At 43.4% G+C, this 60,948-nt stretch overlaps 1 protein-coding gene across 1 annotated transcript; it reads right to left on the reverse strand.

Annotated features, from left to right (window-relative positions):
* Nucleotides 1-22,948: 22,948 nt before the first annotated feature.
* On the reverse strand, nt 22,949-60,560 carry LOC118363800 (E3 ubiquitin-protein ligase Midline-1-like). Its single transcript, XM_035745029.1, has 10 exons — nt 60,276-60,560; nt 49,419-50,190; nt 33,455-33,550; nt 30,676-30,783; nt 29,451-29,599; nt 29,160-29,287; nt 28,180-28,323; nt 25,520-25,681; nt 25,055-25,262; nt 22,949-24,787 (listed from the first exon to the last, which is right to left on the reverse strand). The coding sequence occupies exons 2-10, from the start codon at nt 50,130-50,132 to the stop codon at nt 24,439-24,441; spliced, it is 2,058 nt and encodes a 685-aa protein (XP_035600922.1). The 5' UTR covers nt 50,133-50,190; nt 60,276-60,560; the 3' UTR covers nt 22,949-24,438.
* Nucleotides 60,561-60,948: the final 388 nt, after the last annotated feature.

The following is a 60,948-nucleotide window of genomic DNA, read 5'->3' on the forward strand; positions in this document are numbered from 1 at the left end:
CTCAAGCAATGTTCCCGTTTTATTGAAACTGTAATAACATTATAATGACCACGGAATAAACAACCTATTTTGTTATTCTGTGGTTGATGTGTTACCATTGTCGTGTCTTTGGCTATGCCGGATTAAGTGATATGACATGCTATTCTATAAAATAATTTATCCGTAATTAATATCACCTGATTGAGCTAATCATGTAAATGTAATTAACTAGAGAGTCGGGCACCACAAAATAATATTTATAGAGCTGTTATCTTCCGAATAAACTCTTAAAGACCTAGTAATATTTCACATCAATAGCAGTCAATATTAATCGTCATCTTAATTCAGTCTCATCTGAAAGTTGTAAATTCTTGGTTATCTGCACGAACCTTGGCTAACAATTTGAATCAGCAATACAAAATTGGGTTTAATCATTTATTTACTAAATACCTAACTAATCACACAGAATTACACATACACATAATTAAATCATAACTTGATTACAAATTACGTCATAAAGGAAAACGTCCCTAGCGGGAGGAACAGATATGACAGCTTGTTACACAAAAGAAAAGGGCTGGGTTTAAGTGAAAGAGCGGGAAGACTTCGGTAGGTAGGTAGTAGATGGGAGGCCATGTTGCCCAACCGAGTCCTTTGAAGAATGTCTCTGGTTGTCAGTTGGATACGCTGTAGTAACGACGTTGGGTGATAGACGGGATAATCTGTCTGCTCCTTCTTAACCCTCATTTGCATCTGCTGTTGCTAACTCAATGGCTAGGAGGTATCACTTCTGTAGTGAATAAGAGTTCAAAGTTCATACCATTCGCAACCAAATCTCACACTGATGTTGGCTTCTTTCTGTAGTTATTATCTCAACCATTCTGACATAGGACCGTCGTCCTCACGTCCTCGGAACAGGAGGTTAGATTGTCGTCAAGGGCTTATATAGGAAGGGAGAGGAGGGTGTGTTTGAAAGGTTTTATAGCCCATGTCCCTTCACACGGGCGGGCCACTGATTGAGCAGAGCCCTATCTTATGAAAACCCAAATCTTTTAGAAGCTAAAATCACATTTCATCCCATCACAAATAATTTAATATTCAAGCATTTAAATTTAACAACAATTCCATGTGAATCCGATAACTCTGATGTGTAGACTTTCCACTGTAGAGTTTATGTCATCTTATCATTGATGAGAATGTCTCAGATGACAACCGAACTGACATCATATTCATTAAGTACCACCGCATATGTTCCATTGGTCGGAATACCAGAATATAACTCATTTCCCCCCACCTTCTGATGTTCCCAGAATCTCTATGTAATCTCTATGCAAATGTAACCTCAGTAGGGTAGAGAGAGGAAAAAGGGGGGAAGAGGTATTTATGACTGTCATAAACCTACCCCCCAGGCCAACGTCATGACACCATGGTCGTGTTCAAGTCTACATTGGCCCTGCCCTGTCATTGCAACCAGTGGGCGTTATGCAGCTTTTCTCATTTCAGGGTTTCCCAAACCAACTCACCATCAAGCTTTGATTGTTTGGACTGACTAAATACTGGTCTATTTAATAGTGTGATGAAGTACAGTACAAGTACCTCTGACACAGTGAGTCACCCACTTTTTTAAGATGGAACAAGTGCTTTATATAAGTGCTTTATAAGAAAATAATACATCACGTTAATTGTTACTCCAAAGTAATATAATATTAATAATAATAATAATAATAATAATAATAATAATAATAATAATAATATAATAATATATAATAATATATGCCATTTAGCAGACGCTTTTATCCAAAGCGACTTACAGTCATGTGTGCATACATTCTGCGTATGGGTGGTCCCGGGGATTGAACCCACTACCCTGGCGTTACAAGCGCCATGCTCTACCAACTGAAGTGGTACTTCTGAGCTACAGCTACAGAAGTACCACATTTGAACAGAAAAGAAGACTCGGTACATACCGTGCTGTTCTGTATGCCTAGGGCATTTACAGAATGCACTGATACAACTCAGTTTCATTAGATAAACTGTGGTTGCCAAGGTGACAAACTATGATTATGGCAATTTGGCCTCACTTTGTACCGGCCGGTCAAGCACTGGGATTTTGCGGTTCAGTCCAACATCCATTGACAGGGGTGACAGTTAAAATCCGAGATGCAAGGTCAATTACATAATCACTGGGTCTTTTTGGATGTTCGGAAGCTGTCCTTCTCAGCAATAAGGCCTTGATACTATTTTGGCTGAACACACTTTTTCAGAGCTTTTTTTGGATTCTTTCTGCAAGCCTTTGTTTGGGTCTGTTCGTTTTGTAGTCAATGGTCCAAAAAGTGTATTCATTAGCAGCATGATGTTGTGTGCAGTTTAATAGAACTCTTCCAGTCTGTAGACCAAAGCTTGTGAATAGACTCCTGAGGTACAGGCCTTCATTGAGAGCATATAAAATTGTGCCTGTGTCACGTTCTGACCTTAGTTCCTTTTTTATGTCTTTGTGTTAGGTTGGTCAGGGCGTGAGTTGGGGTGGGTAGTCTATGTTCCTTTTTCTAGGTTGTTGTTATATTTCTATGTGTTTGGCCTAGTATGGTTCTCAATCAGAGGCAGGTGTCGTTCGTTGTCTATGATTGAGAATCATAGTTAGGTAGCCTGTTTTCCCCATTTTGGTTGTGGGTGTTTAATTCCTGTTTAGTGTCTGTTCACCTGGCAGAACTGTTTCGTTTTCTCTTCATTATTATTTTGTGTGGTGTTCAGTTTGTTCAATTAAAACATGATGAACACTTACCACGCTGCATTTTGGTCCTCCTCTCCTTCCACCAACGAGAAACGTTACAGCCTGGCAAACGTTATTGACCTTATTGTGTTTTAAAGTGTATTCATTGGCATTATGATATTTTGTTCCATTTGGTAGAACTCTTCCAGTGTCTAATTCAAAACTGGTAAAAAAGGACTTCTGCGGTATAGTCCTTCATTGAGATCAATTAGAATTAAATGGGCCACATTAAGTGACCCACCAGCTGGACCAAGAGCACTACGATTCAGTGTTTTACCAGAGACACATCTTCTCCAATTCATCTCCTCTCATGCTAACTGTTCCCTAATTGATCCGTTAGCTGCAAAGTGGTGGCAAGCAGGTGGACGGACCCATTCCAGAGATACAGTTAAAACCACTGGGTAAAAAGATGAATCTGTAGCAATGAGCACCATACGGACAAAACGCAAATCCATCATTTCGACATGACATTTTTTGTGGTACATAATGGTTAACACGGAGTGACAGAATTATAAATCATATAAACCGTGATATATCTTGCCTGGCATGACAGTAAGTCCTGAGAATCAGCGAATCCTTGTCCTGCCTCTCCCTTGGCACACCAGAAGTCTCAGTAATTATAATCTTACTGGACACTTTATTTCTCCCCTCCACAGGAATCTGCAGCGACAAGATAAGTGTAGGGCCTTGTAATTGTGCGATGCCTTAGTATTTCCAGCCCTCTGATAATGGGTTAGTGAAAGCCTTTTGCTCATTAAGCCGCTTTTGTTTTTTATTGGTGTGGGTTGATTATTTTTTCAGGAGAATACCAGGGGTTTAATGTCATTCTATAAACAGAGCAGTTGCTACTCTTCCCGAGCCCTTGTCCTTAGAAATCAAGAGTTATGTATGTGGCCATAAAAGGCCTCCATATTTACCACAACCCAATCTGACGCACTTACGATAACGGCCCAAAGTACTCATTGGAAACTTTCCTAAATTCTTAAAGTAGACAGTCCGAGTGGTGTTCAATAACGATGATGTTGAGACATATTTCTAATACTAACACAAAGAGAAAATAACACAAAGTCCCTCAATAGTTTGGCAAACAGAACTCATTAGTTTTTCGTCCTAAATTGGGCAGTTGTGAAATTGTGTCCGCGAAGCCTATTCATCTATGAGCATAATAAATCGGTGAGATTTCCTAGAAGTAAAGAAGATGACTTGAGTCTTTGCTGAAAGGCAGAGGGACTGTGAGCTATTTGCACTTATTTCTAATCCTCCTGGTTGGGGATGATATGTCGTAGCTGTCACGCGTGCTCCCTCGCTGGCCTTCTAGGTCACCAGGCTGCTCGTTAGGGCGCGCACCTGTCACCAGCATTACGCACATAATGACACTCACCTGGACTCCATCACATCCTTGATTGCCTGCCATGTGTATGTCACTCCCTTTGGTTTCTTCCCCAGTCGTCATTGTTCCTGTATCATGTCGGTGCTCTGTTTGTGTTTCTTGTTTTGTTCATTTATTAATGAAATGTATTTATTCCCTGAACTTGCTTCCCGACTCTCAGCGTACTTCGCTACCTGTAACAAGTCCAGCAGGCTTGGAATACTAAGTGAAAAGATTTCTAAAGGGGATCTGTGGAGAAAGGTTCAGATTTGCAGCACCTCTGTTGTAGGTGTAATGCTGAAAGCAACGTCCTGCCAAGAGTTCATGACAGGAAAGGCTTCATCACCACTTCCTGTTTGAAACAGCGCCCTCATCTTTTACAGAGACACTGACTCTTCTGACTGTCTTTTGGCCCCTGTTAGCTGCCTCTTTCTTCCTGTTATGTGGTAGGCCCAGGTGCCAATCTGCAGTATGGAGTGGCTATGGCAGCGCGTGTACGAACTCAGGCTACAGCAGCATCAATCCCGAGCAAACAAGATTAAAGCCATGAGTCATCATTTGGGCCACGGGTGCGGTGACCAAAGACCCAGGCCCTCAGTCTATTTCTCTCATCCGGGGGAAGAGAATAGCCAATCCCATTTCTCTCATCTCTCAGTCTCTTTGAGGTTCAGTAGAGGGGGTAAGCATGACCAATCGCACACAGCTAACCCCCCCCATCCCCCTTATCTCTCCCCTCTCCGCCTGCCTCCACTCCTATCCCTTGCCCTGGGCTTCGAATGTAATTGCAGCTACTTTTGGGAGGACTCATCTGCAGAAAGTGCAGGGGATTTTGAGAAAGGGGGTATATTTGATAGAAAGAGTGAAGGGGCAGTGGAAAAGAAAGTTATGTCTGAAAGGTTTGGCGTTTTTCAAAATGTCAAGTTGAATTTCTCATTTGAAGCAATGGATGTAATGGTTTCGATAGGAAATGACTCCCAATTACTTTATTTCAGCCAGATGCACTTATAGAGGTCATTTAAGCCTCAGCTCTTATGCTGCCTGTCAAAAGCTGAAAACAACACAACCATTCACACTGTTCTGCAGATAATTAGAATGTATGTAATAATCTGATAAAGACTGTATATATGCACAACTCAAAAGTTCCTGTAATGTAATGTCTCATTAAAATTGTATGTTCAAATGTGTACAAAAACATGCGGTCTCATATGTCAATCTGGCTCATTGGTAAACACAACTGAAGCTGTGTTTACCAACAACTGAAGTCTCCCATTCCGGAGACTCCGGACTGGGGACCGTCGCCGGAGGCTCCGGACTGGGAACCCTCGCTGAAGGCTATGGACTGGGGACCCTTGCTGAAGGCTATGGACTGGGAACCCTCGCTGAAGGCTCTGGACTGGGAACCGTTGCTGAAGGCTCTGGAATGGGAACCCTCGCTGAAGGCTCAGGACATGGAACCCTCGCTGAAGGCTCAGTGCCATGGATTATCACTGGAGACTTCGTACGTGGACCTTCCAGGTCTCACCGGACTGAGGAGACATACTGGAAGCCTGGTGTGGAGGGCTGCCACAACATGTCCTGGCTGGATACCCACTCCAGCTCGGTGAGTGCGGGGAGCTGGAACAGGCCTCACCGGGCTGTGCTGACAAACTGGGGATACCGTACGTAGAGCTATCCTGGATATCCTGGACCGAAGAGATGCACCGGAGGCCAGGAGCGCTGAGCCGGCACAATCTGTCCTGGCTGAATGCCCACTCTAGCACGGCAACTGTGGGGAGCTGGAACAGAGCGCACCGGGCTATGAATGCGTACTGGAGACACCGTGTGCATCACTGCATAACACGGTGCCTGACCAGTCACACGCTCCCCACGGCAAGCACGGGGAGTTGGCTCAGGTCTAAACCCTACCTCCGCCAATCTCCCCGTGTGCCCCGTCCCCCAAAAAATGTCTGGGGCTGCCTCTCGTGCTTCCGTCGTTGCCTTGACTCCTCGTATTGTCGCCGTTCCTCTTTCGCTGCCTCCGCCTGCTTCCATGGCAGGGTCTTGTCCCCTGCCATTACCTCCTCCCAGGTCCAGGATGTCCTCCACTCCCTTTTCTCCCGGGCCCAGGATCCCTGCTCCTCTTGGCCACGCTGCTTTGTCCTTTTTTGGTGGGGTGTTCTGTAATGCTCGTCGTCATAAGGAAGAGTGGACCAAAGCACAGCGTGGAAAGTGTTCATGATCTTTACAGTCAAGAATCACTCAAACAATAATTACGAATACAAAAGCAAACAGTTCCGTCAGGCACAGATACTAAACGGAAAACAACACTCCGCAAAACCCAAACGGAAAATGACAACTTATATATGATCTCCAATCAGAGACAATGATAGACAGCTGTTTCTGATTGGGAACCACAATAGGCAAAAACAGCAAAGAAATAGAAAACATAGATTCTCCCACCCGAGTCACACCCTGACCTAACCAAACATAGAGAATAAATAAGGATCTCTAAGGTCAGGGCGTGACAGTCAGCTAAACATCTCCACCCACCCTGCGCCAGAAAACAGCATGCACGTAGTGAGGCTTACTTTGAAATAAAATACATTGTCTGTAGGAAATGGGTTGATCAGCCTTGTCAAATACCAGCGGTGTAAAGTAGTTAAATACTAAAAATACTTTAAAGCACTACTTAAGTAGTTTTTGAGGTATCTGTACTGAACTATATATATTTTTGACAAATTGTACTTTTACTTCACTACATTCATAAAGAAAATAATGTACTTTTTACTCCATACAGTTTCCCTGACACCCAAAACTACGCATTGCATTTAGAATGCTTAGCAGGACAAGAAAAAGGTCCTAGTCACACATAAAGAGAACATCCCTGGTCATCCCTACTGCCTCTGATCTTAGTTTGTAAATTAGTTTTGGAGTGTGCCCCTGGCTATCCTTATATTACAAAAACAAAACAATTGTGCCATCTAGTTTGCTTAATATAAGGAATGTTTAATGATTTTATACTTTTACTTTTTATACTTAAGTATATTTTAGCAATTTATATTTACTTTTGATACCTAAGTATATTTAAAACAAAATGCTTTTAGACTTTTACTCAAGTAGAATTTTACTGTGTGACTGTCACTTTTACTTCAGTAATTTTCTATTAAGATACCTTTACTTTTACTCAAGTATGACTATTTGGTACTTTTCCCACCACTGTCAAATACTGATCTGAGATCTGAAGGGCGCCAGTCCTGGGGAGTGGAGCTGATTCATCTTTGCTCCAATTCAAATAGCGAACTCTTTCCTCTTTCCTCTTTCCACAGATCTCACAGAGTGGCCCGAGTCACTGACATCAACCCTGGTTGTGCCGCAGGGCCCTCTCTCTCCCTGCTGCTCCGACCCACATATTAAAGGAGCTCTGTTGACTTTGATGTCCAGTTCCAGACCTGTATTTGGTGTGTTTGAGAAGGGATACTGTAATGAGGGCTCGTCGCAAGGAAATGTTTTCCTGGTTGAGGAAGAGAAAGCAAGTCACAAATAAATGAGAGAATTTTCCAAATAAACTGTGCAGAATCTTTCCATGTTCAAACACGTGTGTGTGTGTGTGTGTGTGTGTGTGTGTGTGTGTGTGTGTGTGTGTGTGTGTGTGTGTGTGTGTGTGTGTGTGTGTGTGTGTGTGTGTGTGTGTGTGTGTGTGTGTGTGTGTGTGTGTGTGTGTGTGTGTGTGTGTGTGTGTGTCTTGTGGTACCCCTTCTGTTTGATTGCTTTTCAAAGGTGGATGTGTTCTTTATTCTGTCTTTGCTCATGCACTGGCCACAATCTGGGCATTCCAATTACTGAGGAAGTGCAAATCATCTCACAGTATATCTAACGATAACAAACAAATGAGCAAAACGGAGGAGTGACGGAGGAGGTTCAGAACCACGGACAGCACCACAAAATCCTGACTGCCGATTCTCAATGTTCAAGGCCCCTTTTCACAAAGAATCTCAGAGTAGGAGTGCTGATCTAGGATCAGGTCCTCTCTGTCTATATAACATCATTCATTATTATCTAAAAGGCCAAACTGATCCTAGAATACAGTCATTATGTTTCCTGATTTTGTGTCATCACCTATTTCAACAGAGTAAAGTCATGTCTCATGAGTTCTCCAATACTTTCCATATACTCAAGGCATATTAGCCATCCTCAATCTCTTACATCAAATGTATTTGAAATAGAGAGCCATTTACCATCAACAATTTCAACAGTCGCTCATCAACTGGTGTTCAAGACGTGGATACATATTGCAGCAACAATTATCTTGTTCTCTGCAAAGTCCTGAAGAGTCTCTTGCTTCTCCCAAAGTTACACATCAGTACAGCGTCTCGAATCCATAGAGGGTGTCTCTCCCTAGGTTGTTTATAATTCATAATTCATCTGAAAGTTGCTCGACACCTTCATTTTGGGCCCTTCCCTCTCCCTATCCCTCAATCCCACTTTCTTTCTCTATTTCTATCGTAGAATCACATTTCTATTCCTGTCTTACACTCTGTCTCACTCTTCTCCCTCTCCTGCGTGTTTGACTGGGTCATATTTGCATTTTACAAATTGTACCGGTGTTCCTTTGCCGCACACACACACACACACACACACACACACACACACACACACACACACACACACACACACACACACACACACACACACACACACACACACACACACACACACACACACACACACACACACACACACACACACACACACACACACACACACACACACACATACTTACATACACACACAGCCCATCCTCCATTGCCTGCGTCAGATGCCCCAGTCTCCCTTCTCACCTACACAGTGATCTTCTCACGTCAACTGCCCTTCCCTCCGCGGGCGGCCTACTTCCCGGTTCCCTCCAGTCATGCCTGACGTGTTTAGTCTGGTGGAAATATTAGCCCATTCCCTGCTTTAACTGCCAAGGATTATTCTCCAACGATGTTCATTTTGTAATGAGAATTAACGTTACATTTTTGAAAGGACCCAAATCCCACTTTGCTATTTACATTTTTCTTTGAATTAGTAGGCCTATTTGACTCTGAAGTGCATGCCAAATGAAAACATGTCTCAAGAGGGAAGAGTCCTAAATAAAATACCTACGAAGAAAATGAAAGCTCTGAACTCTTGAGAGGTGTGTTGTGTTAGAGCAAGCTGTTCTGACAGGAAAACGGAGCAACTGTATCATGCTGATTGGCTAGACCTGGGGTTTTGGTACCACATAGGCAGTCCCCAGAAGACAGAAGAGGTGAGCACGTTCTCAGCCCAATTAACACGCATCATTTCCAAACAGCTTATTTTCAAATACTACTACAGCTAATGCTGTAGAAAAGAACAGGATGTTTCGTTAGTGCCACAAGTTCTGGTGACGTTTGCCTGCTAATGAATACCAATTAGCTGGTGAGGAGGAGGACATGTGACGTCGAGTGCCCACATGTTCAACTCCAATTTAAGACACTTTGCTACAGAGACTGAGTGCCGTAGTTATTTTTCTCAGTGTCGCCCATTTAAAAACCATTTGTGCCTATAATTACATAGAAAATGGATACTTTGCATTGAAAGTGCATAGAAACAGTCATGACAAAAACAATATAGCATTATAGTCCTGGGTGGCGGTTGCACTTCCTCATTTCAGGTCATTTTAATACGCCGCTTGAAAATGCACGACCACAAATTATACTTTCACTCTCATCTTAGACTCTCCTTGATGCTTTTAACTTTCTCCCCAAGCAAATGCTTCTCCCTTTCAGGTCATACCCAGACATAAAATAAGTGAATTTCACCATGCCACAGACAAATGGACAGATGGATATACTTTGCCAGGCTCCACATTCTACAGAGACTGAGATATACCAGCACCACACTGTGAGAGCCGGTGTGGGTTCTTTGTTAAAATTTCTCACTCACTCCCCTCTTTCTCTTTCAATTTTTTTCTCTCTCTCTTCTACTAGCTGGATGACCTACAGAGCTGGCAGGCTTTGAGCAAGAGGGAAGTCAATCCGGATTGGAACAGAGAGGATCCTGGGGCATGGAGACAGCGGTGTGGTGTATAGAGCGGGGAGCGGGCGCCCATGTGCCGACTTTTTACTCCAGCGGGGGGTTGTCAGCACAGGTTGGCCCGACACAGGAGTCGGTTTCAGAGGGTTGCTTAGGCAACGAGGTGGAAGACACTCCGTTGTGAAGAAAGACAGCGAAAGTGACTTTGGGGCGTTGACAAGCTCACGCAAAGTGTGGAGGAGGAGAAATCTGCCAGGGGTCTCAAGAGACATTTTATATTGACCTACTACCAGGACTAACAATATTTATAATCACCTTGGGAACTTAAGTTTTATTTTTCTTCTTCAGACGCAGTGTGCCAGAACAAAGTTATCTAACAAATGAGTTATAGTCTACCAGTCAAGGAATTTTTTAAAAATGCATGGGAGTCCAGTCTTTTCTATTCCAGAAGGTTCAAATCAAAATTGTATTTGTAACATGCGCCGAATACAACAGGTAGACCTTACCGTGAAATGCTTACTTCCATGCCCTTAACTAACAAAGCAGTTCAAGAAATAGAGTTAAGAAAATATTTGCTAAATAATCTGAAGTTAAAAAAATCAAATAAAAAGTAACACAATGAAATAAAGATAACTAGGCTTCATACAAGGGGTACCGGTACCGAGTCAATATGCGGGGTATAGGTTAGTCAATGTCATTTGTACATGTTCAGAAGAGTGTGTTGTCATTCGACATTAAAGAGAGAGGTTCCCCTGAACTGGAAAATTGCAAATAAGTGAAGAACATTCAAAGACACATGAAGAGAGCAGGAATGAAGATAGAAAGTCAAGGGTGTAGATGAGGAAGGAGGAATATTTTTCTCACCCTGATGGGTTATTTCTTGTCTGATGAACCCTTATTCTCCTCCCCATGTCTTTGGCTGCTGGGGAGGAGGCTACTGTGAGCTCCAGAGAGAGGCAGTGATTCAGAATGTGCTAAGTGATCTAAATGCCTGGGCTTATGTCACGGAGGGAGGAAGGATGAACGTGGCGGCGAGTAGTGTTTAATCGGGAGTTCACCTCTCACTCATAGAGACTCATGCGGTACACATCCACGGGTGTTGGGAGGTTGGGAGAGGCTTGTGTGTGTGTGTGTGTGTGTTGTCGCGCTTGATCTTAACCAGCTGTGAGGAATGGCGACGGCGTGGCCATCCTTGCTCATCAGATGAAATGAGAACCTGGCCTGGGCAGTGGAGGCTTCTGAGGGGAGGACAGCTCATAATACTGTCTGGAATGGAGTCAATGGAATGGTATCCAACACGTGATTGATACCATTCAATTTACTGCATTCCAGGCATTATTGCGAGCTGTCCTCCCCTCAGCAGCCTCCACTTGGCCTGGAGTTTGTTCTAATATTCTAGGATGGCTCTTATAACTGTATTGTAAACTGTTATGATGAAATCAAGTGACGTGCCCCACTAAATGTGGTACGTTATACATTTTTTCTGCTATGATGTGGACTAAAATGTAGAAAAACTCCACTTTCTGCATGGAATGTACATTTTCCAAAACATCACATCAAATAACAATGCCAGTTGAATGATCACTAGTCAACATTAATAAGAACAGTATTTTTTAATTGTTTTATTCCCCTCATGCAGAAACTTTCTCAGTCTTCATTGTGGGTCTTCAAAGTCCCCGCACAAATTGTGTGGGGGGCAGTTAACTTATAATTATGGGGACATTTACACTGATAAAGTGTCACTCAACAAACGTGTGCGTGTGGGTGGTCAGGCTATTAGAACACAATAGTCTTCCCACCATCAGCACCACTCCTCCAGGCCACAACGCTGTGTAGGTAGACGCTCCTCGAAAACCTTCAAGAGGAGAGGGACGGAGAGTCCTGAATGTACTGGAAGAAGCACCATGCTGTGGTGATCAAACGACTCCCTCCAATCCTGGAGATCAGTACTTTAAGACTTCCTCAGGCTGTCACACAAACTGCTGACGCGGACAAACGCCGCTCTGTCAGCTATTGTAGAGGAACACAGACTTCCTCCTAGACAGTCGTACAGCCGCCCGCCGCCCGCCGCCCGCCGCCCGCCGCCCGCCGCCTGCCGCTGCTGCTGCTGCTGCTGCTGTTACTGTTGGGCTTCACTCTCATTTGCAATAGAAAGAAGGAGTAAGAGATGCTTTTTTTTATTTCAGGACTCCATAATATTCCATGTTTTGTCCTACAGGCACTTTACATCTGTTAAATTAAGTAGTTATCTTTCATGTGTGCACGCATGACCGTAAGTCGCTTTGGATAAAAAGCGTCTGCTAAACGGCATGTATTATATCATATATTATGCTGGAAGAGAACTTTTATAAATATTCTTCCGTTAGTGTGCTACAACCACTTGGTGAGATGAGGCCTGAGGAAGTGAATGTGTCACTGAATCCTTTCGGTATGTCTTGTGCGCTGGTGGAAAGGTTCACTTGTTCTGCCCTATAAAGTTTATCCTCCCTTCGGGGTCGTCACACTCATCATATTTTCTAACCAGGTTCTCACACACCCACAACTAATCACCCATGCTCCCGAAAACAAATATTAACACGTAATATTATTCTTTTGTTCTATTGAGTGAATAATGCATACACCAGCTAAGTTCATTATCTTCAAGGGTGGCCTATTAATGTACGAATAAAATCAATGATAATATGCCACATCTTTGCTTATGTATGCTATTTATGAGCATGCTGAACGTCGTGAAAGTGCATGATGTATCAGGACTGGTAAGCGATTGAATGTTGTGGAAATGCACACATTGGCTAGTATTGTAAGCACGTTGCCATGACTTTTACCTACAAAAGCAATGGTATTGAATTGGAGGAGGAGGGACTGTGAGTGGTGTTTAGCACTTCTAAAGTCAAGGTACTGTTAGCGTCAGCATGAAGCCTCAGACACCAAGGCTAAATGAAAAAACAGCAAACACACACCCTCTGTCAGAAAAAATGAAATGGCTGTTCAATACACTTCCTTTTATTATCTGTTTTTGCCATCAAGGTGTTGTTTACAAGACAGCTCCTTATTGTATTTCCTGATCTTATCCTTTGGCCCTCTTTCATTTCCTCGTACAGCTTTTCATTTAGCCTTGCTGGGAGTGAACCCAGCAACTCCTCTGCCAAGACCAGTCAGAGCCACGCGCTAAGCATCCCCCTAGCAAACTGACGCTTTTCCTCCTCTTCTTTTTGCTCTCTTTTTTGCCCCCCCCCCCCTCGATTGATAGCCAGAGGAATGGTTTCTCCAAGGAAATACCAAATAATTCATTGAATTTGTAGTTCAATTGATCCCTTAGAGGCTGATGGTTGGTTGGTGCTGGAGGTTCGCGGAGGAAGAGGGGGAGGAGGGGTAGAGAGCCAGGGTTAATATGAAAGGCCAGCTCTGGTTGTCAGGGGATTCTGGTGGAAAATAATACAGCAAAGTCTCAATGTGAATAGTTTCCACTCAATTCTGCTTACTCCCATGCCAATCTGCTACTATAAAAAAAGTTGGTACGGGAGGAGAATGAGGGGTTTTATCGGGTGCTAGGGTTGAGTCTAAAGGACTATAAATAGCCAGTTAAGCTTACAATTCCAGATTTAAGGGTTTAAGATTACTCACGGTGTCCTTCCAATCCCCCTTTCTTTCCATGGAATCACACTGTGTGTGAGAGCAGGGAGGTGTGACAATGAAAAATCATATGCTCATCACTTAATGGTACGGAAAGGTGTTGGACCGAGAGGTGCATAGGAGCATGTCAGGGAGAATAATGCCTCACAGTTTTCGGCGTGCGTCTCAATCGGAGTGCATCTTTGTCGAGGCTGAAAAGGTGGAGAGGCTATGTCTATGTTGCAGTGGTTCCTAGAAGTGGACCTTTTGTCATCCAACACATTTGATCATTACAGAGACGAATGCTGGCCTTTGCCATGGTCTAGTAATCACTCCCCCCGCTGTAATAGTTGCACAGTGGAACGAGATTAATCCGGCCATCGATTTTGAACTGCTGGTCTCCGCTGCTCGACCTTTGGTCCAACCATTAGGTTTGCATTTGACAAAGAGTCCATGGGCACATTCATTTACCTTTGACAGAGCATCTAACAGGGGAGACTAACAAACTATTGATCCCTAATACCCCATCTGCATACTGTCAATTCATGGCACTGCTTTCATCTGTTTCGATAACTTTTTATATTCATTCAAAAATATCATTCAACTGTAGACCGAACTAAACACCTACAGTGAGAATATACAGTAAGAGGAAGTCGGAATCCCATTGGCATTTCACAGGATCTCAGCTTATCCCCACCCCTAAAAAGAAAGTCTGAGATTAAAAGTCTTCAAACTCGTCCAGGCAGAGGGGTGGAGAGACGGACTCGGGGTGGAAATCGGCTTGCACCTCCCTTCCGTAGATTTGGCAGGACTACAAAGGGCTACCTGTGAGGCTCTGAAATCCCCTCTCTGTGCTCTAGAGTGTGAGTGGGCCACTGTTAGCAGCTTACTCCAATTCTACAGGTTGATTGAAGGAGTGATGCCTTGAATCCCCCGTTGTGTTGCTGGCTGACTATTCCTACGAAGTGCTTTAAAGTATCCTCCTCAGGACCCTGGTGCTTCTTCCAGTACTTTCAGGACTCTCAGTCCCTCTCATCTTGAAAGTTTGAGGAGGACCCTGTCAATCTACAGGTCAGACGTGGTGAGAAGAATATCAGGGACTATGGTAAAACATGCATAATCACACACACACACACACACACACACACACACACACACACACACACACACACACACACACACACACACACACACACACACACACACACACACACACACAACACAAACACAAACACAAACACAAACACAAACACACACACACACACATACATAAACAGGCACACACACACATTGTCACGGATAGCTAGGAGTGGTGGGTGTTGAGCCAATAATTAACAACAAATAAGTAACAAGGTGAAAACAATCAAGACAAAACTAACAGAAAAGAAAAAGGAATCGGTGGCAGCTAGTAGACCGGTGACGACGACCGCCGAGCGCCGCCCGAACAGGGAGAGGAGCCACCTTCAGTGGAAGTCGTGACACACGTACACACACTCATGTTTTTTTTTTTAACTTGTGTTTTAATCAGGTCAGGTTTTGCACCACCAGAAGGTAAAATCTTTCCTTTGTTCATTAGTCATTATTATTTAATGGACAACCTTTTACTGCACTCCTAAGACTCCAAATGATTGAATTAAAGTTTAGAAATGTAGTCTAGTTGTCTCTATCTACTGCTCAGTATCTGCAGAGCAGTTAGCCCAAGGTAGTGTACACCCCAATGATACAATGTATAGATAGTATCAATGCTATTTGTTTGCAGTCTTCTGTAGCGAATGAAGCTGGATTGCATTGCTATGCATCAGACTTAATTTAATTAAGGTGTGCAATGGAGAATCTCTCGACTGACGCTCGTCTCACTGGAGTCGTGCTGACCCATTAAAATCACAACGCCAAATGGATATTAAACGTAGCCGACATCCCCAGGTTTGTGCCATTCCGGTATGCGTTCAGCACACTAACTGCCGGGAGTGAATGTGGACGTTCATCTCCTAAAAGACATGATTTCGCCTGCTGCCCCCAGGAAGTAGCAAACATGGAGGGTCGTGAATTTGGAACGGGTTGAGGGAGGCTTGGAGTAAAAACATGGCGGAAATGTATTTTCTGGCAAAAATACACACCGTTCTCGGTTTGGAGCAAGGATGGGCGACATGGAAAGCGAACGTGACCAACCGAATGAGAATGAAGCATTGTTTTGCATTGTCGTGCATGAGCTTTGTCTCTGCTGCCTCTGTTTGGTGTTAGCTCTCTGCACGGCAGTGTTGCAGAGGTAGAAATGAGGCCCCATGAGGCGCCAAGCCAGGTTTTCCCAGTCCACTGAGCATCCACTCGGGTTCATTCATGTGTCCACAGCACCCTCTGCTGTTCAGATGTAGAAATTGTATCATTCCCATTCACCTCACAACTCACCTGGTAAGAACATTTCTTTTAATCTTGCCTATCACCAAGAAGAGTTAAGGGATGTTATATCAAAGTGAATCAATATGCTGGGTTTGTTTTTTCAATTAGAATATGTGCATTTTTTTTGTCCCCTGAAGAGAGATCAGTCATTCCTCCTCAATGGCAAACTCCAGAAGAGAGAAATAATCTTCTTGATGTCAAAATCAAATGCAATTATGACAACCTCATGTCATGTATATGTCTGAAAAAGGGTAATATTTGCAGAATTCCCAGATGTATTTAAAGATATTGCTTTCACGCATCATTGGGGTCACACTGCCTGCCGTCCAGGACATCTACAGCACCCGGTGTCACTGGAAGGCCAAGAAGATCATCAACGACCTCAGTCACCTGAGCCACGGATGGTTCACCCTGCTACCATCTCGAAGTAGGAGACAGTACAGGTGCCTCCACCCAGTACCCTGCCCTGAACCTCAGTCACTGTTACCAGCCAGCGACCACCCAGTACTCTACCCTGCACCTTAGAGACTGCAGCCCTATATACTGTATATAGAGTCATTGAACAATGGTCACTTTAATAATGTTTACATACTGTTTTACCCACTTCATTTCTATATACTGTATTCTAGTCAAGGCTCATTCTATATAGCTACTGTCGTACACACCTTTGCTATTCATATACTGTTCATACTGTCTATACACACCATTATTTAAGCAATGAGGCTTGATAAACTTTGATTGTCTTAAATTGTTTTGTATTAATCATTAGTTATTCGATGACAAATTGTCACATGGAATTGCTGGGTGACTGCTTACATATTTGGTCATGGTCAGGTGGCGATTCCGATCACAAACTGTAAAGTCTATGGGAATGACATTTGTGTGATCCTGTAGGAGACGCTAAGAGTGAAACGTATTTGTTTCAGCATGTTTTAAAGTACGCACACACACACACACACACACACACACACACACACACACACACACACACACACACACACACACACACACACACACACACACACACACACACACACACACACACAGACAGACAGGCAGGCAGGCAGGCAGACAGCAGGGCAGGCAGGCAGGCAGGCAGGCAGGCAGACAGACAGACATACATACCCCCTCACCCCTCACACACACAAACAGCATGCAAGCAAGCATGCACACTCCCCCCCATCCCCCTTCACACACACAGATGCGTCTAATCCTGAGCTGTCTTCCCTTCAACACAACAGGGGCAGCAAAATGCCATTTAAGTGTCACCTGGGAGAGTGCAACTTCCAAATCTCTCTCCAAGGGGACTCTGCTCAGGTTATCCATAAGCAATTAGCCTTGCGATACGTCCCCCCCGCCACATCCCACCCCCCTGTGCAAACACACCTCCGCTTGTCTGTTCAACCTACTGAGTCACAGCGTCTCACATCATCTCTCCGCTATCTTCCTTTTTTTTAAAGGCAGCGCCGCTTCAACCTGGGCTGACATAACTGAGGATCTTTGCTTTTTCACCATTGGACACTGGTGTACCAAGCCTCCCCTACCCCCCTTCCCCAGATAGCATATGAACACGTCATAGCCATGGCAAAAAAAAACAAGTGAACAAATGAATTACGGGAAATGTGCTGTTAAACTGCTCAGACCTTGAGGGGGGAGGGATAAACTGTGGTGAGCCACTGCCATTGGAGCGTCAGCATCTATTTCACCCAGCCAGGAGGCTGTACATGTCCTGTGTCTGGGAGTCAGTGTCAGGTAGAGCTTCTCTTCAGAATGTTAACGGTCGGATGGAAACTGGCTGCGCACGTCCCTGAGTGACCTCGCCGTTCCATTGTTGCTCGGGCTGCCCTCATCATCTCAATTCCCATTGGATCTGCTCGTACTTTGTAGATTAGTGGAAGGGAAAGGTCAGGGAGAAGACTGGAACACCTAGGTAACACGTTAGCGCTGATGCGGGGGACCTTTTTAATTTACGGCTTTATCGTTTTCAGTCGCTCGGCTGCTCAAGCTGCTTTTTTTCAATAGCTTGAAAGCACAAAAGCCCTCGCAAATGTGGAGTGCAATAAATGATCATCACTTAATTAGCTGCTGCAGTGGTAAAAGGGGGGCCTGTCCAAGTTTGTTTCACCCTCGGTGAAGATTTTAGGATTGAGGGGTGCAAAATAATTGGATTCTCTTGGCTGTCAGGATAAAACTCCTGACTATTATGAAAGGATGGAGAGACTGTCTCACTGGCTGACTGACTAAATGTGGGACAGAAAAAAAGAGAGAGAGAAAAAAGACAGACAGACAGACAGACAGACAGACAGACAGACAGACAGACAGACAGACAGACAGACAGACAGAGAAGAAAGAGAGAGAGAAACAGCAAGACAGAGAGAGAGAGAAAAAAACAGCAAGAAATACAGAGAAAGAGAGAGAGTACAGGTGCATCAAAGCTGGGACGGAGACTGAAAAACAGCTTCTATCTCAAGGCCATGAGACTGCTAAAAAGCAATCACTAACTCAGAGAGGCTGCTGCCTACATTGAGAGCCAATCACTGGCTACTTTAATAAATGGATCACTAGTCCCTTTATACAATGTACTAAATAATGCCACTTTAATGATGTTTACATATCTTACATTACTCACATGTATATACTGTATTTTATACCATCTATTGCACCTTGCCTATGCAGTCGGCCATCGCTCATCCTTATACTTACATGTACATATTCCTATTCACCATTTTTGATTTGTGTGCATTAGGTAGATGTTGGGGAATTGTCAGATTACTTGTTAGATATTACTGCGCTGTCGGAACTAGAAACACAAGCATTTCGTAACACTCGCATTAACATCTGCTAACCATGTTTATGTGACAAATTAAATTTGATTTGATTTGAGAGTGAAACAGCAAGACAGACAGAGAAGAAAGAGAGAGAGAGGTAGAGAGAGAGGTAGAAGGAGAGAGAGAGAGAGAGAGAGAGAGAGAGAGAGAGAGAGAGAGAGAGGTAGAGGTAGATGTAGAGGTAGAGAGAGAGACAGAGAGAGAGACAGAGAGAGAGACAGAGAGATGTAGAGGTAGAGATAGAGGTAGAGAGAGAGACAGAGAGAGAGAGATAGAGACATAGAGACAGAGAGAGAGAGAGAGAGAGAGAGAGAGAGAGAGAGAGAGAGAGAGAGAGAGGTAGAGGTAGATGTAGAGGTAGAGGTAGAGAGGGAGAGAGAGAGAGAGAGAGAGAGAGAGAGAGAGAGAGAGAGGGGTAGAGGTAGATGTAGAGGTAGAGAGAGAGAGACAGAGAGAGACAGAGAGAGAGACAGAGAGAGAGACAGAGAGGTAGAGGTAGATGTAGAAGGTAGAGAGAGAGACAGAGAGAGAGACAGAGAGAGAGAGAGAGAGAGAGAGAGAGAGAGAGAGAGAGGTAAAGGTAGATGTAGAGGTAGAGAGAGAGACAGAGAGAGACAGAGAGAAATAAAGAAACAACAAGACAGACAGGGAAAGAAACAGAGGCGAGATGGAGTCCATAGCTTTGCATTGAGTGTATTTGTGAGCTGCCTCTTAATTGAACTTGCCCAGTGGGGATGTAAGAGAGTGGTGCAGACAGATACAGGAGCTGTCAGAGCTGCCTCAACCAAATGGAGAGAGAGGGCTAGGAGAAAATATGATTTAAGGTGAAACGAGCGCATCATTTGTTATTCTGACCCTGCTCTCAGAGAGCTCCCCCGCTATTCTCAGTTATGATTAAGTCTGATGAAAGAACATCAGAACTATTAGGATGTTAGATTACAGACCTGATACCTTCCCAGTTCTGATTATACTTGATGGAGGGAACATAGGAGGATATCATATTTATACTAATAGTTGTGATTACAGACCTTCCCATCTTCACTTGAGACATGATGATCTCAAGAAATTGTATCCGCTGTGAAATTCTATCCTCTATGAAATTCTATCCTCTTTGACATGTTCTCTTAACTTTTTTGTCGGTGAATACTGGTGTAACTGGATCCAGAGCATGCTCTGTCTGACTATGCTGGTACAAACCATATCAATCTGATGAAAAGTCTCCATGTGTTTTTACACAGTGAATTATGGGAGCATTGTGTGTCATGTTAAAACCAGGGTTGTCACGCTATGCCATTTGTTGTGCTTTGCAATCACGTAATTGTGACCATTTAGGCCATCCGACCAGACCAGGAAAGAAGGAAGCAAGAATGATGCTTGTTTACAACTGACTCCAAAACTCCTCCCTTCTCATTTATCTATCCTAATAATCCTGTAATCCCCGGGCCCAGTTTCTCAAAAGTTACCCATCTGGATTTTGCCTATCGGATAGGATTAAATGCATAGACATAGAATGAATAGAATTGACAAACAATTTACTTGAATGGGGACTTCCATTCTATTCATTCTATTTCCATACATTTAATCCTATATATAGGATAGGCAAAGTCCAGGCAGATAACTTTAGAAAAACCTGGGCTCAGGCCAGTAGGACTACAATCTTCCGATTGAATTGCTTCCCAGCCTTCATTACGATCCATCAGCGGCACAGCGAATCAAACGGCAATTTATCATACGGCAGGAAGCAAAACATTGCGTAACAGGAACCGATAAGCTTTTCATTAGGATCCAACGTTGATTACTGGAACAGCTGTAGTCAGTGAATGAATAGGATATTTTCTTTTGTGTGTTTGTGTTGTTTATGTTATAGTACTCCAAATTCACAGATGTTGTTTTGATAAAGTACAATCAGTACTGTCAGATCATTGTTGATAGCCGGACACCTGTATCAGAGATATTAACCATAACCCATACTAACAGCCAGACTACAACAGATTCAACTCAGCATGCGTGGTCCTATTGTAATTCATCCTATTAAAATCACTACCCTGACCGTTAGACATTGGCACAAGACTCTCTTTGATTTTCCCCAAAAGACATTATGGATTATGGATTAAGTACTTTCTTTTCACATTATACTGGCCTCTGCTGGCCATTCTATGGAGTTGACTCGACTCGGCATCCACAGTTGATGTAATACTTTTTGTTTAAAGCAAAGAGTATCATGAGCCATAATGTGAAGTATAATTACGTGGACAACTTTTTCGGTTTCTTTTCCTTTTAACACGTGACCAGCAACATGGGTGTCCTATTGAAATGTGTGTTATGCCTGTTATACAACGAAATAGTCACACAATACCAGACAATGTTTATCAAATTGAATGAAGGCAGTTCATTTAGACATTTGTTTTTGTTATTTTTCCTATTTCCTTCTTATCGACTGTCCTTCACTTCCTGTGTCTGTAAATTGTGATTCTGGGCAGTTCCTTCACGGGTAGCTAAGATTCCTGGTGTGTTGGCCAAACATCCAGCCGTGAGGGAAATGTCACAGCGCTCCTGCTCAGTCATGACCTCCACTGACCAGTAATTGATGTGCAGGGTCACTGTAAGTTCATGAACAACACACATGCACGCACACAGTCACATATGCATGCACACATGTATGCACACACGCACGCGCACATGCATGCACGCATGCACGCATATACACTCACTCATGCACAACGTACGTATGTCATCACGCACACACCAAACACACACGCAAGTCCCTAAAGCTTTTTCTACCGGGGGACCAAAAGAGATGTCATTGAAAATCATGTCATCCTAACAGTTTCCTGGGCTGGTGCAAGAGCTGCGAGAATCACCGTACCATCCCACTGGGCACAGATCAGTTCAACATCTATTTTTGATTTACATTTGGTTGAGTTGTCAACTAACGTGAATTCAATGTGATATGTTGACGGCAGTTAGCCTTGCGCTTAAGAACATTGGGCCAGCAACCAAATGGTTGCTTTTTTTGAATCCCCAAGTTGCCTCTAGCAAGGCACTTAACCATAGCTGCTCTGGATAAGATTGTCTGCCAAATGATGCAAGTGTGAAATCAATCAAAGATTAATAATTTTTTGGAAGTCCAATCAGTTTTCCATGTCATCACAGTTTTTACTCGGTGGAGTACCGTTTTAGGTCAAATACATACATGAAGGACTACACACACACACACACACACACACACACACACACACACACACACACACACACACACACACACACACACACACACACACACACACACACACACACACACACACACACACACACACCTTCCCAAACACTGTTGTTAAACATGTATGTTAGTTGTAAGAGGAAGGACCCCAGTCAGTTGTTTTCAGGTCGTTGTTTGTCTGAGGCCCATATTGTTTTGTCTGAGGCCCATATTGTTTTGTCTGGGGCCCATATTGTTTTGTCTGAGGCCCATATTGTTTTGTCTGGGGCCCATATTGTTTTGTCTGGGGCCCATATTGTTTTGTCTGAGGCCCATATTGTTTTGTCTGGGGCCCATATTGTTTTTTGGTAAAGCCCATATTGCCCGGCCACACCGTTGCTCTTGTGAACCAGTCAAAAGCCTCTAGCGGATCAGGAAGAGGCCCTGTAGTCTACACATAGATGGCTGGTTGGGTTGGTTTATGGTAGGAAGGCATGGGTCTAGAAAGAAAAAAAACGATATATTAGGCTACGTTGATGGTCGGAAACAGACAAAGACCTGATGGTGTATTGCTAAAGTGATGTTAACGACAAAGTGCGTGCGTGTGTGTGTGTGTGTGTGTGTGTGTGTGTGTGTGTGTGTGTGTGTGTGTGTGTGTGTGTGTGTGTGTGTGTGTGTGTGTGTGTGTGTGTGTGTGTGTGTGTGTGTGTGTGTGTGTGTGTGTGTGTGTGTGTGTGTGTGTGTGTGTGTGAAATATACAGTACAGGAGGCAGTAATCAAGTTAAAACGTATCTCACTTTATTGAACCTTTGACAATCGACAAATGCTACTTCATATTTGTACAGTGACACAAGCATTCCGATCCTCTTTCCTAAAATAGTGTCCACCGGATTCAAACGTACATCTGAATTGAAACCGTTTTTTTTGTGGCAACATTAAAGAGCAGATAATCGCTGCATCCATTACAAGGAAAGGATCATCCCAAACCTAAGACACAAATTAATGAGTGAACAGATCCATTTTGTTCCTTTAAAAACAAAACGATTATCTGTAAAATATCCAGATGGTCCTTCTTTTGAAAGAAGACAAGAGTAAAAGAGAACATAATATGTTATGTACATCATGGAGTGCCTGTGTGTGGTAGAGAGACGTATCCTACAACATTTGAGTTCATGGTCACTGGGTCATACAGTGGTCAAGCGTGAGGTCAAGCTGTGGCTCGTGGTGGCATCGACCTTGGTGAAATAATGACTGAGTTTGTCAGTGAAATGAGAGTGATGATTGTATTAGTCGCGTCGTCACTGTACTTAACAGCAAAGTGGAAGTGTTTTTCAGTTCGGGTTTGTGACACCTGCTAAGTACAGTAGGAAGTGAGTATTCACTCAGGAGAGGACAAAGTAGTTTGCATTATTTCCATGGATGAAAACAAGATTTGGAATGGACCTGAGATATACTCACTAACATGCATGGCTGAACTACAAAGGACCTATCCCATTACAAAACATGACAAAAATATTTAAAAAAATGCAATGCAATTGCTTGTCTAAAATGCAACAGTACTTTTACACTTGTGGGTTTAAGGTACTATAAGGAAGAAAGTAATTATGTTGTCACAAAATATGTATAATTTACACATTCATGTATTAGGACACAATACTTGTTCGAGATTAGAAAGTAACATCGATAAATTGCATCAAAATAATTTCCCTAGATTTATAAATGTCTCCTATGTCTGGTAAACTGACCATAAATAACGTATGAACAATGTGTAAATGTAAGGGAAGATGTGCATATGGAAATGTATCTAGGCTATTTTCTTACACTTCAATAATTAATATCTGTCATATAAGCACAAGAAAATGGTAGTAAAAACATTTAAATTCATGGCTACTTTAGTTCCATAATCATGAAGGTGGGAGTTGGGCAAAGCTATAATTCACAACTGTACAGCTACGTAGCTCTTTCCTTCTTTCCCATTGCAAAGAGCGGTCTATTGTCAAACGGTCTATTGTCAAACGGTCTGTGGTCAAACGGTCTGTGGTTGAATCGAGGGTGGTCTGTGCGATTGACGTTGGCCCAAGGGTTGGTCCAAAGTGCCTAAAACAAAATGAGGTGGTAGCATGACATTTTCTGTGATGATTCAAGTTTGCGGATGGCCTTTTCTAGTTCATAGTGGCCCAAAGTGCCTTGGAGGTGGCTTAATCTAACCTAACCCAACCCAATTTAGTCTGATTTGGCCCGGTGGAACTCTAGTTCCCAGGGGGTCTCAGTCCTGGGTTTCCAACCCTTCTAGGTGTTCGGGGATGGGCAGACCCGTGAGCACAGTCAGACACTTGTTCCACACGTTGAAGACGGGGCACACGGGCTGGGCGAAGGACACGTGGAACGTGTGCAGGTTCTGCGAGCCCACGGCGTCGTAGAAGGTAAGCGAGCCGGCGTCGTAGTCCAGCAGGACACCCACGCGGCGCAGGTGGGGCGAAGGCTCGATGGCCAGCTCCTTGCTGTTGTGACGCACCACCCACGAGTTGTTGCAGCGGCACAGGACCCAGGAGGCCGAGTTCTTGCCAATCCACTCGTGCTTGGGGGCCGACTTGTAGGCGATGCCCACCGCATACCTGCGGAGAAATGAGTAAGAAGACACTGTTAGCCTGCCTCTAAAACCCAAACACTTCAACACTTGTGAACACTTACCAAGTGTTAAATACTCGTAGTTATTAAATGTGCATCGAATCTTTCTCTGACTACATTGTGTAAATGTGATTTTAAGTGACTTACAATGTGGCCTCTATCTCTGTCATTCTACCCAGCCAGATCCAACAGGCCAAAAACCATGTGGCTCAGATCAAGACATTGGTCCATCATGTCTCCCAGGTCTAACTCACCATGTGCTTCCTCCAATCAGGGCCTCCCAGTAGTGGCGTCCGCTGTCGATGTAAACGTTGCCGACGACGCCGTAGCTACTCTGGCTGGTGAAGCGCTCCTGGCCGTGTCCCTTCTTCGATGCCGTCTCGTCGCGCTCCACCGTCAGGTTGTCATGGGAGACCTTCAGCTTCTTGTGGGCGGACTTGGGGTCCAGCTTGAAAGGTTGGCCTGGACGAAGAGGACGGAGAGAGACAATATGGTTAAGTTAGCAAGGGGCTAGGGTAGGATGGGCTATGAAGGCAGCAGCTGTATGTATAGTGTCCATATTAGGAGACCATCCCCGACATTTGATGCTGTCCTAATATGGACACCATATTGAAACACAATATGGTGACCATATTAGGTAAGAATCACAAGATACTTCTCTAAGACTGCATGCTATAATTCCAAGTTTCCTTCAATCGTAATGAATGTGGAGCCCTTACTGTTGGTTTTGAGTGTCCCTGGCTCACTGCTGCGGGCACCTGCCTGGTTGATGGCTTTGACGATGAAGATGTACTTGGTGCCGCTCTGCAGGCCGTGGACGGTGTAGTGGTTCTGCTTGATGTTAGGCACAATCATCCAGCTGTCTGCAGAGTTACACAGGCCTGGGAGGGAGAAACAGACTCACAGTTACAGTGTCTTCATGCATACACACTCAGCTATGCAACACAGAAATGTTTCCGTTTGCACACACGTAGTCACACGAATACACACACAGACCAATAACGCAGACTGCGCATGTACAGTACACATACTTTGTTGTTGAAGTATTGCGGCCTTGATAAACTTTGAAAAGCAAACATCTATCAATTAGTTAGGTCACTCGTAACCTGCTGAACTCCAGGATGTAAGCAAAGTTAATTGTCACAGAATGAGGAGATGATTTGCTTTGCCTGCTGCAGAGACAGCCAATCCTCAGCCAATGTAAGTATCATACTTGGACCAAATATAAACAGTCACCTAATTAAGTCCATATTTCCCCAACATATTGTATATTTTCATTCTTTAGTTTAGCGAACTCGTATCTATAGTTTGAGAGAGGTGTAGGTTTGAGTCTGTTTGTGTTAGGAGGGGAGGAAGTCGATTCATGTGATCCTAGGAGACCAGAGCTAAAGGATAGAGAGGAGTGGTCCAAATTCCATAATCAGTCACTTCCTCAATCAATTCTAAGGCCTTTTAATCATAGTGAGAGGGGAAGGATTCGTGATCAGTGTGTTCAGACAATGCTTCTTGTCCAATATGACTTTGGCGTCGGAGGGTGTAGTAGATTTAAGGGGAATTGAGGGGTAATTTATCATACAAAGTCAATTCATTACGACAAATGCCAGTATGCAACGCAGCATTATGCCATTCATTTCTAATGATCCAACACATTCCATATATATTGCCATTCACTCTACTCTGTTGTTTCATGTGGTTACTGTAGGTGTTAGGATGAGGGGGGGTCATTCACCTCTCAATGGCTGTGCTGTTCCATGTCCGTGGGACTGGCTGTGCTGTACATTGATAGGCCTATACTAAGCCGTGCTGTGCCACATTGATGCCCGCAGGCTTAATTCTCTGCCAGAACAGCCATCGTGCTGAGGGCACAGTGTATTCTCCGTAAGCTTCACGCGACATCTGTTTGAGCGTGAACCCATTGTGCCTTTTCGTCCGTCCCTATAGGCTACCATGTACCATCATGTCTAACGTGTGTCTAACGTGTGTTCTGAAGGCTGCCATTTGCCAATATTTGAAATGGAAACACGCCATTCTCACCTCACACATGGCAGCCATTTTGGAACGGCGTGCCTGTCACACATCATTTACATTGGTGAGAGAAAACACAGTGAGCAATTAAATGACCCTGAGTGAGACCCTATGGGGCCAGTGTCTGCCGTCACCCGTTTTCCTCTGTAGTGTCATTTCAAAGATGTGACATTGTGACAACACCTCAGCCTCAGCCCAGAGCTTCGACCCTATGACTGGGTGTGAAACTAGGGCGGGAAGAAAACATAGCGTGTGCAGAGAATGAGGAGAGGAGGAAGTGGAAAATAAACACGTGTCACTTTGGGTTTTTACGCCACCCCTCATGAAAAGTGCTGATGTTGGTAAAGGGCCTCCTCAGTGGGGTTCCAAAGACAGCATCTGATACAATTGTTACGTTCAATTATCATTCTTGGGTGAACATGGTAGACTTCTAGTATACATTTATGCTCATTCATTTTGTATATTGCTACCGAAAGACATTCAAAAAGTCATTCTACTTGGGGGGGGCACTGGAGTTTTCAACATGATTTAAGCGTGGAAAAAGCCAACTGCTCCTGTTCCAAATTGCAGCACCACCGATGCTGTATTAAAGCTATAGTTCTGGTACTTCTCAGTTTCCTCTCTTTGTTGTTGTCGCTAAAGTGCTCACGTTTGCAGTGAAGAGAGGTGATCACAACATGAGACAAATCATATCCTATTTATTCTCATGACACCCTATAACCTTGTTCGCTAGCCGTCCGCTTTCATCAAACCACACACCGCTATATTTCCCATCCCCTGATCTCATTTTATATTGCTTGCCCAGCGAAGTATGCATGAGCGTGGCATTCAGGCGTGATCCGTGGGGGAGGAGGGCTCTGAGCACTGATTCGTGTTATGACTGTAATTCGCTCCGAGTCAGCTCGTCTCCCTCTCTCCATTCCACTCTGTCCCCTTTGACACCGCAATAACTCAAGCTGAGATCCTGAGATTTGAGATCACCCCATTGGCCCTAGTCAACAGGCTCGGTGAGAAGAAACGCATGATTCGGTCTTGGTTCTTGAGTCCTCCAGCTGTTTGGCTTTACACCCGAATCACAGGGCTTTGAGTTGGAAAATACAAAAGTTATCATCAGGAGAGAGTTCTGTGAGCACAAAGCGTTCTCTCAAGGCGTTCTGTGCACTTACTAGCACCATTGGCTTGCCATGTGAAGATACCATTGTGTGTCTGGTGGTGTGTCTGGTATGCCAGAGGGTAGTTTAACTTACAGCCTGATACATACTGACAACATTGGCTTGACCTATGAAGATAGTTGTGTGCTTGGAGGTGTTCCTTGTATGTGTGACTGCATTTTTGCCGACACCCAGGTACTTACTGACAACGTTGGCTTGCCCTGTGAAGATAGCATACTGGAGCTCATAGGAAAGCACTGTGAACTCGTCGTCTGAGGTCCAGTGGACGGTGATGGTGTCGTACGATGCCGTGCAGAGCTCTTCTCTGATGCCCGGAGGACTTGGCGCTACATTAGGGTAATGAGAATGTTATGTTATGCGTGCTCTGGCATAATGATGAAATAACTGTGGTTCACCTTTTGAGCGTGCTGTTTTACCTCAAACAAAGTACTGTGGCTCTTAAAGGAGGACTGAAGGCTAGAGACTTATATTGATTGCCAAGCTTTTGTTTGCTAATGATAATTCATAGCCCAGATGATATTTCAGAGGTTGACAGTTGAGCAGAGGCTGATGACATCTTTCGCTCTCCTCCCCTCCCTAACCCTCCTCTCTCTCTTCTCTCATCTCTCTCTTCTCTCATCTCGCCTTCCCTTTCGCTCTCTCTCTCTCCCCCTCCTCCCTCTCCTTCTCTCGCGCTCCCCCTCTGCCAGTGAGTGCACATCGATGACTCAGAGTGATTCACTTAGTGAGCCAGCCCTCAAGCGAAGCCCTCTGCCATCACAAAGACTAAACAACAATCTCTTCCACAAACTCATATAAATCTATTCATATGATGTATAATTATTTTGGGTACTGCAATAATATGCAATAACATGGACTATTTTGGCATTATGTAGATGTGGAACTTTGGACCACAGTTAGGTGGAGTGCATACAACCACATTTTTAGGTTATTTTTAGGTTAGAGATGCCAACACTTGCACTTGACAATAGAATATAGGGAGATATATTGTCAGTGCTTTGATATAGTTGACATCATGACATAAAAGCAATATCATAATATAGGCAACAATATCACAGTATATCACGATATTGCCACATTATCACAATATACCGATATTGTATTAAATTATCACTATTGGCGCCCACCACTACTAGTAAATAGAGCTGATTGTACTCTGTACCTGTGAGGTAGTCCAGGCTCTCCAGCAGCTTCTTCTCCTTGGTGAAGTCCAGAGCGAACGTGTCAAACGTGTCCGTCAGGTTGATCTCTGGAATCAGGACCTGAGAGGAGGCGGTCGCCATGGAAACCCTAACACAAACACATAATCCCAGAGGGTTTAGTTCACAACTATCCCACTATGTTGCACATTTTCATAGGATGCCAGAGGTTGTGTTGATTGACTGTGAATTGTCAATGGTTAGTCAGAGCCATAGTGAATTTCTACCACACCCTCCGTGATGGCCTTGCTCACCTTTCGGTGATACTCTTGGCGGTCTGGAGGAAGCGGGCGTGGTCCGTCTCCTTCAGGGTCTGGTCGGCCTGGGTGATGAGAGCAGAGGACCTCTCGATGCACTGCTTACAGTTGGAGATCTGCTGGGCTAGCTTCCTGATCCGGACCGCCTATAGAGCAGATAGGACAGAGGGGGGTTAGAATGGGTTAAAGGTGATTAACTGAATCCCATGTCAGGGATGGTAGAGATTTAGCCCAGATGGGGCTTTTTGGGATTGTATCCAGATGTTTTTGGCTTGTTGCTTTCTCTTCACCTAATGAGAGGTTAAGAGAGAGTGATTGAGGGCAGTGAAATGTGGTTGGTTGGATGTTGTATTTAGGTCAGAGACACTGCCCTCGTCAACCTTTTCTGACACACTAAACTGAACAACTAATCTTTGGTTTCATTCGAATGTGTATATTTTTGTTGCAATTTTCTGGTATTTATATGAAACAACTTTTCACCCGTATCCTATATCTGGACAATGCCAGAGGTGTGGGAGCAAGAAAAAATACCAAATTGTCTCTCTATCGTCTCAGCGGCAACCGACCACCATAAAGGGTTTCTGTTTAGGCAGGTTTTCATTTCCAGCCGAAAGGTCAGAGCTAAACTGCCTCTATGGCCCCTGATATTGGTACTTCTACTTTAAAGCCCCGCTCCTGACTCAAGTCCTGACACGAGACCAGGAAGGAACGAAGGAAGTCCTGTCATTTAGAGAGACTGCAGGAATCTGGTTTCTGACTAACGCTGGACAGCTATTGATAATTCCAACGCCAACAGAAATTCAGTAAGGGAAATGAAGCAAGTAAAAGAAACACAAAGTGTGAAGTCATTTCCATTTCCTCTCTGACTACAAATAGTTAGCGAACTCCAACTCTGTCAGTCAGTAAAAATAATTGAGACATGCCCTGTAGGTTGGACATCTTGATAATTAAGCATGGTCCAATTCCCCTTGGTGACCTTGTTCAAATGTTCGCTTTGCATCGTAAATGAACAGATCGAGAGTGAACAGACGGTGGACTTTCCAACAGATCCAATGCAGACCCCGAACAGAAGGCGAGAGACATTTACCCTTCTGTTGTTTTACTATTACATTCCTTCCCAGGCCGTACGGTTCAGACTGCAGCTCAGAGAAAGTGCAGAGGATTGTGTGTGTGTGTTGGATGGGATTCCCCTTTCAGACCCATGGCCAGTCCTGGATCTTACCTTCCCCTCCTTGATTTTGGTCCCAATGATCTGTCTCCTTTGCTGGATGATGTCAATCAGGAGGTCGCATTCTTCCATCAGCTTTCCCTCCTGCCGCGATGCATTGACCTGAGAAACACAAATGAAACATAATTCAGCTGTCTGATAATTCATAGCCTTAAGTAAGCTGTAATTACAAACCATTTACTGTTATACTTACCCAGAGTCAGACGAACTCATGGATACCATTTTTATGTCTGCATTATGAAGGAAGTTAGGAGGTAGTTTCAAGAGCCAACGCTAACTAGCGTCAGCGCAATTACTGGAAGTCTACAGGAACGCTAGCGTATGGTTTGCGCTAACGCTAGTTAGCAGTGGCTCAGCATTGGCTTTCAAAACTACCTCTAACTTCTTTCATACTGCATGCAGAGACATACAAATGGTATCCACAAGTTCATCTGACTCTGGCTATGTCAAAAACAGGATCTCGCAGTATCCCTTTAATGTTTTGTAATTGTCAAAATGTACGACCTGTCTCAAGGCCATGATTTATAAAAAAGTAGAAAAACAGATGAATTGCCAGAATCTTGCAGTATCCATTTAAAGCTCTAGTTCAACTAATGATAATTCAGATGTCAGTTGGTTTTGCATTGCAAATAATAGTCTACGGGTGAATGAATCAACATTGAGCCACAGTACCTTAATGTGTGTTTGTTTCTGGCTACTACAGAAGATAAAGAATGCCCGCGCCTGTGTTTTGCTGAGTCTTACAGTGCTCAATTCTATGCAGCATTTGGATCAGTCTACAGGTTTGCGATTGTTGAGTGCATGCACACTCAGGTCCACTTTACTAGCCACAGGCCTTTGAAATAGATGCCTCTTTGGTGCCCGTTTTTATGTCCTGGTGAAACACAGATTTTCAACCGAAGCGAAAAGCAGAGAGGGGAGTTGTGAAAGAGGGATTGTTTGAGCGTTGCCAAGCCAACGAGGTGTGTTACGGTCACTCCCTGGTGTGGACAGGCTGTTTATGATATGAAAGGGACTCATTGAAATGCACACAGATCGGCCTTTTCAACGCCAGTAATTAGGTTCCTTCGCCCTTTCTCTACTGTACGTTCACAGGGTTTAGACGGGGGTCATGGGTGAGTGCCACCATCTCTCCCTCTGATCTGCCGTGGAATATTTGTGGATTGTAGGTCTAGTGAACTCTCTATGTATTACAGTAGGATGTTCAGTGAGGACACACTGTGGGCTTTGGACATGGCAGGGGAGCGTGTGACGGACATAAAAGATGAGTCTTTGGCAGGAGCATAAGAGATTAATTTAACCCAAAGCAAAAGCGTTTCTGGGGAATTGCCCGTCAAAAGAGCTCAGAAAGGTTCAACAGAAGGTGGAGGAGTGGCTGATTTGCTTTAGAAGGCTTTCAAATATTCAGCGATCTCTCCAAAAAGTACACACGCGTCCTGTGTACTCTCTTTAAGTGCTGAGAAAGGGAGTCTTTCCGGTCCGTGCACATTTATGCACACTGATGATGACTATACAAAAATAAAACTCTAACTGTAATCCTTGGGGTGGATATATCAAATTAAAATCTGCAGCTTTAATGAAGTGGTTTCATGTGTTGCACAATAATTCTGCAGCTCATTCCACATTCCTCAATTATTCACGCAGATTACTTTTACAGAGTACAAAGTTGATTCACTGAGCACAAGCTGCACGCACACACACACACACACACACACACACACACACACACACACACACACACACACACACACACACACACACACACACACACACACACACACACACACACACACACACACACACACACACACACACACACACACACACAGAAACACAGAATCGCTTGAGAATTAGCCTATACACTCATTATTTAATGGGTGGAAGTGTGTTTAAAAACCATGTACACGTTCGTTTCTGACCTACATCCACCATGAAAACGAGGTCAGATATTTCCCCTCTTTTTCTCTGATGCATTATTTAAATACATCCATTTTAAAAGGACCAGGTTTGTGGATTTTAAAAGGCTAAATGAAATGACCAAAGTGGACCTGCGGCCTGTCCTCAAATGTTACCACCCTTTTAGTGTACTGGTCACAGTGGCCATGGAGGAATATTACAATCTCTGCTTCGAGTATAAGTCATAAAGATTCAGGCCATGTCATTTTCATTTCCTAGCCCACCTTTCCACCATGGGGCTGTGACTCTTTCCTCTCAGGCGCTTCTAATTTGAATCATCACAGATCAAGAACAAGTGACTACGGTCAGAAAGCCTTAATCTAGAAGAACCTTCTTTAAAGAAGTGGCACAACCAATCGGTGGTCTCCGTATAGATACATCAGTCAAATCTAATTGTATTGCACATGGGAACATTTACGTTGGACATGTATATATCATAATACATGTTTATAATGTGTTGCTTGACAACTCAATGATTAGTAGCCTATATCAGGAAAACATTGTGCATTTTGAAATTGTAGAACATGATTCTATGTACAAATTCAGATGAGCAAACTCAAGCGGAGACAGGAGCATCTGTTGCCACACAAACCACTTCATGATGACATGACAACATTAGCATAATCACGCCAGGGAAATCATCATTTGAAAGAAAACTAGACAAAAATCTACAAAGTTTGTAGTTCTCTGAGGTGAACGACATACTGTACAGTTAGTTAATTGGGCTTGCATCACATGCACTACACTGACTACAGCATGCCTCTTGCACATGCACGCATCTCGGAACTCATAGCATGGTCAGTGACAGAGCGCTCACCTCTACATGTTGACAGGTTTGGATCAACTTTCCCATCAACCCCTCCAACTCATTATTCCTCTTGACCAAATGACTCAGGTTGGAATCCAACGCTTGCTGCAAAAGAAAGAGGAAATTACTATTGAAGACAGAAGAGAAAACAACAGTTATTGTCTGAAAATCAACCTACCATACTTTCAAGAGAAAATAAACACGAAACCAAGCTGATCAAAAGGTGTCAGAGGTCCTACATTTCTGTTTTAGAGAGAGCAAAATCATAAAGCCAAAACGGAGAAGCATCTTCCTCCTCCTCCCTCTCTTCCTCCCTCCCTCCCTATCCTCCTCCTCCTCCCTCCTTCCCCTTCCTAAATCTCATCCACAGTTGTCACATTCGCTTTTTTGGACAATTTGGACACGAACCTCCGGGCGCTGCCCCTGTCCCTCGTCCCCATACCGCCTCATCCCGGTCAGTCAGTCTCTGAGCAGGACTCACAGCCTAACAGCACTAGCAGAGCCTGAGCCACTCTGGGGGAAAGAACGTCATGCATAAACCCCCTGATCGGCAAATGAAGCATCAAAAGCTCCTCTGACAGCCCATCTACCTATCAAAGTCTTTATGTAAGCTGTTCTTCCTGACGTTTCTTCCCCTCCCCCCCCCTTCCTATTCTGCCAAGAAAAAAAACCTGTCTTCTTTATTTCATCATTCTATCATATTATTGCCAAACCGACCATATTAAGCCACAATGTGATGTTCAGTAGGGATTAAATGGAGTTGCCCCATGGGTTAACAGCGTAAACTACAGACGAGCCAGGCAGCAGAATAAGGGTGGGAGGGCTTACCAGTCTAATGGATGGCCTTAATACGATGATGACATACAAAAACAAAACACATTAAGGACAATAGGGGATGGCATGATCAACGGGGGTGTAAATATAACTGAACCCATGGAGGAAAACAGCAATACTACAAGGACTACTAGCGTGTCTTCTTGCTTGAATGGACATGTTGAATAGGTATCACTGGAAACCAAAACCGTAGTTCAGTCACCGACTAAGGGGTCAAACAGTATGCCCCATGTGACTCCCTCCATTATGTTCTCCTCAGCGTGTTAAATCTAATGGCCGATTGAAATTGACGTTAATACAATGGAATTTTCCCCCCACATTCCTGAGAAGATTAATTAAAATGTCCCTGTTGTAAATTTGTATAAGGGTCAGGAGAAATTACTCTTGATCTCATGTATTTATAGCTCATAGTCTCTACTCACTGAGTTCAAAATGGACACAAGCTCTGGGTTGAGGAGGATATTTAATATGTATTTTATTCTTATTCACCTAGTAGGAGGTCAGAATAAATCAGAGTATCAGAAGAAATGTGAAAGAAGCATATGTTACATATCTTGAAACTATTGGACAATAAATAATGTATGACAATGTTGGGGTGATCCAAGCCTGTTGTCTGTGAATGTGTTGATAGAGTAAATGAGATTCACTGAGAGAGAAATCATGTGGATAAGACCTCTGTTGAAAGACCTTCGGTTGTATGGAGTAAAGAAATGTCTATGGTGGTAAAAGGAAAGACTCATATTAGGCAGGAGACACATCTTCAGAGTTTGTTCTGTTAGGTGACCTAAACTGGGATATGCTTAACACCCCGGCAGTCCTACAATCTAAGCTAGATGCCCTCAGTCTCACACAAATTATCAAGGAACCCACCAGGTACAACTCAAAATCCATAAACACGGGCACCTAATAGATGTTATCCGAACCAACTCGCCCTCCAAATACACCTCTGCTGTTTTCAATCAGGATCTCAGCGACCACTGCCTCATTGCCTGCGTCCGTTATGGGTCCACGGTCAAACGACCACCCCTCATCACTATCAAACGCTCCCTAAAACACTTCAGCGAGCATGCCTTTCTAATTGACCTGGCCCGGGTATCCTGGAAGGATATTGACCTCATTCCATCAGTCGAGGATGCCTGGTCGTTCTTTAAAAGTCATTTCCTCAGCATGCCCCTCTCAAAAAGTGTAGAATTAAGAACCGATATAGCCCTTGGTTCACTCCAGACCTGACTCACCTCGAACAGCACTAAAACATCCTGTGGCAGACTGCACTAGCATCAAATAATCCCAGCGATATGCAACTTTTCAGGGAAGTCAGGAACCAATACACACAGTCAGTCAGGAAAGCAAAGGCTAGCTTTTTCAAACATACATTTGCATCCTGTAGCTCTAACTACAAAACGTTTTGGGACACTGTAAAGTCCATGGAGAATAAGAGCACCTCCTCCCAGCTGCCCACTGCACTGAGATAACACTGTCACCACCGAGAATTTCAAGAAGCATTTCTCTACGACTGGCCATGCTTTCCTCCTGGCTACCCCAACCCCGGTCAACACCGGCTTCTGTTCAACCTCTCTTTCGAATCGTCGCAGATCCCTAAAGATTGGAAAGCTGCCGCGGTCATCCCCCTCTTCAAAGGGGGTGACACTCTAAACCCAAACTGTTATCGACCTATGTCCGTCCTGCCCTGCCTTTCTAAAGTCTTCGAAAGCCAAGATAATAAACAGATCAATGACCATTTAGAATCCCACCATACCTTCTCCACTATGCAATCCGGTTTTCGAGCTGGTCATGGGTGCACCTCAGCCACACTCAAGGTAATAAACAATATCATAACCGCCATCTATAAAAGACAGTACTGTGTGCAGCCGTCTTCATCAACCTGGCCAAGGCTTTCGACTCTGTCAAATCACCGTATTACTTGAATTTCTTTAATTTTACAATTATTTATTACAGAAAAACGCAAGGAAGGGGTAACATTAAAGTATTACAACATGAAGGACAAACAAGACACTGTCAAACATGTATCAGTCTTTCCACAACAGAGCCATCTTTATGTGTGAGGGTGCGTGTGCATGATAGTGATATAAAATATATGTCATAGTTTCCTTTTTCATGATCACAATCTTGTGAAACCCGAACCCTCCAAGATCCCCCCACAGTTCCCCAATAGCTGTCCCTCAACCATTCAAGAGCCCTCCCACAGCCCCTCCCCTTTATATTCCTTTATTCCAGTTTTGATCCTTTATATTGGGCAGACAGACCAGTTCCCTACCTCCTCCAGCTGCCTCCCACCGCCTCCATTTTTGGGGCAATGCTGTAATCAATTGGTTGTATTCTTGGATTGAGCAGACCTTCCCGTACAATTCTAAAATATCCATGAAGGACCTAACTCTACCATTACAATTTACAATATCATTTAAGAACAAAATACCCTTTTCAAACAAAACTTTTTCAAAACTTTCCCATAAATACAGGTATTTTATCAACCAGCACATTTGAGTTCAGCCATAATATTTGTTGTAATATTTGTTCTATCTTTTCAGGGGGATGAAATGTAAATTGTAGCCAGCTCTGCAATGCTTGTTTGAAAAAGACAGATACTTTGACAAAAGTATCATTTTCAATTAATCGAAAATGAGACACGGCAATCTGCACAAAGGCAAAAAGGCCATTTTTAAACAATGGATGAGCTTTCTTACTAATCTACTTGAGAACGACTTAGGTTCAAATAAAACTTTTGAATGAGTGAAGCTTTTAGAGAGTTTAGAGAGGTGCTTTTATGTTTAATCATCTCAACCCACCCAATTCATATTTATTATATAGATAGGCTCGTTTTATTTTGTCTGGTTTAGCGTCCCAGATAACGCAAAATATTTTTTGTACGTATGATTTGAAAAACAAATCATCAGGAGTAGGCAGCGCCATAAGTAAGTGAGTAAACTGAGATATGACTAAGGAGTTAATCAGGGCAATTTTTCCATAAATAGACAGGTACTTACCTCTCTATGGTTGCAGGATCTTGTCTATTTGTACAAGTTTCTTATCGAAATTCATTGTGGAGAGCTTATTTATATATTTTGTAATATGAATGCTGAGTATGTCTACTTCACCATCAGCCCATTTTATAGGCAAGCTACAAGGTCATGTAAAAGTTTTATTTTTTTAAGGATCAATACGTAACATTGTACACTTATCATAATTAGGTTTTAGTCCAGAGAGTACAGAAAAGTCATCGATGAGATATTGCAGGGATCGAGCTTGCGGACTTAACATAAAACTTGAGTCATCGGCATACATGGACACTGTTTTTAAGCCATGGATTTCTAATCCCCGTATTCTTATCGGCAACAGCCTTGGTTTCTCAACAGCCTTGGTTTCTCAACAGCCTTGGTTTCTCAAAAGTCTGCCTCGCCTGGTTCACCAACTACTTCTCAGACAGAGTTCAGTGTGTCAAATTGGAGGCCCTGTTGTCCGGACCTCTGGCAGTCTCTATGGGGGTACCACAAGGTTCAATTCTCGGGCTGACTCTTTTCTCTGTATATATCAACAATGTCGTGATTCCCTGATCCACCTCTACGCAGACGACACCATTCTGTATACATCTGGCCCTTCTTTGGACACTCGTCTGGAGGTTTGTGTTAACAAACCTCCAGACGAGCTTCAATGCCATACAACACTCCTTCCGTGGATCCAACTGCTCTTAAACGCTAGTAAAACCAAATGCATGCTTTCCAACCTGCAGCTGTACATAGCCCATCTGTACATAGCCCACCCAATCTACCTACCTCATCCCCATATTGTTTTTATTTACTTTTCTGCTCTTTTGCACACCAGTATTTCCACTTCCACATCACCATCTGCTCATCTATCACTCCAGTGTTCATTTGCTAAATTGTAATTACTTCGCAACTATGGCCTATTTATTGCCTTACCTCCTCACGCCATTTGCACACACTGTATATAGACTTTCTTTTTTTTTCTATTTTGTTATTGACAGTACGCTTGTTTATTCCATGTGTAACTCTATGTTGTTGTTTGTGTCGCACTGCTTTGCTTTATCTTGGCCAGGTCACAGTTGTAAATGAGAACTTGTTCTCAACTAGCTTACCTGGTTAAATAAAGGTGAAATAAAATACAAATTAAAACATGGTTGAACTTAAACTCAATGCAATTGTCCTATTTATAGATATTTCAAATAGTTTGTTTTTAAAAACCAAAATGCAAATACAACGGATGGAATGCCTAAATCCTTAGTTTCTATTTTGAATGTTCTCACAGCAGGAGATAATGTAGTAGATGACATGACAGCCTACTGTATCCATTTACCAAATACACTAGTTCTCTTCATTACAGAATATCACTAGCCACATTTCAGTAGTTAACATTTCAAACTGGGAGAAATCCCTGGTCATTAGTGGCAGGGTATATGGAAACTTTGGAGATTTAAATACAGTTCTCTAAAAACAAAGTGGGTTACTCCTGAGTGTGGTCAGATGACATTGAAGGCAGTTGCAGGGAGTTCTACAAAGGAAATTACATTCCAACGTCTTTCCTTCAACATCTGTATCTAATCAAGAGAAAGCTTACCACTGAGCAAGATTTCAATGGCTTCTTTCAACTTGACCTTCCAAGATCCCTGAAAAACGTTTACTGTTCAATATCTGATCATATCTATATTGGATGAAGCACCAAAAGCATCTAAAACACTATTTTGTTGACACTACCATAGCATAAAGAGAGCTGAGGACAGGCAGGGCTGTTTTTTTATCTTAATGCAATGGTCAACCTATAATGTATATGTGGCTTGGAAATAACAAAATTGTTATATATTTGTAAGTATGAACCTTTTGGGGTGTCAATTTCTACTCCAATGTTTGCCTTTGTGAACGGCATGACTCAGGAGTACCAGGATCACAACTTTGCCCTTTTCTCCTTCTCCCATAGTCCGAAGCAAGCATCCCACAAAAGCCCCCCTAAGATGTGTGAGTCCGAGGAGGCCTACCCTCTTCACACCCCTGAGTAAAATGAATGAATCACTGCTATGGTGCATCAGGTCCTGTACCTTTTATACTGTAAACAAGGTCACTGATAAAACATGGCGTGTGACATAACTTGGGGCGGCAGGGTAGCCTAGTGGTTAGAGCGTTGGACTAGTAACCGAAAGGTTGCAAGTTCAAACCCCCGAGCTGACAAGTTACAAATCTGTTCTTCTGCCCCTGAACACTGTTCCCAGGCCGTCATTGAAAATAAGAATTTGTTCTTAACTGACTTGCCTGGTTAAATAAAGGTAAAAAAAAAAATCTTCTGCATCCTCTATATGAGGGCAACGAGGCTGGTTGTTGTGCTTTGCCTGGCATTTAATTACCTGCAAGCATATACCTGGATTTGCTGGTCAGACACTGATTTGAAAAACAAATGAAAGACAATGGTCCCCAAGATCTATCATGTCAGTGCCCATTCCACCATTATAACACAATACCAAACATCTCTTAGCAACAGGCTTCTGTTCGGGAATAACAACAAGAAACATGTTTTATCCCTGTTTATCACTGACATTCAGTGATGTTAGACATAGTTAGCCTCAGGCAGTGATGTCATGGGAGTAGACCGATTATCCTATACTGTTGCTACACCACTGTTTCTTTAGAGATAGGCAGGTGGGACGTTGTTTTCCTGCTCACTCTGTGTCCGGGTGTCCCTGAACGAGCAGTCTAATCCTCTGAAAAATGTCTACCGGGTCATCACACATCACAACTCCCTCTAGTGCTGTTGTTGCAGCCAGGTCACACCAGATCCACTTCAGTATTCGACGTTTGTCCAGGTTCCCAGGACGTCGGGAGATGCCTTGGATACGATCCACTGGGGGCAATGTGAGCACCTATTACCATCTAGTAGGCTCGCGGCTTGATAGGGCGTTGTGGATTAGGATAGAGGAAGGGCTTGAACCGCAAGCTACGGCTCCGAGGATCGAGGTTTGAATCCCAGTGCTAGGCACGCTTTTGCATTTGGTATGTTTTAACCCTATCCCAAACCTTAACCCTTATCTTAAACAGTCGTAATTAACCATTACATTTTTTCTGTTTAATCCCTTTTAGACCCACAGTTGCAAAAATGCAACGCTACCTATATCGCATCATATAAAGGTCCTATACTAAAAAATGATGTCAAACACTATATGCATTTCCTTCGACCCATATTTATCTCTTAGTTGCATTTGTTGTGTGTCAGTATGATTCCTTTGGCATTAGTAGCCTCTGAAACATTAGAGACCTGTCCACTCGACTGAGACGACACTGTTCCCCTACAAAAGCATATGTTGGTAGCCATTGTCGTGTCTTTGGCTATGCCGGATTAAGTGATATGACATGCTATTCTATAAAATCCTTTCTCCGTAATTAATATTACCTGATTGAGCTAATCATGTCAATGTAATTAACTAAAGAGTCGGGGCACCACAAAATAATATTTATAGAGCTGTTATCTTCCGAGTAAACTCTTAAAGACCTAGTAATATTATAAATCAATAGCAGACAATATTAATCGTCACCTTAATTCAGTCTCATCTGAAAGTTGTAAATTTTTGGTTATCTTCACGAACCCTGGCTAACAAGTTGAATCAGCAATACAAAATTGTGTTTAATTATTTATTTACTAAATACCTAACTAATCACACAGAATTACATATACACAGAATTAATTATACCTTGATTACAAATTACCTCATAAAGGAAAACGTCCCTAGCGGGCGGAACAGATATGACAGCTGGTTACACAAAAGAAAAGGGGCTGGGTTTGAGTGAAAGAGCGGGAAGACTGAGGGACAAAGGGAGAACCTGTGCTATCGTAAATACAGTATCTTATGCATTCTAAATTACCGCTCATTTGGAAAAGGAAAATGCAATAAATATTTACTCTGAGCTGCGCTTCGGTAGGTTGGTGGTAGATGGAAGGCCGTGTTGCCAAACCGAGTCCTTTGTCCTTTGAAAAATGTCTCTGGTGGTCAATTGGATACGTTGTAGTAATGTCGTTGTGTGGTAGATGGGGTACTCTGTCTGTTCTTTTTCTAGCCCGTGTTTGCAGCTGCTGTTGCTAACTCAACGGCTAGGAGGAATCACTTCTGTAGTGAATAAGAGTTCAAAGTTCATACCAATCGCAACCAAAGCTCACGCTGAGGTTGGCGTAGTTCTGTAGTTGACATGTTAGTCCTTTTAACGCAGAGGCTGCAGACCTCACGTACTTAGAACATGAGGTTACATTTTCGTCAAGGTTTTATATAGTGGAGCGAGAAGGGTGTGTTTGAAAAGTTTTATAACCAATGTCTCTTCACAGGGGCAGGCCACTGATTGAGCAGAGCCCAAACCTTATGAAAACCCAAATCTCTCATTTGGAAGCTAAAATTACATTTCATCACTTCACCAATAATTTTATATTCAAACATTTAAATTGAACAACAATTCCATGTGACTCCGATAACTACAATGTGCAGACTTTCCACTGTAGAGTTCATGTCATCCTATCATTGATGAGAATGTCCCAGATGACAACCGAACTGACATCATATTCATTAAGTACCACCGCATTTGTTCAATTGCAAATTCAATTGGTCGGATTACCAGAATATAGTTAATTTCCCCCCACCTTCTGATGTTGCCAGAATCTCTATGTTAACCAAGGGGTTTTCAAATGTCACATCAGTAGGGTAGAGAGAGGAAAAAGGGGGGAAGAGGTATTTATGACTGTCATAAACCTATCTCCCAGGCCAACGTCATGACACCATCAATGCAAGTACATGACTTGAGCCATTTTTTGCTGTCTTCTCTAAGATGTAGTGATTATGTACTACTTATTTATCTGTGAGTGAGGTGGATATACATTATAGCGTTTTGGAATGAAACTCTTCATATGTTGATAGACAAGCAAGACTTAGACAACCAAATAAGAATAATGTTGAAATTGCCTCTACATATGAAAATAATACAAATGTATATCTTAAAAATAAAAAATAAAACAACTATGAGGTCAAAAAACTGACATTGATGATCATTCATTTTATGGTAAAGAGGCAAGACAGGAGTTAAAACAGGACAACCAAATATTACTAAATGTAAGTTAGCTGTTCTTCTTACATAGAAAATCCACAAAATAGTTGATCCTTTCAAAAATACATTTTTTGACAGCAAAAATAAAGTTTTATGGATAGATTGATTTGATGCATTTAGCTATTTCAGACAATACTTCATTTTAGATGCTCAGGGTCCGAAATGATTAACATCCTTGAAAAAGATGAACAATAATGACTCTATGAAATAAATAATAAAAATACTGAGCTAAACTGTATGCAAAAAAAGGGAAATTATATTATTTTATACTAACCCAATTGCTCAGAGAAAGAGAGTATTTTTTTCACTCAAAAAGCTAGGTGTCAAAATGACTGACTCCCCTAAAGATTCCTATAAATAAAGTAATCAAAAGTTTAGTATTTGGTCCCATATTCCTAGCACGCAATGACTACTTCAAGCTTGTGACTCTACAAATGTATTGGATGCATTTGCAGTTCATTTTGGTTGTGTTTCAGAAAATGTTATGCCCAAAGTCCTAAACGATATCATAACCGCAATCGATACGAGACATTACTGTGCAGCCGTATTCATCGACCTGGCCAAGGCTTTCGACTCTGTCAATCATCACATTCTTATCGGCAGACTAAACAGCCTTGGTTTCTGAAATCACTACCTCGCCTGGTTCACCAACTACTTCTCTGATAGAGTTCAGTGTGTCAAATCAGAGGGCCTGTTGTCTGGACCTCTGGCAGTCTCTATGGGGATGCCACAGGGCATCTTCTCTTCTCTGTATACATCCATTATGTCGCTCTTGCTGCTGGTGACTCTCTGCTCTCTCTGCTGGTGACTCTCTTCCAACGCAGAAGACACCATTCTGTATACTTCTGGCCCTTCTTTAGACACTGTTAACTAACCTCCAGACGAACTTCAATGCCATCTCCTTCCCTTGCCTCCAACTGCTCATAAATGCAAGTAAAACTAAATGCATGCTCTTCAACCGATCGCTGCCCGCACCTGCCCGCCCGTCCAGCATCACTACTCTTGGCGGTTCTTACTTAGAATATGTGGACAACTACAAATACCTAGGTGTCTGGTTAGACTGTAAACTCTCCTTCCAGACTCACATTAATCATCTCCAATCCAAAATTAAATCTAGAATCGGCTTCCTATTTCGCAACAAAGCATCCTTCACTCATGCTGCCAAACATACCCTCGTAAAACTGACCATCCTACCAATGCTCGACTTCGGCGATGTCATTTACAAAATAGCCTCCAACACTCTACTCAACAAATTGGACATAGTCTATCACAGTGCCATCCGTTATGTCACCAAAGCCACATATACTACCCACCATTGTGACCTGTACGCTCTCGTTGGCTGGCCCTCACTTCATACTCGTCACCAAACCTACTGGCTCCAGGTCATCTACAAGTCTCTGCTAGGTAAAGTCCCGCCTCATCTCAGCTCACTGGTCACCATATCAGCACCCACCCGTAGAACGCGCTCCAGCAGGTATATCTCACTCGTCACCCCCAAAACCAATTGCTCTATTGGCCGCCTTTCCTTCCAGTTCTCTGCTACCAATGACTGGAACAAACTGCAAAAATCACTGAAGCTGGAGACTCATACCTCCCTCACTAGCTTTAAGCACCAGCTGTCAGAGCAGCTCACAGATTACTGCACCTGTACATAGCCCATCTGTAATATAGCTCATCCAACTACCTCATCCTCATACTGTATTTATTTATTTATCTTGCTCCTTTGCACCCCAGTATCTCTACTTGCACATTCATCTTCTGCATATCAATCACTCCAGTGTTTAATTGGCATATTGTAATTACTTCGCCACCATGGCCTATTTATTGCCTTACCTCCCTTATCTTACCTCATTTTCACACACTGTATATAGATTTTTTCTACTGTATTGTTGACTGTATAATTGTTTATTCCATGTGTAACTCTGTGTTGTTGTATGTGTCGAGCTGCTTTGGTTTATTCTTGGCCAGGTCGCAGTTGTAAATGAGAACTTGTTCTCAACTAGCCTGCCTGGTTAAATAAAGGTGAAATAAAAGTTTAAAAATGTAAAAACAGAATTATATGGTAGTTAACGTTTTGTGTCATTTTTGAGTCATTTATATTGTAAATGAGAATAGAACATGTTTCTAAACAATTCTACATTAATGTGGATGCTAACATGATTACGGATAATCATGAATGAATCTGTCACAAATCTCGCCGAAGATGGTGCCTCTTCCTGTTCGGGCGGCGCTCGGCGGTCGTCGTCGCCGGCCTATTAGCTGCCATCGATTCCCTTTCAGTTTGTTTCTGTTTATTGGGTTTAATTGGGGACACCTGTTTTGAGTTAGTGTTTGTTTGTAGGCTATTTAAGGGCACTAGGTCCGCTGGGTATTTGTGCGGGCTTGTTTCCTGTTATCTATGTATGAGTGTTATCAGTATTTTTCTGGACAGTTTTTAGTCCGTTGTATTTTGGGACGGGTTGTTTCATGCGCCCTGGTGTTTTGCATGTCGTGGTTCCACAGTCTCTGGAATAAAATATCCACGTACTGAATTACCTGCTCTCTGCGCTTGACTCCTCCACTCACCATCGTTAGAACTTGTAATAGAATCATCAATAATGATGAGTGAGAAAGTTACAGAGGGTCAAAGATCATACCACCAGGACCCACGGGACATGCACCAGCGCGTCAATGCTTTTGGTACATTTTTTAGTTTTTTTTCTAGAATTTTACAGTTTTCTTCGTGAACACAAATTCTTCCTACCTATCACAGTGGTACATTTTTGCAACTTTTCATCAAAATTGTTCTACAAACTTGAAGTAAAAAAATTTAAAAAATAACCCTAACCCATAATTAGAGGCTTATGCTTGGGTCTCACAGGGTTAACCCTATCCCAAGCCTTAACCCTTACCTTAACCAGTCGGAATTAATATCTAAACACAGCTGTCGAGTTTTGACGTTTGTCCCCCCTGTGCAAAAGTTGAATACTGAAGTGAGACTGTAAGATATTGTTGGTTGTTGAGCAGAGGATACAGAATGTTGTAACAGCCCTAGACTGTATATCAACTTCTCCGATATTGCCAATTCACATTCTGCTTTATTATTAATGTGTCTGTCTTGCTTGTGTAGCTTGTCTCAGTATTAGTTTGTGTGCCATCTCGTTCTCCGCATCTTTACGTGTGTCAACCTTCTCGTCGCCTCCCTCAGTTCTCCGTTTCTCCCGTTTCATTTTCCCAAGCTGTTTCTGTCTGATATAAACTCAGTGATTTTGTTTACGGAGAAAGGCAAGCAATTTTGAGCTATTTAGTGTCACTTAATGGACTCCAGGCCTTCATGTGTACACCATATGGGAAAGTTGCAGGATCCATGTGAGTTTGTGCCATTAGTTTTGTTGACATCAAATGTATACAAAATCATTTATATGACTATATGTTCATGATAAACGTAACGTTTCTCCTGACACTACTCTGCCAGTTGTGCCAAATGCAACCCATAATGCTGCATAACACACTGTACATGATAACACTTGTCAATGCTTGTGTTGTCTGTGGTCAGTCCCTTGGCCTAGACCCTTGAGACACAAAGTCTTCTGCATGGCCAGTCGTAGATGGAAGCAAGGCTGTAGGCAAAGGGTCATGACAGTGTAACAGTAGGACTCGATTACTCCAGGGCGTGGAGGAACAAGTTGTACTGGGGCTGAGTAAAAGTGATGAGTTGTGGCCAAGCCAGGAGCTGTGCCATTGGGGAGGGGAGGAAGACAGACGACAGTCAAAGGTCTTTGCTTAGCTACTACAAGTTTATCATCATTCTGCATTGTTAGATCAGAGCTTCCTCTATGACCCAGATCCATGGATCTCTGATGATATTTTGAACCATTTCCTCTCTCTGTACGTTTCCGTGAAATTGTCATTTTATCTCCCAGACGGAAAGGGTGTAGCCACAATGACCTAGCCCTTTCACAGAGGCCCACTGCCACCACTGAAAATATGGCAATCAAAGGACAGTAATTTCCCGTCAATCGTTAGGCAGCTCCGCCTAATATTAGTACACCTTTAATGATCCTTAATGTTTTCTTTCATGAGCAAAGCTTAAAAATCTAATCAATACTGTATGAATTTTTTTATGGTGTGGTGCAAAGGACTCCGGTAGTAGTGACCTACATCCGAGCTTCGTCTACCCTTACAAGGAGGGGCTACCTGGACTTAAGAAAAGCTCATGTTTACATTCCGTTGCTTAATTGTTACTGGAGTCAAATTGGGAAACTATAAAGGATTCTCAACACTGAGAATATTTTCCGAAAACCAATTTTACTTCACTGGACATGCATCAGCAGGTTCTTCCTCTACAGTAGGTCGAAATGTGTTTATTTTACAATTGCAGTGCCTACATGTGGTATTGCGTTGTCACTGCATCATGAATTATCTCCGTGTTATAACCAAGAACCCCAAAGCCTCAGAGCAAGTCTATAATCATGCACCCAGGTACCCATTCTAGTTTTGCGGGGGGGGCGGCATTTTTTTGGACTCACCTTGGGAGGCAGAACGGTAACCGGTCCTTGCATTCTTACATGATTGTGAGTCCTCTGGTTTGCTCATGTGCGCAATGTGCAATGCCCTTTAAGCGCAGAAGATCCGTGAGAAATGCATGTATACCACCATGACAGTATTCAGTGTACTGACCTTAATATGAATTCATCTGTCTGTCGTAATGCACACATAATATAGAAGTGAGGCAGAAAGACACTGTAGTGTAGAATAATTTAAAAACTCTGTCAATGGTTCATATCTCTGAAAAACAAAAAGCCAGTGCTTCAGTTAAGCTGGATCTTGCCGGAATAGGATCCAGCACCTCTCAGTTTTGCAAGGATCCGGTAGCCTACCTCTCGTGGCACGACCATTTCTTTGCAATACACACTGAACATAATAGTCCGTGCTTAATTTGGCCCAGATCCTGCCGGAATAGGATCCGGCACCTTTCAGTTTTGCCAGTATGCGGTATCCTACCGATTCTGGTATGAAACATTATTTACACCGTTCGCAATATAAAAATTCAAATAAAAGAGACATTTTTTTAGGGGGCAGATAATTGTAGCCTGGTAATTGTAAACGTTGCTGTGAAGAGAGAGAGAAACTATCGCCTCCCCAGCGTTGCACTTCGTCATTTACTTCCTTTTAGAAGCCACGGGACGGGTGCTGGAGGTGCTGCAGCACCCCTGAGAAATTGTAATTAATACATTTGCCAACGAATAGAATTACTGCTGTCTGTCTGTCTGTCTGTTCAAAAATAAATGAAATCATTCAGAATACTACACTAGGAATACGTCTATTATTTAGCCACAGAAGATCAATAGCTTATTTAAAATAAATAGCATATGAGTGGATTGGCCTCAGGAAAGCTCTGCAAATCTGTCAGCGAATAGCATGCAGCCAAAACAGACCTTTCGCAATATTTCAAATACAATCGCAGGAGAGCATATGTTTTGTAAAGCAAATGGTTCCTGCTGAAAAGAGAATCTGTCGGTAGGATAGCAACATATTTTGTCAACTTCCAAATGGGCCTGTTGAGTAAACAGCATTGTTTACAAAGTAAAACAATAGAGAGATAGGCTGTTGACACCAGATCATTGTCCATGACCGGTGAGTGAGCTGTGGCTCATTGGGTGAGTCAGTGAAACTGGAAAGCTTTTTTAGGATTATAATTTCGTCCTCATATTGTACAATAAGGCTGTGATATTATTCCCACTAATTGGTCATCAGATCTTTTTGAGAGCTGATCTGATTGGTCAAAGACCAATTAGTGAACAAAAAAAAAGATCAGATTTGGGCTGCCTGTATAAACGCAGCCTTTGTGTGTGTCCACACACCTACTGCCTAGGTTTTGGATGGATTCAAGACAAAGACGTTTTTTATTCATCTCAGATCATCAGTTTGTCCGTGTCAAAGTAGTCTGTAATGTCTATAACTTGTGCGGTATTAAAAAATATTCTGCTAAAGTCACCAGTCACTTCAAATGACGTAGAATTGCATGAAATGCTTTTATAAAAGCACACATTCTTCCCGGACCAGGGGCGACAAAAAATGTCCCCATTTGTGCAACTTCTGCAAGTGCCTCTACTCTACTGCTCTACTAGGCAAATACGATGATCTGCATGCAATGCTTTATTATAAAACTTTTTTTTAGAATGTTTTATAACCTCAGAGCCCCCCAGGTCACCCCCCTCTCGTGCTCACTTTTTGTTTCAGAACCTCCCGATTTACAAATTAAGCACTGATAATAGTTACAATTTGGACTTCATGTGTTACTTCTGTAATCAGAACACTTTTCTAGACCCCTTAATTAACATACACACGAGAGATGGACCTGATTGCAAAAGATGCCAAACTGAAAATCAGTGATCACACATGGCCTTCTCACAAATCAAACTCCGGTCTTAATTTGTCCTGCAGAGATGGGGTAATACCCTGCCATCTCCCAGTGGGCCCTTCCTAACAGCCTCTAACACGACCTACCAGTCACACTCAATTAAACCAACCCCCACCAAACGGAGCGATTACCACTGTTTAACCTCAACCTTCTGTAGGCAGCCATCTTCCCCATCATTAATGAGCCCCTATTTTCACACTGCCTGCACAGGAGAGATGCAGAGAAACCCTCCTGGCATTTTGGGGGTACTTGTACTAATTGTATGATTAGGACGCTCCGCTAATGATGAAACAAAAAGATGATAACATCATTTTTGTTGGAAATCTAGGCTACGTAGTTAGTGAGCATTATAGTGCACTCAAAGCAAAATATAGTAGCTGTATTTCTTCACCACAACATCGCACTTACAAAGTCATACCTATGATTACGAGTGCACAATAAGGCATCTCACTTTCTCTCTCTTTTCACATCACACATATCTTTCCGCAGCTCCTCACCTCTCGCTTTTAATTCATTACCCGATCACACAGATTAGCCACAGCAGTTCTGATTCCTGTCCTCCTCAAAACAACCATGTCCACCAGCAAAGAATAGCGACCAGGTTCATGCATACAATCAAAAAGTCATCCCTTACCTTGAGTTTCTCGTAGCGGTCGCTCAAGGCCGCCACCTGGTGGTCTCGGTGTCTTCCTACCAGTTTGCACAGAGAGCAGATGAGCTGTTCGTCGGTGACGCAATACATGTTCACTTTCTCCTCCTCGTGCTCCAGGCACTGCAGCCCCCGCAGGTGGCAGTCCGACATGGGCTCGATCAGACGGTGGCCCGTGAAGGGCTTCTTGTTGGGGTGCGTGGCGCGCAGGCACTCGTCACAGTATGACACCTCGCACGTCACACACGTCTTGACGGCATCCTGCGGCGGGTCCTGCTCGCAGAACTGGCACTGCACGTGGCTGGGCGGCGTCCCGGGGCTGGTCATGGCGGTGGAGGCGGGGACCAGGGCCAGGGCGAATCGCCCGGCGTCCTCGCTTGGGGAGTTGGGCCCGCTGTGGGGCAGCAGGGCCAGGGGGCCGGAGGAGGCGGCCCTCTGGACGCGGTCGATGATGTTCTGGAGGGTGACGTTGCGTTTCAGTCCTTCTAGGCCACGCTGCGGACTGAGAGAGATGACATAGCGGCAGGTGGGGCACTGGAAGGCTCCGATGGACTGGACGGGCTCGTTGGAGGCACAGTGGGATACCAGGATGCGATGGGCGCAGCCAAAGCACAGGCTGTGGGCACAGGGCAGGAGCAGTGGGTCCTCAAAGAGCTCGAGGCAGATTGGGCAAGTCAGCTCTGACTCCAGCGCTTCCATCCTCTCAAGCGGAACTCAGGCGCGGTGTCAGCGAAATCCAGGGTAACTGCTCAGCTATCTGGAGAGGTGGACAGAAAGAGTTTGGGGTGAAATGAACCGTTCACATAAATACACGTGAATGATTATCTGATGTTGACTGATCATTTCCGTTGTCATCCGATTCCGTACTTCAATGAAAATGAATTCCACAAAAAAAGTATTGACCTGTCAGAGCTTGTAGTGTTTACAATATCCACAGCATATGGGTGATGCTAAAAAAGTTGAGGTCATAGAAATAACAAAGCAATAGTCTCTTCTGTTATTTTATGTTTCCTTTATTTACGTGTCTTAATTGTCTAACATTAATAAACAGAGGACAGGAGTACAATTTATGTTAAACGTCTGTCTCGGTAACGGCAAGCTGTAACACACTGACTGACGGTGATTCAGAGCCCTTGTCAAAACCAATTAAGGAGGGATGTTTTTTTACTTCTACCTGAAAACCTGGTTACACAACTCAATACATTTGGCAATATACATTTGTATATCCTTTTTTGTAGGCCTCCAGGTGGGTTATCTAATCCCCATTTGATGCTGAATGCAGATAATCACTCATCAGAACAGAGAACTGAAATGTGCTCCCCCACAACGCCGTTGAGACAGGTCAACTAAACACTCATGCCATCATGCCATTGTCTGAGGTGGCGGGTGCCAATACTCTCCCGACGCCATGCCCTTCTCTCAGTCCTGCGGCAGTGAGAATGTACCCTCAGACTTCAGGTTGGCCGAGTACAGCAAGGGGCAAATGATTTTCAATAAACTGATGCTGAGCAGAGCACAGGAAACGGGACCTGTCTACCAGGAAATGTAATGATTTTACAGCTACCAAAAACCATTATGTGATTTTACTTGACCATGGAAATACTGACCTGATTTAATTGAACGGTTCAATTTGAACCCTTCTTCAAAGTCTAACGTCAATAACCCTTCAACGCTAGAGAATAATCCTTCCTCTAATAAAGCCGTTTTTCCAGGGATGTCCCCGAGTGCAGCATTTTCAACAGATGTCACTGTTTCCTGTACTTGTGTGTCCAGCGAATACGGTACTCTACATCTCTCTGACCTAGTTCCAAGTGGGACTAGACTGCTAAGCAAACGCCACTCCCCGACCCCTCTGGAACTGTGACAGACACAAGTCTTCTTATTTAGTATGGAATCATTGCTGAATTCCTTTGATGGAGGACAGTGAGTTCTCTGAATGTCAACTGCAGAATGCGTCAACCTCCGGGCATCGGACAGAAGCTGTGGTGACCAAACACATTCATTGTTAAGGATCATACAATGTGTAATAAGTCGTATGTTTTAAACACGTACACCAAACTTGCCTAGAATGATTGAGCTGATACAGAACTGAATAAATCAAGGGTAGCACGCGCCGTAATAACAATGACTTGGCTATTGCAGAGACAACTGCAGTGACCCAATCGTTTCCCTGAACTCAGCGACGAGATCGGTCCCTTAACTTCGGTGTACGGTATTGAAGTATGCGACTGCATGTCAAAGTGTCTGCCCTCAACCTACTAACACCAGATAAACCGCGAAACCGCTGAATATATTCCCCTGGTAAAAGTCCCAAAGCAAGTAAGAACTTTGACAAATGCAATACTAGTCACTTTACTAATGATTACATATTTTACGTTACTCATCTCATATGTATTCTATTCTACTCTACTGTATCTTAGTCTATGCCACTCTGACATTGCTTGTCTATATATTCATATATTCTTAATTCCATTCCTTTAGTTCGATTTGTGTGTATATGTTGTGAAACTGTTAAGAATTACTTGTTAGATATTACTGCACTAGAAACACAAGCACTTCTCTACACCCGCAATAACATCTGTTGAACACGTGTATGTGACCAATACAATTAGATTTGATATGAAGTGGAGCCCCCGTCAGTCTTTACCATGGTCTTTTCCCTTCCTTAGCACACTGATCCCCTCTTAGCCTACCCACTCAGTAACCACTGATGGCTCTCGCTCCCGTGCACTCAGCATCGCAGACATCTCTGCTGAGGAGGAGGACGAGCCACAGAAGCTGAAGAGCCCGAATCAGAAACACAGGCAGCAGGGAGCTCAGAGGACAGAGCCCTGAGCATGAAGACACAGTGGGGTGGAACACCGGTCCACAGCAGGCATCGCTCTGCTGTCTGCTTATCCCTTATCCTCCTCGTGCACACACTGAATACACGGAGTCGTCTAGTGTAGCTGCCGACCAGTGTTTCACAGGAGCCACAGAGGCACAACAGAGGCACAAATTACCCAGACAGAGTTGTCTGGGTAATTCCAGGATAGTTAGCGAGAGAGAGCGGTTCACTAGAGCGGTTAGCTCTGTGGACAGATCCCACTTCACACAAACAAAAAGTGACACTGCAATCTGTCGGACCTCACAGTGGAGGTGCGGGAGGGATGGAGGGAGAGAAGAGAAGAGAGGGGCAGAGAGGGGGTGAGGGAGAGGGTATTGTCTTCTCTATCCCTTCAGGGATAGGTGTCAGAAGAATAACCAATGTTACACGCGTGTCGTTAAAATACGGTGTGAATTTCAGATCTGAGGAAAGCACATTGTGTACACTGAGGGGTACACGTACAGATATGTAAAACAATATTTGCGTAAGGTTCTATGAAATGTAATGGGTTTAGACACTAGTCTTGGACTCTTCTTCCAATTGACCTCTGTGCAAAATAGACTGTGATGACCTTCCCAAAGGGCCTAACAAGGGTTAGTAGTTGAACTGAGTCTGAACCTTTAAGATCAATAAAATACTGTGTGGAGTTATGTTAGTGTGCTGATATGCCTGATAGAGTCACAAGTAGAATTACAATACTCTCCATTTAGTAACGTTCAAGGCATTAACACTTTCTGTTGTAACTAAAATGGTGCCTCAGGCAGGTTTGGGTTGAGAAAGTTAAATGTTGCTGGTTTGGCAATTGCAGCCAGGTTGGGACAGGTACAACCAATGAAGAAGAGGCTACACTATCTTCATACCGAGTTGAAACCTAACCGTTTGATTTACCATTAAGGCAACTTTATCACTTTCAGCTAAATGTGCCTTAACTGTGAGTGAGTTATATGGTCCTAAGTAACATGTAGAGCAACCTTTTTTAATGTATGGGGGTTCAACTTACTGTTGAGAGCTACAATAGTAGAACACATGGTGCACTTTTGAAATGTTGTTGTGCATCAGCAGTTTTGCTGAACGTGTAGTTATCGTGGCCGAATACTGACGCAGGGCACGTGCCCCTTTGATTTTGTTTTGCACTCTCACTCTAATATCATATTAACATGGCATAATGTGTAGAATTGCTTGAAATGTGTTATGGAATTGCAACATATTCTTTCTGCCCCATGGCGTAATGTGTATAGTTGCATGAAATTAGCTGCAACACTGCAAAAAATATAAATCTCTTCCCCATGGCGAAATTTGTAGAATTGCATGCAATTTGTTATGAAATGGCAACATATTCTTTCTGCCCCCATGGCATAATGTGTCAAATTGCAGAAAAATTGCTTTAAAAAAAAACATTTTCTCTATGCCCATGGCAAAACGTGTAATATTGCAGGAAATTACCTTTAAAACCCCCCAAAATATCTCTTCTTTCAAGAGGGGGGGGCACTGAAATATTTTGCTCAGTGAAGGCCCTCAAAAGGTGACATGTTTTTATGAGCTTGGGTCCCAGGATAACATTGAATTTCTTATTTGGGTCCCAGGCTGAAAGAGTTGAACAACCCCTGATTTAGAGCACTGTGCATATCCCATACGGTCTCTCTGGATATCTTGTCTGTGTGTGGAGGTACTGGTTGTATCTTTAATTCAACTCGGTTACTAGAGGTTGTGGCTTTTTCGCTATCTTTGATCTGTAACAATTGAAACAGATCATTTTTCTCTCCGGTTTCTAAAAACAGTCACTTCATGAAGAGTGGATGAGAGATGAAAGAGCGAAACAATACGCAGTATAAGGGTGCAAAGAGCAGATGCTCTGAGACAAAAAAAAAGGGAAAGTATTTGATTGAAGATTGGTTAACGCCTTCAAGCTACAGTATATTGAAATTGGGTGTAAAAATAGCCCTTATGCTCTCATAATAAGCTTGTGTCTCCTACTGAATGTGTGTAGCTGGGGTAGCCAAACAAAACACCCCTTATTCAATAATATGTGGAGAGAGATTCCCTTTCAGTTCGGTACAATGGGACGATCGAAAAAGGGAGATCCCATACAATGGATGCCATTTTATAATCCCACGCTTGTTGTCCCAGAACAGCTGAAACTTAAAATAGAATAAACAAATAAATGAATGAACCAGCAGAAAGCTGCTGTAACAAAATGGAGGGGAATATTGTCCATCCGGTGGCTTGACGTGAGCGACTGTGGCATCCCACGGAACTGCAATGCTCAAAGTAGGTCAAAGGCATTGACCTAGCTAATGTAATCAGTGTGTGGATGCGTGTGCACTTTCATTTCCAAATGAACCGAGATGGGTGAAAAACAAGAGGAGATGCACAATGTGTTTTGGGGCAAGAGAATGAACCATTTGTAGGTAGTGTAAATACAAACATGTCTTGTCCCCATCTCGCCCAACTTTTGGGGATTAGATGTGAGATACACACTTCAAATAGCAGGGTTTCTTTTGCAATTGTTAATGAGGGAAAAAAATGTTGCATTATTTTGGGGTTGAAAAAAAGGGACCAAAAAAATACAAATTAATAACTAGAGTTTTATAATCCTTATACGGTATATAATAAGAATCAAAGCTCACATGTCCATAGTTCATATATCAGGACATAATCTATAGTTTCCAAACCAGGGACAAAAATGGAAAAACATTGTTCTAGCTTCCTAGGACTTTTGAAAAAAAAGTGTTTTTTAAACTTTTAACTTCTGACCCTAAAGTTTCTCCCAGGAGCTGACCCCCCTTTACAATGTACCTGAAGTTATAGATGTTCTTCTGTGTATGAAATTGACACCACCCTTTGAACCATAGAATAACATTTTTTGCATGGTCTCCATGCCCTTGATGTCAGCTTTTATTGTCAATGTGTACTGTAGGCATATTTCCAATGTCATTGTTGAGAGTGTGAAAATATCCACTACTAAATGGCTATTGGACCCCCTGGTTTTGGCATAAAAACAGATTTGTCACAGCTACAGTTCCATAGCCCCTCCACTGTTATGACACTAGTTCTAATATAGAGTGTATTGTTATCCAGTGTCTCTCTCCCCTTCTCCCCGTGACCGTTGCATGCAGTGCCCCCCTAATCACCTCTAATGACCGCCCCAGACCGTACGTCAGACTCATTAGTGTTAGCATTTAGCCTTTTCGCCCCCCTCCCTCCCTCCCTCACTTTGGCCTGCCTGTCTTTGTTTCGGCCCTAGACATCCTGCCTGTTTATCCATAATCCGCTCCTGCCACACTGTGTCTGTGACCAATCAGAGACTTTCATGTTGAGGATTGGGTCAGTCACGACTAATGGGATTGGACGCTGTATTTGAGGCTAGGGTGTGAGCCAGGCGATTAGAGGGGGACCCGGAACCTTGAACTGGCACATCTGACTCAGGGGGGTCTCTCTGTCTATGATCCTCATCTCACTCCCCCCTCCTGACTGACCCAGACATGGAATAATAATAAAAACATTTATTAAAAACTACATTTGTGTTGGGGACAGATTGGGAAAGAATGTGTTCATATAATAGTGTTTATAAAGCTGACAGGCCCAGATGGAAAAGTTTCCATGACGCGCGTGTGTGTGTGTGTGTGTGTGTGTGTGTGTGTGTGTGTGTGTGTGTGTGTGTGCAAGCAGGCATATGTGTGTGTGTGTGTGTGCAAGCAGGCACATGTGTGTGTGTGTGTGTGCAAGCAGGCATATGTGTGTGTGTGTGTGTGTGTGTGTGTGTGTGTGTGTGTGTGTGTGTGTGTGTGTGTGTGTGTGTGTGTGTGTGTGTGTGTGTGTGTGTGTGTGTGTGTGTGTGTGTGTGTGTGTGTGTGTGTGCAAGCAGGCATATGTGTGTGTGTGTGTGTGTGTGCGTGCAAGCAGGCATATGGGTGTGTGCGTTGCCTGCATGCTTACGTGTGAGTGCATGCTTGCACAGCAAGTCAGCATAAAATAATGGCAAGTGAAGTAGTGACCCTGTGAAGTAGTGACCCGCGACATACGCCTAATTTCCTGAATTGAGTCCCATATGTGAGGTTATGAGTTTGTGTAGAAAGTGGGAGTCTGTCCAGTTTACGGTGGAGGCATCTTATATGACCTGTGCGATGTGAACATTACATAACTCCTTCATCTATAATGCACCATACTGTATAGGGTCGTTCCCCTCAACCTCGCTCCACTCCCTTACAAGACAGATAACGAGAGAGAGATCTATGCAAGCAACAATGCAAGTGTGTGTGCATGTTTTCATGTTTTCAGTGTCTGCCTTTCAGAACAGCTGAGACTGTTGATGTGATTTTGTGATACTCTTCAAGGCCCAGTTTTTGTTTCCACAGACATGGCTAAGTGTCAGTCCGTGACAGGGGAGGAGAGAGGGGTCAGGGGTGACATATGCCTCTCCACTCATCAGCCAGTTCTGGCAGAGTCAAAGGCCCACTGCCGGAGTGGAGAGAGGGGGAAAACTTTACCTGGCGTCTGTGGAATGTTATATGGAGCTAGGAAGCTTACAGTACTGAGTTTAACAGTCTTAGAGGTCAGAGGTGGGAATGTAATAAAGGTGTGTATGTGTGTGTGGGTGCACTCTTTTTTGTGAGTGTGTGCGGCCGCGCCTGTGTGTGTGTTCATGTGCGTGTTTGTGTGTGCATGTGTCCTTCCGTGTGTTTGTGTGGTTGTGCGCCTATTTGTGTGTGCACCTGTGTGTGTGTGTGTGTGTGTGTGTGTGTGTGTGTGTGTGTGTGTGTGTGTGTGTGTGTGTGTGTGTGTGTGTGTGTGTGTGTGTGTGTGTGTGTGTGTGTGTGTGTGTGTGTGTGTGTGTGTGTGTGTGTGTGTGTGTGTGTGTGTGTGTGTGTGTGTGTGTGTGTGTGTGTGTGTGTGTGTGTGTGTGTGTGTGTGTGTGTGTGTGTGTGTGTGTGTGTGTGTGTGTGTGTGTGTGTGCACCTGTGTGTGTGCACCTGTGTGTGTGCACCTGTGTGTGTGCACCTGTGTGTGTGTGTGTGTGTGTGTGTGTGTGTGTGTGTGTGTGTGTGTGTGTGTGTGTGTGTGTGTGTGTGTGTGTGTGTGTGTGTGTGTGTGGTGGTCTTATCTCTGACACACATCGTCAAGTCATACTGATACCCATTTCTACCAGCAGAAGGTGTCGCTATAGACTGCAGACACGTGGGATTGGGCAGCCCTCGTCCTGACATGTCAGTAAGACCACGGGTCATTGGTCGCTCCATCAGTCACACTCCAAGAGGCTGACCCCAGGTTACCCTTGGCATGCTTGAACTGACCTGGTAAACAGTCATATAAGGTCATAACAGCATACATAACACCTTACACATGGATCAACTTAGAAACTCTATGAACCCACTGTGGGAGGTGTTTAAGCAGCCTATGTGCAGTGATTTCTGTTTATGTTTCACACTTCAAATACTACACCTTTTCTGTAGTAAAAGACGTAAGCTGACACACACCCCGAAAATGTTTTGTAGAAGTGCTGACTAACGGAGAGTAAACTATAAAAAGAAAGAAAGTTGCACACTAATTATGCTCCCAAATATGTGATGGGTGTAGCAACCAACGTTTTAGCACGCAGTGCCTTCTTCTTCGGGGTTTTCTGTGCAATGTACCATACACAAGCCTGTCTATTATCTTGCCTGTTTTAATACTGTTGTTTGTCCATTCTTGTGATATGAATGTGAGAACTCCGTTTAAATCTTCAATTTACACACGAAAATGACCATCAAAGTGACTTTGTAAGACGTTTCAAAAAAGAACGCTCTCTGGTGGCAACAATGCAGACGTGCAGAAAGACACATCGTTATACATTTGAGAATCTGCTTTGCTGGATCTTGAGAGAGACGGCTCTCATCATCCCACATTCCATCATTTCCCCCAAAATGGAAACCGTCAAACTTTTCCTATTTCAATTGTTCTCGCTCTACTTTGCCGAACGACTATGGCTGATCGCTGGAAACTGAAAAACTGCATTCCGGTCCACACGACTTCCTTGATCGAAGAGGCAGAGCCAACATCCCAAACAAGTCTCTCATTGTCAAAGGCTCAGTGCAGAAGTTACCATGGAAATATTGTTCATGCATCTATTGGACCAAATAATCAAAGAACGCATAAGCATTGGTGCAGAAGAGAAAAAAAAACTGTGTGTGGCTCATTTCCTGCCGGTAGATACCCAGATTGCAATTAGCAAACAGCACAACTGTACTAAACTGAAAACTACAAACGCCTCTGCCACTACAAACGCAAAGATAACAGCTAAGTCACCACCCATCTAATTACCTTATATCAACAAGACACACAACATGACCAGAAGTACATCAAAGACAAAAGGAAAGCAGAGACAAACAGACAATGCTGTTGTTGCTATATTTATGCCCAGTGACAAACACAGAGCAAGTCACAGTGACTCATTCCCACAGTCTGTCATGTCCTGTGGCAGGTCAAAGTGGCCCCACGAGAGCTTATCAGACTATGGTCCTCAAGCAGTCGTCTCCCCTGACCAAGTCGACTGTGGACCGCTTTATAACAGGTTAACAAAGCATCAACCATATCCTGAAATCACAGCTCTCCCTTCATTATCAAAGAGAATACATGCAAAGCCTGATCCAAGATATGTTTGTGCTGTCTGTTCACCCCATATGGTCATTGTCATGTCAAACATGAACAAATAGATCTGGAACCAGGGCAGAGAAGGTTAGAGGGGCATCTCTGTGCCTTTGACCCACAGTACTGTGCTTAGGGACAGGAGTCCTCAGCATAGCGTTGTCAAACGAGGGACTGGCTGGAGAGGATATAATAATAATAATATAATAATAATAATATATGCCATTTAGCAGACGCTTTTATCCAAAGCGACTTACAGTCATGTGTGCACACATTTCTTCGTATGGGTGGTCCCGGGGATTGAACCCAATACCCTGGCGTTACAAGCGCCATGCTCTACCAACTGAGCTACAGAAGGACCACAATATGTCGCTGAATGGGCAGATGTGACCTCTGCTTCCCTCCTACTCTGTGTGATTAGTATCACACCATGTTGACGGCAGTATGCTGAGTGGATTTGGAGGAACTCAGAAATAACATAGCATAAACAAACACAAGTGCACATGTGTGTACACACACATGCAGGTACACACACACACACACACACACACACACACACACACACACACACACACACACACACACACACACACATTCCAATTGCCACCCCACCCATGCCCCCCTTCCCCCCATAGTCAGTGTGTCAAATTCTCTTCAATAAAAAGCCTAACAGTTCAGGTTTCTCACACCACACTAACTTTGTGAACACCCCATCGATATCTCTCACCCACTCGTGTAAAGTCTGCCAAGAGGACAAAAGCTTGTCTGCGTCCCACAATTAGGTCGCATTGGACACGATTGTGGAAGCGAACAGAGGCATCACTCCCTGCGCTGATACAATCACGTCAAGCACCCTTAGGAGTCCCACTGTATTCCAGCTTTCAAAAAGATTTAACATATCACAGTCCCCTTCATCTGAATATGCAAGGCGCTATGACAACTACTTATGTTATAACCCCTGACAGAAAACCTGCTCTAGTCTCATAAACACAACAACACTGTTTCTGAAGTAAAGTGTATCACACTCTACAATTCTACAAATGATCGATAGGTTATATTGATACAGTAGAATATTCACTAAATGAACTACCTCTCACAAGTAAGTATATGGTGGTAGTCCCATCTGGAAATGTTGCCTACTTAACCTCATGGTCATACGATCATTAGGTCTGTAACTGTAATCCCAGTTATTGATGATAAGAACTCGTCTCTCTCTGTGATACCATCATCACTAGATGTAACGAGCTTTGGAGAGGACTCCTGATGAGCCCTGCTTTAAGTAACCAGAGACCCCACAGCCTCAGGGACCACACACACAACAACATTTCCACACAATCAATCACAGTCCTCCTTACCTGCCACATGGTTAAAATCCCATTGTCCATAAGCAGAGTGAAATAAGAGAGGAAGAAGAAATGAGAGCGCTGAACTGAGCTGCTGAACCGTCAGGTCAGTAGAGGCCCTTCATTCTCCGTTACAACAGATCAGCTGCAGCAGTAGTAGCCCAGCAATACTCCAGTCCGACTGGGGGAACTTTGTGTCAGTGTGCGTCTGTCTCTGGCTGTCACATCGCCTCTCGTGGCATATTTCCTCGCACCCTAAAGCCGCTCCTCTCCCCAGCCCAGTGAGAGCACGCAGGCAGGAGGAGGGAATCTAGCTCACCGCTCCACCTCCCCTTCCCCCTCCCCTCTACTCTGTATTCAAATAGCTTAGTGGGCGGCTCTGCTTTAGATGAGCCAATCGGGAGGTACTGTAGCTAGAGCAGGGACAGCCCACGCTGTGCAGTCAGTTGGTACAGTACAGTATGCCTGTTGTGGGATTATGGCAGCTGAAATTGAAATGTGTCAATCACCAATCCTGGTTTATAATCTTCTCTCCCTCCTAGTATTGTCCCATTTATAATTTACGCTCATTGCAATCTTGTCAAAGCTCTCTGTCTCGCTTCGTCTCTCTCTTGGTATGTCTCTTAGTATCTCACTCTCGCGCTCTCTCTTTCTCTTTCTTTCTCTTTCTGTCTCTCTCTCTCTC

This window comes from Oncorhynchus keta, chromosome 30, assembly GCF_023373465.1.
Source record: "Oncorhynchus keta strain PuntledgeMale-10-30-2019 chromosome 30, Oket_V2, whole genome shotgun sequence".
NCBI lineage: Eukaryota > Metazoa > Chordata > Actinopteri > Salmoniformes > Salmonidae > Oncorhynchus > Oncorhynchus keta.

What these genes read in the sequence shown, in the direction of transcription:
- LOC118363800 (XM_035745029.1), bottom strand. Translation starts at nt 50,132, where the DNA reads ATGGAAGCGCTGGAGTCAGAGCTGACTTGCCCAATCTGCCTCGAGCTC. An exon ending in AGGGCAAGCCAACGTTGTCA is followed by an intron (nt 25,682 to 28,179) that starts GTAAGTACCTGG and finishes TCTCCCTCCCAG; the next exon opens with GCCTGTGTAACTCTGCAGAC. An exon ending in CTGATTGGAGGAAGCACATG is followed by an intron (nt 24,788 to 25,054) that starts GTGAGTTAGACC and finishes ATTTCTCCGCAG; the next exon opens with GTATGCGGTGGGCATCGCCT.